General features: G+C 36.6%; 1 pseudogene; it reads left to right on the top strand.

Annotated features, from left to right (window-relative positions):
* The first annotated feature begins 38,793 nt into the window (after positions 1–38,793).
* Positions 38,794–58,493, top strand: LOC149226796 (2-oxoisovalerate dehydrogenase subunit alpha 2, mitochondrial-like; annotated as a pseudogene).
* The last annotated feature ends 13,596 nt before the right edge of the window (positions 58,494–72,089 follow it).

The raw sequence follows: 72,089 nt of genomic DNA, 5'->3' as shown, positions 1-72,089 counted from the left end.
TTGTGTAATGCTCCAACAACTTTCCAAAGAGCGATATTGAGTATATTTTCTGAACTGGTTCATGATGCAGTAGAAATATACATGGATGATTTTACTCCTTATGGCTCTGACTTTCAGGAAGCTTTATCTAACCTAGGAAAAGTTCTAGATAAGTGTATTGAGATGAACCTATCCCTTAGTCCAGAAAAATGTGAATTTTTGATGACTGAAGGGACCGTGCTAGGTCATGCAATATCTCAACAAGGACTGCAGGTGGACCCCAACAAAATTGCCATCATCCAAAGGGTCCCACCTCCTCAAAAGTTGAGAGATGTCAGAAGCTTCTTAGGCTTAGCTAGATATTACAAGAGATTCATTAAAGATTTCAGCAAGTTAGCCTCTCCTCCGTTTGGCCTCCTAGGCAAAGATGTTGAGTTCATATGGTCAGAAAACTATCAAGAAGCCCTAGATACCTTGAAGAGCAAGCTAGTGACTACTCCAATTCTCATAGGCCCAAATTGGGCCCTACCCTTTCACATTCACACATATGCCTCGAACAAAGCAATAGGAGTAGCCTTAGAAAAAATTGATGAAAAGTTACCTTATGCAATATACTTTATAAGCAAAAACTTGTCAAAGGCAGAGTTAAACTATAGAGCGACTGAGAAGGAACTCTTAGCTGTCGTGCATTCCTTAAACAAATTCATACATTATATCACAGGCTATCAAACCTTTGTGCACACTAATCATGCTGAAATTAGATATTTAATGAACAAACAAGATGTAAATGCTCGCATTATTAGATGGTTTCTTTTATTGCAGCAGTTTCATCTGACCATTATTGATAAGCCCGGTAAAGAGAAGGTTGTTGCTGACTTTTTATCTAGAGTAAATTTGCCTAGAGGTGAAGAAGGAATGGTAGATGACCAAATGCCAAATGAACACCTATTTGCTATATCAATACTCTCTCCATGGTTTGTTGATATAGCAAACTACATGGTTTCAACACAGTTCCCACAACACCTATCCTCAAAAGAGAAGAGAAAGATAGTAAGGAAAAACACCCCTTTCACCTGGATTGGAGGCAATCTCTTCAAACTTAGCCCAGATTAGATCTTGAGAAGATGTGTCAGGGAGGAGGAAGTCCTTGACATCCTCTTTACCTGCCATGACGGGCCTTGTGGAGGTCATTTTGTAGCAAAATGAACCACCTTCAACATATTGCAAGCAGGCTACTACTAGCCCACTCTTCATCAGGATGTGAGGAGATACATGAGTTAGTCTGATCGGTTTCAGAGGATGGGAAAAGCCACTCTAAAGGATGAAATGCCCATGCAACCTCAAGTGACCTTTGAGCCATTTGAGAAGTGGGGCATGGACTTTGTCGAGCCTATCAACCCCCCTTCAGAGCAGAAGCAGTACATCATTGTGTGCACCGACTACCTGATAAAGTGGGTGGATACAAAAGCAATCAAAGTGGCAACAGAGGAAAAAGTAGCTGAGTTTTTAACAGAAAACATATTCTACAAGTTTGGGTATCCGAGGGAGTTGGTGATAGACCAAGGCATTCACTTCCAACCTGATTGAAGATCTGCTCATACATCATAAGATCAAGAACATGACTTCCACCTCTTACCATCCACAAGCCAATGGGCAAGTGGAGGTCACTGACAAAGCATTGGAAGGGATCCTAACCAAGGTAGTGGGCAACAACAAAAAATACTAGGCAGACAGATTAGTTGAGGCCACTTGGGCCTACAACACAACATGGAAGACCACCACCGGGTGCACACCCTATGAACTGGTCTACGGGAAGAAGGCTTTGCTATCAATAGAGTTTGAACTCAATACCCTAAGGATGGCAGCTCAGCTGGACCTAGACCTCAGCGATGCACAGAAGGAGAGATTACTTCAACTCAATGGATTGGATGAATACAGATTGCAAGCCCTTCTCCATACAGAGGTAGTTCAGCTTCAGAGAAAGATATGGCATGACAAAAATATCAGGGAGAAGCAATTCCAAGAGGGAGATTGGGCACTACTCTATGATTCAAGATACAAGGATTTCAAAGGAAAGCTGAGGATGAGATGGCTGGGACCCTAAATTGTGGAGTAATGCAATGACAATGGTTCAGTTCTGATCAGAACTATTGATGATGAAGCCATCCCCATGCTTGTCAGTGGACATCGGTTGAAAGCCTACAAGAAACCCCTCTCCAAGCGAGAGTTTATTGAATATTTGAATAAAAAATTGATGGTAGTGGAGCATGTCTTACCTTCCACTTCACCCACTCACTGAAGAAAAAAATAGAAAAAATAAGGACTCAAGTGAAAACCTCCATGAGGCGCTTGAGTCCCATAATTGGGTTGAAAACCTCTTCTGTGGTGGCCCAGTGATGTCAAAAAAAAAGAGGAAAAGAATAAGATCCCTGGGTGAAAACCTCCCTTGGAGGTGCCCAAGGCAGGAAATTAAGGTGAAAACCTCTTTGAGGCACCCTAGTTGTTTTCAAAAAAAAAAAAAAGAGAGAAAGAAAAAATGAATTTTTATTGTATTCCAAGTTTGCAGGAGGATTACAAGGAGCAGAGGAAGGTGCCAAGGGGACCTTGACATTCATACCAGCATCCATCTCATCTTCTCCACACCTTCCTTCGTCATTTTTGGCATCTCTTTCACCCCATTGTACCTCTTCTTCCAAAATTGTGTTTTCTACAGGAGGCTCTGTTTTTTCTACAGGAGGCTCCTTTAGGAATTACAAAGAGCCAAAAGTGTTTACAGGAGGTAGTTTGAGGGACAATAAAAGCTTCATGAGGAACCTATAATCCTTCTTACCATCTTCAAACCTCCTTGCCATCATTTCCAAGCTTGCATCACATTCCAAGCATCATTTTTAATTTTTTTTTCCCTTTCCAATAAAAAAAACAGAAAAACAGTTTTTCAGTTTTGAAAAAAACAAAAATAAAAGGAGGAAAAGACACCATTAACTTTACTTGAAACTTACCTACTATCCCTCCATCATTCATCTCCACCTTTGGCATCATTATCAAGCTCCAAGCACAAGGAAATAGTTGATGTTTCAAGGGGAGAAGCAACTACAAGAGCTCCTGAAGAAATTCCTGTAGTAGCTAATCCCATAGAAGTCCAACAATAGTAGCAAAGGACAGCACATTTGAAGGTTGAAAAGGCACATGCAGCTCAGCTCTAGAAAAATAATAACCTGCAAAAACACACAACAACACATCAGCAAGCAGAGACAACATGCATGAAATAAAATGAAGGCATGTAGCAGAGAAAGCCACAGAGCCTCACAGTCGATGGCAGCAAATACACTTGGGTTACAGGTAGGTAGCTAAGTCACTCCTCTATCTACATTTGTGTAATTAGGAATCATATGAAGGAAACAAGATGGTTGAAATCGAAAGAGGGAAAGGTGGCCAGTTAACTTGGCCACCTTCATTTAGTTGACTCCACTTAACTGAGATATCACCCACATGTGTGCACAGTCAATTCAAGAAAAAGATGCGAAGGACAGGGAGTGGGAGGAAGAGTTAACTTTGATGCTGTAATGAGGGGATGATTACGAGGGGGGTCATGATGACCAAGTAGGTGTGGACCAATGATTCTAATCTGGGCAACGTACACCTTGCCATCTTAGCACTCATAACTGAAAACAACCATAATGAGCACTCCTCCCCGTGCATTCTCACCAACTTTTCTTTAGTTTCTCCACGTAACTCAGCCACACAATAGTCTTCTTATGCCCCTAGAGCCTCGTATCCACTATCCTCCATCAATTTCCTCCATATTTTTTCTCTCAACATCTTCTACAGGAGCCCTACAGGTTTTCTACAGGAGCACCTACATGAAATCTACAGGAGGGACAACAGGCTTCTATAGGAGGGGCAGTGAGTCATTTTGAGGGGAGGAAATGTGATTTTTGGCACAATTTTCAGTTTGAAGAGGTAGGGTTCACGAATGCCCTCTATTGAATATCAAAATGTGAAAGAGTTTGTCTCAAATTGAAGACAAAATGAGTCTTTAAGAGGGTAGAAATACATTAAAAAAAAAAATGTTTAAAGAAAAAAAAACACAGTCCCCTCTATTTTTCTATTTCACTCAAAATTATTTGTCTTCACCTCCATATCTGGTTTTTCAAAAGAAGTATAGGTAGTATGATAGGGGGTTTATGAGAAAAGATCCCACTAACTCCACTAGACTCCATGCACATCCTCAAGTGGTGGAAATATTTACAAGGGCAAACTGGATGAATTTCTTTGAGAATTTTAGAGGGTTCGATGATGAAATTGCCTATGAATTTGCTCTCTCTCTGGTCCCTCACACAAGAAATCATGCTACTGTAACCATTAGAGGCCTCTCCATTGAAATAACCCCTAAATTCATCAGTAGGGTCACTACCCTTCCTCTTGGGTTGCCTTGGAGTAAAGATGAGAAACTAATTGGCCAGGCTGCCAAGAGGAAATTGTTCCAAGATAATGAAACCCCCATTGAAGACAAAAATGGAATTAGGAGGGCTAGTGTACCATATCCCTGGGATGAGGTTAACTACCAAGTGATCAAATATATTTGTTGTGAGAGGAGGCACAAAATTGTTTATGGATATCATTTCAGAATCCTCCAAGAATTGATATATGGCATGGATACCCCAACACATCAAAAGCTCAGTATGCCTTACTTTCTCCTCTAGTCCATCATTGACTCCAGCACCAAGGTACAAGAAGGAAATTCATAGAAGCTACCTCACCATGGCCTAATTAAGATCCTAGTAGAAGAAGCCCTCCATACCCTTACAATCCCTATAGAATGGGAAGTTTTTAGAAATATGACAGTTGAGGATGACATCAAGGCATTAACATATGATGTTAGTCCTGCTGTCAGTGAGGAGGGAGAAAAGAAAGGAGGAGAAGATGAAGCCAGTGGTGACATAGCAAAACAAGAGAGGAAGGAGGAAAGAAAAGAAATAGAGGAGGGGAGAGTTGAAGAGATAGAACAGGAGGTAGAAAAAGAGATAGAGCAGGAGGAGGAAAAAGAGACAGAAGAGGGAGAAAAGCAGGAAGAGAGGGCAGAGCAAAGAGAAGAGTCCCTTGAAACTTTGGAAAGAGAAGTAGCAACTGCCCTCACTACCCTCAGTACACCAGTCAAGCAGAAGCAGAAGAGGGAAAGAAAAACCTCCATGTATTTCAGTGTAAGGAAGAGTACCAGAATTAAAACAGGTAAACCTCACCCCTCATCAAAGACTCCCATTAACATTGAAGATTCACCGTCTGCCAAGGTGAAAGAATCTCCTTCCAAGACACCCATAACCTATGAAATGAGGACTACAAGATCTTCTTCATGGAAGGGAAAGGCAATTCTATAGGACCCCAAACCAGACCTATAGGAGGCTAAAACAGTCCTACAGGAGACACAAAAACTTGATGAAAATATAGGAGGACAACCAGAGGTGAAAGAGGAAGCATAAGAGCTACAAGAACCTGACCCCCAGCCTAATCTTGACTCCTATTACAGACTACTTGAGGGAGGCAAGATAATCCCACAGAAATCTGCAATTCCACTGTTTTTCGAATTGGACAAAGAGAGAGTGAGAACGCATAGGTGCATGTAGATAGCCAAGTCCAAAGGAGTTGAGGATATTGGCCACATGGAAGACAAACTCAGGGAAATGGGCAGGGAATTGAGTGCTCCCAGAGATAGAGAAGCCATTACAAGAATCCACCTTGAGAATGAGAATGAATTATTAAGGAGGTAGCTGTAGGAGAAAGAGACTCATTTGACATACATGGCCAGCTTATCCATAGAAGCATTACAATGCAGAAAACCAGCCAAATCTTATGGCCTCTATCTGAAGGATCAATGGCTTCAATTTCAAAAAAGAACTTTGGCACAAAGAGGCATAATGCCTTTCCAAGACTATAGGCAGTTCATGGATTTGTGTGACCAAAGCACCTCCGAGGACAAAGCAAAGATGGCAGAGTTCTATCTACACAATATGGCCGTCACAGACCTGAATGTGTGAGACCCCAATGCCAAGCTAGGGGATTTGCAATTAATGGCCATGGCATCATGGATGAACCATGAAGAATTGAGGGCACCAGAAATGAAAATATTGTTGATAAAAGAGCAGAATGAACCATTGATGATAAGAGCTGAGCCATCAGATCCTATGCAACTCATCAGCACACACAACCTACTTGCCAATGACCCTCAGATTTCCCCTAAATATCTGGCCAATCAGGAACAAGTCATTCCACACTTTGAAGATATGCTTAGGCTACTTAGGGATAACTGTGTGCATGAATGCATGAGAAGATGGAACACCCTACCCCACAACTTGCAGATCAGAGAATACCATTCCCCCATGAGGTTGGAGGAGGCATTGAAAAGAGTGTCAATGTACAAGAGCTCCATGCAAAGGCTGAAGGTAAATTGGATTGGCCTCAAACTGAGTCCTCCACTCATATTAGGCATGCTGGAAGGCAAAAGAGAAGAATAAGAGAAGGAGCAGTGGAAGGACATAGACAGAAAGGTAGGATTTTATGGAGAACATGAGTAGACCACATCAGAAGCCTAGAATGCTAGGGAGGCCACTAGGGCCATGAAAGACCAAAAGATTGACTAGGCTGCTCAGAGGATGAGTAATGCCTTCAGTAGGGGGGTGATGATGAGCCTCATAAATGGGTGATTATATGGGCTTATTTTACCTCCCAACCTAGTCAAATCAGCCATTCTCTTAGCTTATTGTATGATTTTTTGATTATATTTATGCTTATAGGGTGAGTTGAGTTAGTTATTATGCCATGTAGTCTAACATGTATTTAATGGAGATTATTGATGGATTTCAAGGTCAAAGTCAACGATCTAGTGGTCAAACTACAGTAATAAATCAAAGTAAACAGAGGAGAGGACTTATAGGAGGAAATCCCCCTCATTTATTTCTCCTCACTCCGAATTCCCCTTCATTCATCTCGGAGTACAAGCAGCCGAATCATGCACTAGAAGGCAATCGAGTAAGTGGAAGATCATTGATAGTTATCTCGAATTTTGTGAGCCAAGCCTCCCTGATTTTGAGTAAGCTATTGGTAGCTTCAGATGTATAAGTACAGAGGCCTAGGGCCTCACTAGGGTCAACTTTTTTTTCTTGTGTAAACTCTGCTCAAATTTTGAGCTTACTATTTTATGACAGTTTTATGTAATCTCTCTATTTTTTGATAATGAAGATGGAATCCTTTCTGAGCTAGCATTGAGTTACCTCAGAGGGCTGAAGCTCTTGGGTTAGGGCCCAATCTAAGTAGACAAGCTTCTCTTTACTTGTATTTGTATGCTTTACTTCAGTTTGTAGATTAGTTTGTTGTTAGATGTATTTCTCTTATGGTTAAGAATATGTTGCTTTTGATGATTTAGTAGCTTGCTTCCATTTTTGCTTTTTGTAGCAGGTTAAGTAGTGATTAGAGAAGATTCAAAAGGCTAGCAATAGTGCCCTGGCCTCTCTTCCTCCCTCTGGGACCATGATTTGAGGCAAAGACTCTCTTGCTGCCCCAAAAACACAGATTTTCCTCATTCCTAGGACTTCTAGTGTTTGCAGCTCTCTAGTAAGTTGATAGTCCAGTTTTTCTTTGCTTTAGATATTCTTTATCATGTTCGCTTCCTGATTTTCAATATCTCTTTTGCATGCTTTCCTTTCTTACAACATTTCCCATCATTTCCTTCTATACATCATAGTTTAGGTCATTTTAATGCAAAACTCTGTTTTTCCTAGGATGCACTCATTTCCTTGGTTGCTTGATTTTCTTAGTTGACTGTCAGTTTATATGTAGCAGATCTCTTCCAGCATTAGGCCAGCTTACCACCAATCACACCCTCCATCTGATCCATGCCCTATGGGTCTCCCAAACCTCACCTCAATTCTGTCCTAGTTTCCTTCATTTTTCATAGAACTTCTTCCTCTCTCCTTGAGCAAACCCAATCATCTTTCTTTCTCCTAGTGATTCATGGTAGACCTTAGGCACCCTAACACCTCATTCCAACCTTCATCCACCTTTTCAACCCACTCTCACACCCTTGAAACAATGAAAATTACTCTCCATCTCCTCCTGTAGGCCTCCTGTAGTTTCCCTGTTTTCCTCCTATAGTTTCCCTGTTTTCCTGTAGGCTTTCTTTTGAAGGCTGAGTGTGGGAAAAGCCTCCAGAAAGCCACCTAAGACCTCCTGGGACCCATCCACACCATCCTACATCCTCAAATCTCCAAAACCACCTTCTAATGCCACCTGTTCGTTGCCACACTCACACACAATAAATTAGATGCATGTTAAATTCACATAAGAACACATAAAAATCCAAAAATATGTTTTTTTCTTATTTACTTCTAGAAATAGCATGGTTAGACATTGTTTACTTTGTTGAGTATGTAATGGCATTTCTTTCATGGTTTTCATAGTGTTTTTGGCAAAATTAGAATTAGCTTTTTAATTAGGGTTTACTAGGTTTTGTTTTACATTCCAGTCTTTCTCCTTTCTGCAGTTAGAATAGCATCTGTAGAGTAATATTTCTTTCCTTTCATCACACATAGAGCTTCTTTTGAAATCTATAGAAGTTTGCTTGAGCTCCTAGTGATGTCGCACTGGCTGACCAAGTGACAACCTGAAGTGAGAACTAGTACTTGTGCATATAGCACCGACACTTCCAAGTTTGTTACGAACTACCGGGTTGATAAAAGTAAAGTTGGTAGCCAAGGAGTTGTAGCATTCTTGCTGGAATACTGTTGCTCACCACCTATAGCCAAAATTTCCCTAAGCACAAGTGAAGGTGGTTTTATCCTGGTCTTCTGGGCTAATCTGGACATGGTTGTACCCGTTGAATCCACCTAGGAAAGAGAAAAACTTTTTCCTTGCCAGGCCATCTAGCACTTGTTCGATGAAAGGTAGAGGGAAATGGTACTTCTTTGTGGCTTTGTTCAATTCCATGTAATCGCCAACAATCCTCCACTTACCATTTTTCTTGGGAACTAACACCAAAGTGGAGACCCACTCACTGTCAGAGATAGGATAAATGAATCCTACATCCAACAATTTTTGCAGTTCTTTTTTGACTATATCTTCGAGAGCTGGATTCATGCTCCTTTGGGGTTGTAGGGCTAGCTTGCAACCTTCCTTGATATAAATATGGTGAGTACACATTGAGGGGTGTACTCCCTTCATTTCTTTGTAACTCCAAGCGAAGGCATCCAAATGTTCCTTTAGCATGTTGCACAACTTCCCCTCTTGGAGAAAAGAAAGAGATGGATTGATTTTCAAAGTTTTCTCGAGGCCGAATTCTATGGTTTTGACACGGAGAGGGTTGGAATTGGCCAAGTATAGATCAATTCGATGGTTGTTCTAGGTTTCCTTTACTACTTCTTCTAGGGACAATGTACTAAGAGTTAGACTTTGGAGAAGGTGTTCAATCAAATTGTCTTCATCCTGCTGTCCTCCTCCGATGGTTGTTACTAAGGTATACAGTTGGGTAGTATAAACTTCATCTTCTTCCTCCTCTTCCAACCTTAAAGGTAAATCATGTTCTAGATATGGTTGAGCAGGATGGTATAGGACTAACTGCTTGGTTATATGCCCATTATTGATGGTCATATTCCCATCTCTGCAGCTGATGTAAGCATTGGCAGTGGCCAACCAGGGCCTCCCAAGGATGAGAGGGTAACCAGTAAACTTAGCCTTAGGCTAAAGAACTAGAAAATTTGCAGGGTACTCCCAAGAGTCAATAGAGACCATCACATCCTCCACAATCCCGTCAAGGGTCACTGTGGAGCAGTTTGCAAGTTATAGGACCGTTGTGGTCTTTCTCAATGAACCTTGGAGGTTGAGATTGAGCATGGTGTCCTTGGTCATCACATTAATGGTAGCCCCAAGATTGATCAAAGTGTGTGGGACAATGGTGCCATTGATGTGCACATCTACTACAGGGCTTCCAGTGTCCAAATACTTTGGACAGATTACCTACCCCAGCATTAACTCGGACACTTGTCTGATAGAATTAATGGTAGGGGCATCTCTTTTTCGCCTCCTTGGATGCTTGAAACACTTCTCCTTAATCAACTTGTTGTAAATAGGTACATCCTTGATGGCTTGGAGAAGTGGAATCTTGACACATAGGTTTTTCAATTCTCCCAAAAGTTCAGTCTCTTCTGGGGTAGGCTGGGGTGGTTGAGTTAATCTCTTAGGAAAGGGTGGATTTACTTTAAGAATTATTTCCTCTCTTTCTTCTTCAACCTCCCTAGGTGGAGGTGGAGGTTGGTTATCTGGGAGAACTCTCCCAGATCTCAGGTTAATTTCCTGGATCTCCACAACATAAGCTGGATATGATGTCTCTCCACTGTATACTTGTTGTGCCTGTATATTGTTCGGGTTCAGATTTGGCTGGGCAAGCATCTGGGGTTGTTTTAGTGGAGTAGAGTGTAACAGTTTTAGTTGGGAAGGTGGTGAAGGAAATATAGTTAGAACGTTGTTGTACTGGGGCCTCCACCCATGGGGCGGTGCATTCCACTAAAGGTTGTGGCAGAGCATATGATTAAAATGACTGGCTAGCTAGCTAGGAATGACACTGAGATGCAAGGGACCAAGGAGGAGCTGTAGACTAGGAAAGATGCGCAGGGGGTCCCCAGGAAGGTATGGATGTAGTCTGGTTGGGGTTATAATATGAATGGGCTGACCCTTGCATGCCCTGCTGGTATGGCCTAGGCCCATGAGGTCTCCTTTGGTTTATGTAAAAGAGCTACTCAGTGACCCCTTCAGATCCTTGATATACAGCTTTGAGTCTAGGGAAAGAAGGGCACTTGTATGTGGAGTGGTTTTCTTTATAGACTGAGAAAATTTCAATAGAATTCAATGGACATTCATTCCTAGGGTGCCTCCTAGTGCATCTAGGATAGAAAATAGCCAAGGTTCTCTCGGCTTCCTCCTACTTTCTCCTAATGTTCATCGTGTCCATCTGTAAGGAAAGGGTTTGCATCATCTTACTCTTGAAATATTCCAGCGTTTTTCCAATTTCACCCTTGATGGATGAATTGGAAGAGGATGTAATGAACATAGGTTGAATTCCCCTACCCTTTTTCCTAGCTTCCCTAGAAATGTTTCTGAAGACAGTCTTGATATCCTCATAGCGTAACTGGTATATATATCTTTATGCTAACAAGTGTAAGGTATCCGAAAGGTATTCCCTTAATCCTTTAAGCAGGACTAGCTTCAATGACTCAAGGTCAAGTTTGCACCTGACCCTTTTATAACTAAGTTGGAACCTTTCTTCATAATCTTCTAGGGATTCATCATTACCTAAGGTCATCCTAAAAATTTCTTCTTTAGTATCCTTAGACCTACAGTAGTCTCGATACTTATTGTTGAAGGCTTGCTCCATTTGAGCCCAAGTTGTGATGCTATCCCCAGGTAAGCCCATGAACCAGTGCAGAACTGCATCCTTGAGGGTAGATGGAAATAGTTTCAACTTCTGCTCATCATCTATACAGTCATAGGTCTGACATATAACAACAAACTCAAATAGGAAAGTGTTGGTTTCTTCTGTGGTTAGGCCATGGAAATGAAGAAGGGCAGAGGGGCTTATATTTTTCATCTTAGTGTTCCCATTGGTTTCCTTGATGGGGAAGGCTGCCTCAACTCTCTCTCTATTAGCTCTGTCATTTCTGTTTTCAGCCATTGGTGCGGTAGGAATGGGTTCTTATTCTTCCCTTGTAGGTTCTTCAAATATTTTTGGTTGCTCACCTAAGGGTTCCTCCAGTTCACAGCCATGGAAGAAGAGGGAAGGTTGGTTGTTGGATGCAATGGGGGTATTTGGAAAAATTTTCCCCAAGTTATCCCTATTCCTACGAGGCATGAAAGGAAATAATTTTGGTTTGGTTTTGTGATTTTTCCAAATTTTGAAAGTGCTTTGCAGAACTGAATTTGTAGATTGAATGAAAACTATTAACAGAATGACAAACTAATTACTGAATTGAAATCTAACTTGTAGAATTAAAATTATAGACTGAATGAGAACTGCTGACTGAATGAAAAGGTTAGTTACTTGCTTGAAATCTAACTTGCAGAATGGAAAGTAAAGCAAAGAATTTAAAATGAAAAGCAAACTAAATTACTTTTGCAGAAATGAAACTAATGGTTGAATAGTAGAAACAAGAAGTAGAAGAAAGAAAGCAGTAATCACATATTACTCATACACGTCCTTGGCAACAGTGCTAAAAAGTGATGAGCACCAGTATTGCAACAAGAATGTTGCAACTCCTGGATCTTTCCAACGGGCTATCATGCGCATCAAATAGAGATAATATGACCAATTCGCAACCCCAGGAATTTTATGTACCAACTTACCCAAAAATGGGGCCCACAATTTGGCGTTTCATCTTCTAGGGTTAGGTTTTGGAATGTGAAGGGTTTTCCATTGTTTCTCAACAATAAATAGGCTTTCGAGCCTCATCGTAACATAGTTCAGAGGCATGTAGCCACCACATCTCTTCTCAGAGATAAGCTACCATCGCCCTAGCTGGTTTATTTCCATTTCTGGTTGTAAGCATATTTTAGTATTTTCCATTAATGAAATGAAGTATTATTTCCATTGCATCTTTGTGTATATGGTTATCTCTGTATATTGTTGTGTTCCTGTTTGAATCCGGATCAATTCTTCAACTTTTAATTTTCAAGCTTAATATCACAGGAAAATAAATACTGAAGTTTTAATACTTATCTGGATTCTAGCTTTGACCCTCGACTCTTTGAAGTCACAAAAATAATATATCAGATTTTCCTCCCAACCTTGAGACTTGCTTCCATGTCCAAACCTCCCCTCGAGCTATGACTCATATGCAGGATATTCCCTACAAGACCATTAGTCTTACTGGTCACAACTATCTGGTCTTAACCAGACTTAGCCTTCTGGGAATCTGCCTGATTCATCAGCACATAAATCTCCCTTCTCCTTTTCCTCTTTTCATCTCAAGTACCAATACCCTCTTGATTTCTTTCCTTGAGAATAAATCCTCAAGGAAGTAGTTAGGGATAGGTAATTTCCTACCCTAACCACCTAACATATGATTTTCATTATCAAAACATTTACCTCATGTAAAACTTTTAATCAAAGTAATAAATTTATAAACTTAAAATAGTAATGTTCAGTTTGTTCACTACAGTAATAAAATATTTACAATTATTGGGGACATCATAGTTTGGTTTTTCTTGAATAATGGTGATGAATCAACCTACATCTATTTATAGAAGTTAATGAAGAAAAAAAACTTTTGGCCACTTTTAAATAAATAGCAATGCAATTTTTTTCTAAGATAAAAATGTAGATTTAAATTGTTGATTAAAAAAAAGACTTAGATTAACTATTTTAAGTTTCGACATTGGTAACATAATGACTTACTGTTATTTAAGATGTATTTTTGAATAAAAACTGGTTTCAACACCCTACAAAATTTCTTGATCATTTAAATTATTCACACTTCACAATTCGAACATGTGAGTCCATTTTAAATAAAATTGGCTAAAATAATATACTAAAACAAATACACTTAAAATGTCAAATTAATTCTGCATAAATATAAGAAAAATAATACTCTTAAAAAATCAATAATGTAAAAGTAAGAGTAAAATTATTTAAAAGTAAGAGTTCCCATACCTTCCACAATCCATGTTCCCAGCCAAGGACTTGGATTTTGATCAAATTTTCTTTGTATTTTTAAATATGTAACAAGTAAGTGATTATGAAAAAGCGATTTTGTTTTTGGTTGTTGGTGAAGGAAACGAGACCTTGCAACATCCATGTTCCAATCTTAGGAAGTTGGATTATGATAAAAGAAAATTGCATTTTTAATAATTATGATAAAAAATCCCCATGAAAAATATTTATTAGAATATTTTTGGACTTACCATTTTAATATGAATGTAAGTTTTATTGAACAACTTAAAAAAAATTCATGATTTTTAATTTTCCTTTTCTTATTTTTGGTAAGAATCAAAGAAGAAGTACAAAATCAACATCGTCAATCTAATCAGGTAGCTCTCAATGCAGCACTATAAAGGAAACTCATAAAACGACATCATGCATCATGTCAATAACATTTGAATTTAGGATTAAATGTACACAATACACAGTAAAACAATTTTTTTTTATGAGTGTAAAGAAAGTCCAAAAAATTAGTAAATGACTCTTTTATATTTTAAAGTCTCATTACAATAAAAACATTTTATATTTATCTTAAAATATAGAAACATTTCATATTTATCTTGAAGTTTAACGTTGAATCTTAATATTGTGAGTAGTATAATACCTACCTTAAACTAACAACTAAATTAAATATTATTTAAAATGTTATAATTATATACATGTAGGTGGATGAGTTTGTTTAAAATTAAGTAAACATTATTAATTATCTATAAATTTTAATATAATTAAATATTTAACAATTAAATAAAGAAAATTCGGATCATTGTACTCGGTCAAAGAACGACTAGAACAACTTGTTCTGACATGTCCTTCCTAGACTTGATTTTGATCAAGTCTGTTCCCATCGCAAGTCCTTAAATTATTCCCTAGGTTAACTACCACACTAAACATCATCACTGGGGTCCAACCTTGTCATACAAATGGATAAAAATCGCACATTGCCAATTGTACGCTTCCATTTGATTCTATTTCAAATCATGAGATATTCTCGCAGCTTCCCTTCACAAGCACGCTAGAAATAGTAAGTCAGAATTGACCCTCAAAGTTAGTACCACACTAAACGCTTATCCATCCTTGGATTTTCACCAGTTTCAATGCAGTAAGCTGATCTTTCCAAAGGCCTAGCTGGCTACGAGAAATTGCAACATTAGTCTTAATTCTATTTTATGACATAGTCTCTTATAATTTATTATGAGATAACGCTTAATCTATCACACGTCTGCAAGCTAACTATATATATGTAAAAAAAAATTACTTACCCTCTACCATATATTCATATAATATAAATTTACATTTACAAAGCTAAATATTATAAAGCTTTTCTAAAAATAATTACACCATTATACAATTGACATTGTTATATACCTGGGGGGATAATATGGGGTACCAAGGGAGGTACCCAAGGTAATAATGTAATAATATGATGGGCCATAGTAATAAATAAGGTGGTTAACCCATATCATGTAAAGGACCACAAGTAGTTAATAATAATGTAATGGGCCCATGGTATAAGTTTGATGGTATGAGGGAACCATGGTAATGACCCATGGTACTGTATGTATGAGGCCTATATAAAGGCTAAAGACTCCATGTCAAGGAATATAGTCAAGGATTATTGTATGAACAGGCATATGGCTTGTGGAGTGTTCTCCTTCTTTAAGGAGTGAATGTATAGTGTTGCCCTACCTTAAGGGTTTGATCAATAAAGTGAATCATTTCTATATATTTCTTTCTTATTTTTTCTTGGGTTATTTCTATTATCATAATATTTTTGGGTTAGATTTATAACAAGTGGTACCAGAGCACTTTTTTCGGCAAACCGTGGAGAATTTTTTTTTAATTTTTTGCAGGATCTCGGGGGCGGCGAGTTTGCAGATCAGATCTGTACGTTTTGGTGAAAAATATATAAAATATAATTGCAGATCTATATTCTTTGTGAAAAGATATCCGATTTAAAAAAAAAAATCGGTTGAATCAGAGTCCGAATGAAGGAGATATCGCTAATTTAAAAATCAGTGGGGTTGCAGAGAATTTTCGGGGCAGCGAATTTGCGGCATAGATGTGGACGTCCTGGTGCAAGATCTACACAATCTAATTGTAGATCTGGATTTTTTGAGAAAAATTACCAAATTAAAAAAAAAAATCAGTCGAATCAAAGTCCGGATGACGGAGATATCGCTGATTTAAAATCAGCTCTTTTTTGTAAAAATTTTGGTGACGGCGGGAGAGTTGCAGCGCAGATCTGAAATTTTAGTGCCGGGATCAAGATTTCTATCACATGGGTAGATGCAGAATGACTGTTCCATTTCTGAAAATAGGTCATAATAGGGATTCTGAGCAATATTGACGAAACTGTGACAATTTCAAATTTTCGCCAAGTAAGTGAATTTTTCTCAAACCCTCTTCATGGAGATGATATATTTTACAGGGAAAGATGATGGTCCTACTATTGAAGAATTCATACAGAGATACAAGTACATACATGGGACACCTTGGACGTTTCTAATGAAGCTTAATCTGAGAGATGCGGCTAAAAAATGGTGGTTATCACTTGACCACAAGAAGTTGACCAAACTTTCAGATGCAGAATTTGAAAAACTCTTTTTGGACAAATGGTCTCGGGCTAGAAAAAAGGAGAATGAGACACATAAGGAGTTATTTGCTACAGGTGTCTCCTTATTGCAGGTTCATGGATTGATTCAGAGAGAGAAGATCATTGTTTCTATCAATCCTAGTGGTAAACATAATTTTATCAATGTTAATTTGGCAAAAAAATTGCAAATCCCAACAAAACATATTGAAAATACACAGGTTGATGATAAGGATATTCAAATTTATAAGGATTTGAAACTTTCTATGGATAAGTATGTGTTTCATGGTGATTTTTATGCTTCAGATATGGATAACATGGATGTTGTTTTGGGATACCCTTGGATGGAATTAGTGGGTACTATAAATATTAATGTGCAGAAGAAATTCCTGAAGCTCTGGTATAAAAAGAAGAAAATTACATTACAGGATATTTCCATTAATAAGCAGGTAGAGTCCAAGGAGGTTGCGCGAAAATTTGAAATTATCACAGTTTAGTCAATATTGCTCAGAATCGCTATTATGACCTATTTTTGGAAATGGAACAATCATTCTGCATCTACCCATGTGGTAGAAATCTTGATCAAGACACTTGGAATTTCAGATCTGCGCTGCAACTCTCCCGCCGTCACCAAAATTTCTACAAAAAGCGCTGATTTTAAATCAGCGATATCTCCCTCATCCGGACTCTAATTCGACCGATTTTTTTTTTGGAATTGAGTTTTTTTTCACACAAAATCTAGATCTACAATTAGATTTTGCAGATCGTGCACCAAGACATCCAGATCTACACCAAAAACTCGCTGCCCTGAAAAATTGTCTGCAATCCCACTGATTTTTAGATCAGCGATATCTCCTTCATCCGGACTCCGATTCAACCGTTTTTTTTTTAAATCGGCTATTTTCTCACAAAGAATATAGATTTGCAATTAGATTTTGTAGATCTTGCACCAAAACGTACAGATCTGATCTGCAACTCGCCGCCCACGAAATCCTGCAAAAAATTAAAAAAAAATCTCCACTTTTGTGCCCAAGAAAGTGCTCTGATACCACTTGTTATAGCTCTGATACCACTTGTTATAGATCTGCAATTAGATTTTGCAGCTCTTGCACCAAAATGTACAGATCTGATCTGCAAACTCGCCGCCCCCGAAATCCTACAAAAATTAAAAAATTCTCCACTTTTTGCCCAAGAAAGTGCTCTGATACCACTTGTTATAGCTCTAACCCAAAGATATTATGATAATAGAAATAACCCAAGAATAACAAGATAGAAATAGATAGAAATGCTTCTTTATTGATCAAATCCTTAAGGTAGGGCAACACCATATATTCACTTCTTAAGGAAGGAGAACACTCCACAAGCCATATGCCTGTTCATACAATAATATTTCACTATCCTTGACATGGAGTCTCTAGCCTCTATATAGGCCTCATACATACAATACCATGGGTCATTACCATGGTTCCCTCATACCATCAACTAATACCATGGGCCCATTACATTATTACTAACTACTTGTGGTCCCTTACATGATATGGGTTAACCACCTTATTTATTACTATGGCCCATCCCATTATTACATTATTACCTTGGGTACCTCCCTTGGTACCCCATATTATCTCCCCTAGGTATATAACATACATTATGCAACGCAAATGATCAGCTATATAAATCCTTTGTTATTATTGACTTGAGAAAGTTATATTCAGAGTCTATCACTGTCAGAACACTCCATATCTTATTATATAACAATGTTTGGGAATTACAGAGCATAACACCTGTTTAATAGAAATCACATTAGAATTTATTAATGGCGTACTATTACATAATGGCCCTCGGTATATTGTCATTTCTTCTATTATGTATGCAACTATCTGTTCTTGTGACCCCATAACATATTAATGGCTACGGTTTAACCAACCTAGGTGACTGTGTTTCATTACTCGAGCTTTTATTACATATCTACTCTGAATATGGCTTGGAATTCCCACCAGAATCAATGGATTGGATGCATCTTTCGGATTGGACGGTTGTGATGATTTCTCGAAATTCTAAACCTATGGTTAGGGGTGTTTACATTTTCATTTCTCTCTTCCGTGTTGTGGCTCCAGTGTTTTTTGTTCTGGAATTTGTTGTAGAGGTCGTTCTCTACCTCGACATTTGCTATTCCAATGTTTGTTGCAGAGATCTCTTCCTGTAAACAAGTAATTTCATTTCCTTGAAATTTGAGGGTAATATTTCATAGTTCTACATTTTATTCTATTTGTCAAATGGTTTCTAACGAATGATTCTCCCTCTACCAGATTTCCAGTTCCATGGCACTGTTCTTAGCTGCAGGTCATTTCCTTGGTTCTGCCTAACCCAGGTAAGGGTTTTTCTGACAGACGACTTGCTCTACTTTGCTTAGATTGACAGTGTTTAGATTCTAACTTTTGTTCTAATCCCCATGTTCTTTCTGGCATGGAAAGGCTCTGTAGGTACCATAGCGGGGGTTGGATGGAACCTTTGTTCACATTTTGGTTGCGGCCATCTCTGGGTATCTCGTGTTACTTGGGTCCCTTGCTTGGTTTAGGGTTTCATCCCAATGTTTTAAACTTAAATGAACTGCTTCAGTTTTGACATTCTCGGCCTTAAGGTTTTTGTAAAATTGTAATTGGCTTCTGGTATTTATTTGGGTATGAAGGGTTTCCACCTATTTTTAGGCAGTTAGGCCTTGCAGGAGTTTGTTGAAATTTTTGAGCACTCGAGTGTTGATCCCAGACCGTCTTGATATTGTTTCTAAATATCTTGATTTTTAAGCATTAAAACTTATTATGGTTTGGTTACTTTGTATTGAATTCGAGAGGCAACACCCTCACCATTATAACTCTTCTCGGTAACCCGCATTTAACTTACTTATACTTGTGTATTGATTTATGCCATTAAAGATAGCTTCTATTCGGACTATGCGTTTGTAATGACTAGTCTTTCGATTACATACTATTGGGAAAGTTCCATTTTCATTTATGCGTTTTCGTCATGGTTAGTCTTGGAATAATTACTGTTAGGGATAGTTTTCTATTCCAACTAATCATTGTAATAGTTCGATTTTAAAGACCAAGGTCTCCTCGTGTCTTTTTTATGGTTTCTTGTCAGTCCTGTACGTTATTACTTCAGTCCTCTATATGCTAGTTTAATAATTGCTACAGCTATTTGAAATTCATATACGTTAATTTCCTTATTTAGATCTAGCTATTTATATACGTATTTTGTGATAAGAGGATAAGGGTTACTGAGTACTCCTCGGGATTTGACAGCCACTATACTTGGTATTACCCTTAAATTCTTTTGCGGTCTGTACTTATATATAATATGAGATGTTTTCTAGGTGGGTTTAATTCCATGGCCTTGGCCTTTTCTCTTAGTATGATGGCATTTCCCTTTTTTACCAAGGCCAGATGTAGAGAAATTTCTTTAATTTTTTGATGATACTATTGTTGAATAATATTGTATTTAATTCCTTCAGTCCTTCTAGGAAAAGATTATAGCTTACATGATGAAAATTTACTTACTTCTTTATGTAAAGAAAGACTATAGAATCTGTTATAATATCACAGGAAGGTATCTAGACAGTTTTTTCTGAAATTGTATTATTTTCATAGTAAGTTATCGTAAGAAGGTACATGAATTAATATATAACATTTCACACAGTGAACATGTAAATATCTTTTTTCAGGATAAGTGTCCAATATTAAATAGAAGTTGTCTTTCACTTATTTGGATCATTGTTTTCCGGGTTCTTTTCTTGCCAGTGTACAATCAGAACTTGTCTCTGGCTTCTTTGCCTCCCATCCTTGAGTCTATTTATTCGAAATATTCTCCCCCCGAGTTGTTCCTGTTTTAAGGAACCTCTTCTATGAGAGCTCATAGTCTCACTGCTATCTGGTCCAAACCAGACTTAGCTACAACAGAAATGCCTGACCCTTCAACACAGATTCTCCTTAATCTCAGATACCCTTATCCTCTTGATCTTCTTGATTAAATCCTCAAGAAATTATTTAGGAACAGGTAGCTATTTCTCAAACTAAATAGTAAGTAAAATAACATTTACTGATAACTGTTTCTTTATTATAAAATAATTAAATTCTAGAAACAATAATTTTATAAATAAAAATTAAATAGTTTGTTTGATCTGTAGTAAAATAAAATATTCACATGATCTGGGGATATCACATCTTCCCCCCCTAAGATGTAACATTGTCCCGATGTTTTCCCTCTAAAACAAACCAGAAAGGTTTCCTTCATAACCTGCTCATCCTCCTAGGTGGCCTCTTCCAGCCCATAGTGTTGCCATTACACTTTAACCTGGGTGATAATTTGTTTCCACAACGTTACTTCTCTCTGATCGAGTATACCCTGAGGTTCGACCAGGAACTCACCTTCCGGTTCGACCTACACATATCAACAAAACAATACCAGTTATCATTTAGCTTGTTTAATAAATCTTTATTAAGAGAAATTTTCTTAAATATCTTTTACCTGAATGTCTTGCCAATTGATAACATGTTTAGGATCATAAATGTATTTCTTAAGTAAAGAAACATGAAAGACATTGTGCACACAAATGTGGCTAGGTAAGGCCAACTGGTAAGCTACCGGTCCGATTCGAGCTAAAATTTGGAAGGGGCCGCAAAATAGGGGTGCTAACTTAGCATATCTGACCCATTGCAAGGTTCTCTTCTTTGCTCAAACTCGGATATACACATGGTCTCCCACTTGGAATTCTCGAAAGCTTCTCTTCCAATCAACAAAATTCTTTTGTCGGTCTTGAGCGGCTTTCAAATTAGCTCGTACCTTTTTCACCATCCCCTCCATTTCTTCTAACATATCGGGTCCTAACATCAATTTGTCTTCCAGTCTGCTCCAACTTAAGGGTGTCCTGCACTTACGTCTGTACAACACTTCAAAAGGACTCATTTGTAATGATGTATGGTACCCATTGTTATAGGCAAATTCTACCAAGTGCAAGTAGTCCTCCCATTTTGATGGTTTTTGCTTCACATAATTTCACAACATGTGGATGGTAAGCGGTGTTGAAGTGTAGTTGTGTACCCAAACCTTCAAAAAGGGCCTTCCAAAAGGCAGATGTGAATTTCACATCATGGTCAGAAATGATCATTTTGGGTATTCCATGCAATTTAAAAATGTTTTGCATAAAAATGTTAGCAATCTACACTGCTTTATAAGTTGACTGAACTGGTATGAAATGGGCAAATTTGCTCAATTTGTCCACCACCACCATGATGGAGTCATTTTGCTTCCTAGACTTTGGCAGTCCGGTAATGAAATCGATGGATATGGTTTCCCATTTCCATTCTAGAATAGGCAGAGGGTGAAGTAATCCTGTTGGGTGTTGGTGTTCAACTTTTATTTGTTGGCACTCCAGGCATCTGGATAAATATTCTGCTACTTCTTTCTTCATACCAGGCTAGAAAAATTATTTTCTTAGGGAAAAAATAATTTTCTGGTACCCGGGGTGGCCTGCATAAGGAATCTTATGAAATTCATCTAAGATTAAATTTTTGAGCTATTTTTGGTTAGGCACATATAACCTTTTCCTATAAATCAACAATTCTTCTGAATTTACCTCATATTCTAATTGTTGTTCATGGTTGTTCAGAATTTTCGATTGCTACCAGAATTGTTTGTATACTAAATATTGCACGACTAAATCACGAATTTGCTCATAAAAATTTGTTCATGATTCATTGAAAGAAATTTCATATAAACAATGCACCTTGCAGCTCAAGGCATCCACAACCCGATTTTCTTTACCTTTCAAATGTTTAATTTCGAAATCGAATTCACTTAGGAAGTCTCCGAATGAGCTTGTCTATCATTTAAAGTGGGCTGTCTAAAATAGTTTGTTAGGCTATGATGATCAGTCATTAGCAGGAATTTCTTACCCATTAAGTAATGTCGCCACATTTTTAAGGTGTGAATCACCACTGTCAGTTCTAAATCATATGCCGAATACTTTTGTTCATACTCTTTAAGCTTCCTTGACTCATAGGCCACAACCTTGCCTTCTTGCATTAGTACGCCACCTACACCCTCCTTGCTAGCATCCGTACAAACCATGTACTCTTTATTGGGATCAACAATGCTCAAAATGGGTGCAGTGGTAAGTAGATGTTTGAGCTGATCAAAGCTCCACTGACAGTCGAGGGTCCAACTAAAAGCCTTCCCTTTTTTTCTACAGAGAGGTAATAGGATATGCCACCCTAGAAAAACCTTCCACAAATAATCTATAATATCCGGCTAGACCCATAAAGGATCTTATGTCAGCTACATCTTTCAGTACCAACCATTCCATGATGGTTCTTGTTTTCTCTGGGTCTACTACGATTCCATTCTTGGTGATGATGTGCCCCAGGTACTGAATTGTCTCCTTAAAGAAATTGCACTTCCTGTACTTGGCATACAACTGGTGTTCCCTTAGGACCTGAAGAACAATACAAATATGCTCCTTATGTTCTTATGTGATCCGAGAGTAGATCAATATGTCATCAATAAAGATTAATAAAAACTTGTCTAAGTATTGATGAAATATATTGTTCATGAGACACATGAAGGTTGTTGGGGCATTAGTCAATCCAAAAGGCAGAACTATGAACTCGTAATGTCCATAACGAGTTTTGAATGTCGTTTTTGCTATATCCTCCTCCTTTATCCGAATCTGATGATAAACTAAGTGAAGGTCGATATTTGAGAATACATTTTCCCCCTTTGCCTGGTCAAATAACTCATTGATACGGGGTAGAGGATACTTATTTTTAATGGTCAGCTTGTTCAACTAACGGTAATCCATGCACATATGCAATGTTCCATCTTTTTTCTTAACAAAGAGCACTGGGGCTCCACAATGGGATGCACTAGGTCGAATGTACTTTTTATCTAGCAGCTCTTGTAGCTTCATGTTTAATTCAGTTAGCTTCGGGATGATCATGCTATAAGGGGCCCAAGAGACTGGGGCAACTCCTGGAATTAGCTCAATGGTGAAATCGATGTCTCTCTTCGGGGGTAGGCCTAGGATTTCCTCAAGGAATACATCTGGGAAATTTTTTACCACTGGTATGTTTTCAAAAGAGTTAGATTTATCCTTAGAGTTATCAAATCCTACTTGTATTGCATAAATTTGACGGCCCTTTCTGATGCATTTCACTAATTGGGATGCTGTTACAGGTCTTATCTGTAGAGGTTTTTGAATACCTTGCATTTCCTGTCTTTCTCCTTTCTCATCCCAAAAATTGATGGTTTTGGTTTTACAGTTAATAAGTGACCAATGCTTTTCCAACCAGTCCATGCCTATAAGAATATCGTAAGACCCTAATGGTAATACGTTCAGATCTTCTATGATAGACTGATTTCTATTAATAAAGGGAAATTATTTACTTTAGCCAAAACTCTTCTCTTTGCTCTTATGGCTAGTTGTACTAACCAGGGATTTTTAAACTTAACAGTTTGTAATTTACATTGTTCCACAATCTTGGGGCTGATATAACTCAAGGTAGCCCCAGGATCAATTAAAATGGAGACAGTGTAGTCAAAAACTTTACCTTCAAATTCAACCATGGTTGGCTGAAATTTTGCTTGATGGTCTTCAAGGGCAGCATTGATCTTAGGAATGCTTCTTGTCACTTCTCCCATGGTAGATGCTTCTTTTATCTGTGAAATTTGATTAGCTCCTCTGCGGTGTGGGCAGTTTTTGACATAATGTGGTCCTCCACATCCCCAACATTGTATAGGTGGTTTGTTAGCTGTTTCAGGTTCAGTTGTGCCAGCTTTTTTATTCATTTTGGTTTCACCTGGTACTTTAAATTTGGGCTCATTCCTATTCAAATTCCGGTTATTTTTCCCTTTAAACACTCCTTTGTTGCTTGTGCCTTTATTCCCTTTGTAACTAGGAACAAATTTACTCCCTTTCTTGTCAGTCCACCTTTTGCTCAGATCTCCCTTTGGTTTGTTCTGCTGGTAACAAATCTGTGCCTTACAAATAACCTCATCCATGGTTTTCGGATTGTCAAACTCCAACCATTCTTTCATGAACAATGAAAGACTACTGATAAACCGTTGCACCTTTTCCTTTTCCTTGCATATGTAAGGAACATACTGAAGTAATGACGTAAATTTGGTTATGAACTCATCCATGGACATTTGGCCCAATAGGAGATCATGAAACTCCTTTGCTTTTTCATCATAAAACCTTTCTATTTAGATATTTTTCCTTGAAATATCTCTAAAAATTTTCCCAGGTTATACTTTGTTCACTAACTCCACGAACTGTCTTTACTTCCTCCCACCATAACGTAGCTTTCCCTTGTAACTGGAAGATGGCCAAACGAGCCTTTAGATTATGGTCGTATTCGTACAACTGGAAGTATTTGTTCATGTTGATGAGCCATGCTTCCGCCGCCTCTTCCTGTTCACCATCGAAGAGAGGAGGCTTAATTTTCTGAAACTCTCCTTGAAGTTCCAATTTCTGTCTTTTCTGTGTCTTGTGATTTGACACATTATCTGACTCTTCTTCATGATTTTCTTCACCACCCTCTGTTTCCACATTCTCAGTTCGAAACTCTTGCTCCCCTGTCATATTCCCATGTTCTGGGCTGGGAGCTAATGGTCGATGATTCTGTCTATCTGATAGACTCTTCATAATTTTCTCTTGTTCTTGCATCAATCTCTCATTGTCTGCTTGCAATCGAGCCATTTCATCTTTTAATTCCTATACAGTTACCATAATATCTGGATTGGTATTTCTTGGCTCATCACCTAGCTGCACCCAAACTTCAGGGTTTCCCTCTTGAAATGATGTTGGTCCTATTCCCATTACGGACCTGTGTGGTAGATTTCCAGTTTTCCTCATATTGTCAATACTCTTCTTCCTACGTGCATATCACAGAGTTTGTTATTACTTAATTCTAGAGGTCTCAGTTTAGCAATCTGAGTCACTCTAATACCATATGTTACACATTTGCAAGATAACTATATATATGTAAAAAAAAATTACTTACTCTCTACCATATATTCATATAATATAATTTTACATTTGCGAAGCTAAATCTTGTAAAGATTTTTTAAAAATAATTACACCATTATACAATTGACTTTATGCAATGAAAATAATCAACTATATAACTCCTATGTTATCATTGACTTCAGCAAGTTATATTCAGAGGCTATCACTGTCAGAACGTTCCACATGTTATTATATAACATTGTTTGAGAATTACAAGGCATAACAACTATCTTATAGAAATCGCATTGGAATTTAATAATGACGTACTGTTACATAATGGCCCTCGGTATATTGTCATTTCTACTATTCTGTATGGAACTATTCGTCCTTGTGACCCCATAACGTATTAATGGCTAAGGTTTAACTGACCTAGGTGACCGTGTTTCATTACCAGAGATTTTATTGCATATCTACTCCAAATGTGGCTTGGAATTCCCTCAAGAATCGATGGACTAGATGCATCTTCGAGATCGGAGGGTTGTGATGATTTCTCGGGGTTCTCATCCCCTGGTTAGGGGTGTTTACCTTTTCATTTCTCTCTTATGTGTTGTGGCTTCAACATTTGCTGTTCCAACGTTTGTTGTAGAGGTTGTTCTCTACCTCCTTTCCTTCTTGCGAGCTATGCCCTCTACCTTTTCTCTTCCGACGTTTGCTGCAGAGATCTCTTCCTGTAAACAAGTAATTGCTTTTCCTTGAAACTTGAGGGTAATATTTCATATTTTTGTGTTTTCCACTATTTGTCAAAGGGTTTCTAACGAATGATTCTCCTCTGCAAGGTTCTGGGTTCCATGGTGTTATTCTCAGCTACGGGTCATTTCCTTGGTTCTCCCTAAACAATGTAAGGGTTTTTCTGACAGACGACTTCCTCTACTATTCTTAGATTGACAATGTTTAGATTTTAACTTCTGTTCTAATCCCCATCTTCTTGCTGGCAAGGCAAGGCACTGTAGGTACCATGGTGTGGGTTGGATGGAATCGTTGTTCACATTTTGGTTGCGGCCATCTCTGAGTGAGTTACCTGGGTCCCTTGCCTGGTTTAGGGTTTCATCCCAATGTTTTAAACTTAAATGAAGTGCTTTAGATTTTGACATTCTCGGCCTTAAGGGTTATGTATAATTGTGACCGACCTCTCTTCTTTATTTGGGTATGAAGGGTTTCTGCTGATTTTTAGGTAGTTAGGGCTCGCAGGATTTCGTTGAAATTTTCGAGCACTCGAGTGCTAATACCTGCTTGTCTTGATAATGCTTATAAATATCTTGAATTTTAAGCGTTAAAACTTATTATGGTTTGGTTACTTTGTATTGGTTTCGAGATGCAGCTCCCTCACCATTATAACTCTTCGCAGTAATCAACTTTTAACTTATCTATACTTGTGTATTGATTTATGACATTAAAGATAGCTTCTATTCCGACTATGCGTTTGTAATGAACAGTTTTCCGATTACATACTATTGCGCAAGTTCCATTTTCATTTATGTATTTTCGTCACGGTTAGTCTACGGAATGATTACTATTAGGGATAGTTTTATATTCCAACTAAGCATTGTAATAGTTCGATATTAAAGACCGAGGTCTCCTCGGGTATTTTGTCTGTTTTCTTGTCAATCCTGTACATTGTTGCTTCAGTGCTCTATATGCTAGTTTAATAGTTTCTAGAGGTGTTTGAAATTCATATACGTTAATTTCCTTATTCAAATCTTGTTTTTTATATACGTATTTTGCGATCAAAGGATAAGAGTTACCGATTACTCCTCGGGATTCGACAACCCTTGTACACGGTATTACCCTTAAATTATTTTTCGGTATGTACTTATCTATAATATGAGATGTTTTCTAGGTGGGTTTAATTCCACGGCCTTGGCCTTTTCTCTTAGTATGATGGCATTTCCCTTTTTTACCAAGGCCAGATGTAGAGAAATTTCTTTAATGTTTTAATGATACTATCTTTGAATAATATTGTCATTAATTCCTTCAGACCCTCTAGGAAAAGATTACAACTTACATGCTAAAGATTTACTTACTTCTTTATGTAAAGAAAGACTATAGAATCTGTTATAATATCACAGGAAAGTATCTATATAGTTTTTTCCTAAATTGTATAATTTGCACAGTAAGCTACCGTAACAAGCTACATGAACTAAGATCTAACATTTCACACAATGAACATATCAATATCATTTCTCATGATAAGTACCTAGTATTAAATAGAAATTGTCCTTCACTTATCTGGACCATTGTTTTCCAGGTTCTTTTCTTGCTAGTGTACAACCAGAACTTGTCTCTGGCTTCTTTGCCTCCCAACCTTGAGACTATTTATTCCAAATAGTCTCCCCCCAAGCTATTCCTATGTTCAGGAACCTCTTCTATGAGAGCTCACATTCTCACTATTATCTGGTCCAAACCAACCACAACAGAACTGCCTGACCCTTCAACATAGATTCTCCTTGATCTCAGATACCCTCATCCTCTTGATCTTCTTGATTAAATCCTTAAGAAATCATTTAAGAACAGGTAACTGTTTCTCAAACTGAATAGTAAGTAAAATAACATTTACTGATAACTCTTGCTTTATTATAAAATAATTAAATTCTAGAAACAATAATTTTATAAATAAAAATTAAATAGTTTGTTTGATCTACAGTAAAAGAAAATATTCGCATGATCTAGGGATATCACATAATCCCACTAGATCACACTCAAGGAAGGAAACTGAGGATTAATGACTATTGGATCACCCTAGGTGAAGGTAACTCAGGAGCGGCATCGATATGAAATTGGAGGACTGAAAGTTAGGAGAGAACCACATATCCGTTCATGGTTCACGATCTGTGCAGGAAGGAGCCTAGAGATTTTATCTGATGTCTCTAGATTTTATTACTTGGATGACTACTACAAGAGAATAAGAGAATAGTGAAATATTGAGTAAAATGGCACACAAAATAGGCACAAAAGACTCCTCACATATTTTTATCGCTCTTTTCAATATTATGAATCAGTTAAATAAAATTACATTAGAGATATCAGTAATAAATGACTGTGGTGATACTGAACTAAACTGGACTAACTGAAATGAAGCCTAATTGTTACACTTGGATGGACACTTTTGACACCTAGCAGGTGGTTGGAATTACATTCTCCACCTCTCCCCCTTAATTTAAACCACATAAAAATTTAATTAATATTTCTGCTTGTCTATATCTCAATATCTCAGCTACACTTACAATTTAAAAAATGGACTTCAACTAGATTTACTTTTCTTCTTCTCTTTCCATATCATGTAGCCTCTAAATTGTTTCAACTTTTTCTTCTTGTTGTAGCCTTCGAACCTTAGTTTCCTCATTTGTTGGTGTAGGTCTTCCATTGTTTGAGGTTGTTTAACCATGTCTTGAACTCCTTCAAAAACCGTCTTGTATGTGGATTGCTACCACATGTCATCTTCTACAATGTTCTTTTCATCATTCACTTTTACTGCAACATAAGTCTATAATAAAATTTCATCTCTTTAGGACTCCAATACCTAAAAGTTTCATTTTGTTTTCATCATCAATGTTTTCTTCAACATTAAAGACAACATCCTTGTCTTCAACATTAAGACAACATCCATTTCTACAACTTCTATGCGCACTTCATCAACGGATGGTGTTGAAAGTCATGTTTCAAAGAAACTTATTTCTTCTCCTCAACATTACTAATCAATTAAATAATATTATATTGGAGACATCAACAATAAAAAATTGCATTGAGATTAAACTAAACCGAACTAACTAAACTAGGATGCAAATGGACAAATGTGATAAGTAGCAAATGGTTAGAATTAAATTCTCCAACCTATCTCTCACATATTCATAGGTTTTCTTAAAAAAGTCACATATAGAATTATTAGTTCCCATATCATCATAAAAATATTAAAAACAACGTTATTAGTAATATATTTTATTTTCATATATCTATACAATAAATTGAATTTTTTAAATAGATTAATCATTTTTTTAATGTTCTTTCCTTATGTGCTGATGCCATACTAGTACATAATAGTACTACCGTTAGCATCCTCTTTGACTGAATGAACAATCATCCGTCTAGGTAAACTATGTAACCTTTATTAATTAAGCTTGAGAAACAGATCAAATTTCGACGAATAATACAGTATTTGTATCGAATTCACTAATTTTTGTATTTTGTTGAGTATGATTAAGGCGCATTTGGTAACTATGTTTCTGTTATAGTGTATAAGGCATTATTAGTTACTTTTGACAAACAAAATTACAGCACCCTTATCGATTAATAGTAATGCGTAATTTTTATTTTTATTTATAATACATATATTTATTTATTTAAAATTTAATTGGTTGAATTCTTATAACAATGATTTTGTAATTATGACTTGTGTACAAACTTACAGGGTATTTCACGATCTACATCTTGACTTTGGCTTTATTACTGGAAATACAATCAAGGATATTCATATGGCCGGCGACGGAATTCAACTTTGTCATTCTCTGCTACATACTACACTACTCTGCTCAAAGAGACCAAAAGAAAGATTTGTAGAACCATCTTAAGAGGAGAATGAGAACTGAGATCGGCATTTTCTACATTTTAACTATAATTTAGTTATATTGATAAACTATTTTTACATACATGTCTATTTAAAAGTTAATTAACAATTTCCTCACCAAAAATTCACTGAGAAAACATGAAGAATTATTAGTTCTCTTATCAATTTAAAAATATCACACAAAGTTATTAGTAATATATTTTATTATTATATAGTTATATAGTAAGATGAGTTTTTGATGCAGGAGCATCTGACCACCCTTAATCAAGATTGAAATCTTGAGCTGTGAAAAGGGAATCGTGGACAATCATTGTAAACTGGGGAAAATTCTATTTAAATAGAGCTAAATTGATGGAATTGATAAGGCTCGATTAAATGTAATTATCTTCCATGTGTGCGTATAGAGTGATTTCAGGGATTTGATTGAGTGATTGTGGAAGAAACTCATGGATCTTAAACGATCCCTCCCTTTTGTAATTTCCTATATAAAAGAGTTTGTGTTGTGTGAAAGAGAGGGGGATAGAGTACACAGTGTAGTCGCAGGGCGATTTATGAGTTCAGGCCGTGAGGCCTTAGCCTGTAATCGAGTTCGGTATATAATTGAAATATGTGTGTTATCTGTATTTTGTGTGTTTGTGTCTGTACATATATATTCCTTACGGTGAATTGATAAATATGCGTGTGCGAGTTTAAGGGACGAAGTTCCTATGAACTTCCCCTTAGATAAAGTATGGTAGAGATAAAGTGTGTCGTAATGCGAATTCCATCGATAAGAAAATGAGAGAGCCGTTGGATTTCAGAACAGATCAGCGAAGGAGAGGTGTTCAGTCGAAACTAGAGTCGATTGAACAGCATAGCGAAAACCATCAGATTGACCAGATTGACGGATAACAATGACGGAAGAGGAATGTCGGAGATTAAGCACTAACCCTTTATTAAGCCAAGTTTCTTTAAGTTTCGTATTGAGGATGTGGGTGGTATTTGGCTAGTGGTAAATGGTATCTCGCGTGCCCTAAAGGTAGAAAGCTGTATTTCTAAATTCTACACGATTAATCTTAGCGGTTGACACGTAGCACGAGAAAACAACTTTTCTTGAGTGCTTTCAGAGTATTAACCATCGTGCTAATTGGAACGTGAGATGACACGACGGCTGTTGGATCGAGTGGGGTCACATCGATGGTGGAGATATTCTGAGCTAATTGGCGAGTGGACGATGCGATAACCGTCCAATGGAAAAAGATCGACGGTGATCACGCAGAAACTTGCAAGCAAGTTTCCTTGGCTAGCAGACCTGATAAACTCATTAAAAAGAGTTTAAATTTCAGAGTGATTGGACTGTCTGTTTAATGGGTAGTCGGGCATATATCGCTTCCGAAAGTGCACAAAGGCTAACATTTGATTCGGACGCGATAAGGTTTTATACAATGGGATTAAAACCTCATTGAGTTCCGACCATCAAGACCGTTCATTGTTGATTGATTGGTTGGGTTTCATTGTGAAGTCCACCAATTATAATGCTTCTGATGTATACGTGGGCCCATAACCCACAGGTCCACGTGCAAATTATGTAAAGATGCAGCTTTGCTGTATCAAAGTAGCTTAGCTGTCATCAAAGTGGTATCAGAGCAAAAGAAGATTCTGTGTGCAAAAGAAAGAGGTACAATTATGTTGAAGATTGGTGAGTTTGTGGTCTTTATATTGTCATACAGAAAGCGACAGAAGAAGGTGAGAAGATTGCAGCAACCAAGAGCCAGGATTTCTCAATTGGTTCTAGAAGAGATAACCCGAGAGATGCCGAAAGACTAAGCTCAGAGGCGAGAAGCTTAGTGAGGTATCATGTAGCAGGGAGGACTTGTTACTGCAGAGGTTTTGTTGCAGCTCATAGAAATATCATAAAGTAAATTCCATAGAGGATGTGGGTAGAATTGCTAAGGGATGGAGAAGCATATGACCAGGAGGTCATAAATTTTTGTGCCTTGGGAGTCTGATGCAGGAGCATCTGACCACCCTTAATCAAAATTGAAATTTTGAGCTGTGAAAAGGGAAACATGGACAATCATTGTAAACCGGGGCAAATTCTGTTTAAATAGAGCTAAATTGATGGAATTGATAAGGCTCAATTAAATGTAATTATCTGCCATGTGTGCATATAGAGAGATTTAGGGGATTTGATTGAGCGATTGTGGGAGAAACTCATGGATCTTAAACGATCCCTCCCTTTTGTAATTTCCTATATAAAAGAGTCTGTGTTGTGTGAAAGAGAGGGAGATAGAGTACACAATGTAGTCGCAGGGCAATTTATGAGTTCGGGCCATGAGGCCTTAGCTTGTAACCAAGTTCTCTATATAATTGAAATACATATGTTATCTGTATTTTGTGTGTCTGTGTCTATACATATATATTCTTTACTTTGAATTGATAAATATGTGTGTGTGAGTGTAAGGGATGAAGCTCCTATGAACTTTGCCTTAGATAAAGTGTGTTGTAATGCAAATTCCATTGATAAGCAAAAGAGAGAGTCGTTGGATTTCAGAACAGATCAACGGAGAAGAGGTGTTCAATCGAAACTGGAGTCGATTGAACATCGTAGCGAAAACTGTTAGATTAACTAGATCGACAGATAACAATGACAGAAGAGGAATGGTGGAGATTAAGCGCTAACCCTTTATTAAGCTGAGTTTCTTTAAGTTTTGTATTGAGAACGTGGGTGGTATTCGGCCAGTGGTAAGGAGTATCTCGCGTGCCCTAAATGTGGAAAGTTGTATTTCTAAATTCTACACGATTAACCTTAGCAGTTGACATGTAGCACGAGAGAACAACTTTTCTCACATGATTTCAGAGTATTAATTGTCGTGCTACTTGGAATGCAAGATGATGCGATGGTTGTTGGATTGAGCGGGGTCACATCGACGGTGGAGATTGTTTGAGCTAGTTGGAAAGCGGACGACGCGATAACCGTCTGATGGAAGAAGATCCACGGTGATCGCGCGAAAACTTGCAAGAAAGTTACCTCGGCTAGCGGATCTGATAAACTAATTAAAAAGAGTTTAAAGTTCAGAGTGATCGGATCATCTGTTTAATCGGTAATCAGACACATATCACTTCCGAAAGTGTGCAAAGGCTAACATTTGATTAGGACGTGATAAAGTTTTATACAACGAGATTAAAACCTTGTTGAGTTCCAACCACCAAGACCATTCATTATTGATTGATTGGTCGGGTTTTTTTGTGAAGTCCACCAATTATAATGCTTTTGATGTATACATGGGCTCATAACCCATAGGTCCACAGGCAAATTATGTAAAAATACAACTTTGTTGTATGTCCACAGGCAAATTATGTAAAAATACAACTTTGTTGTATTAAAACAACTTAGCTATCATCGATTGTTATAGTAAATTAATCATTTTAATTACAATTTAGTTAAATTAACAAATTATTTTTGTTACTTATTAATTTAAAAGTTAATTAATAATTTCCTAACCAAGCAAATCACTCAGGGAAAATTAATTAATATATTCTATGATGAAAAATATTCAATATAAATCACAAAACAATCTAAAATTAATATCTTCAACACTTTCTTCAATAATACATGCTTTTCCATCTTTACTACATCATTAATTTAAATAAAACATTAATTAATATATTATGTGACGAGAAATATTAAATATGAATCACAAAACAATCAAGAATTAATATTTCCCGCACTTTCTTCAATAATACATGACCTTCCATCTTTACTACATTATTAATTCAAATATAATAACAATAATTATAAAATAATAATATAATGTATGAATATTAGGATGAAACTTAATGTTTGAGTTCATATTCTTGACAACCTATAAATTTTTTTCTAGAGAAACACAACCGCTTGGAATTCAATATATCGAAATATAAAGATGTACGTTATTTTCCTAATGTATTCAACTATAATAGAATGTCTTTATCATTATTAGGGAGAGATTTTCCATGGAACTGTGAACCATATACTCATTGATATGTGCTCCATTCTATGCAAGTGGGTTTCGTTATCATCCATATACGTATTTCGTTTTAGATTATTTAGGGATGGTGATGAATATAGATTTGGAAAAGGCTGGGGATTTTGGTATATTTCAACTAAACTTGCGAACTTCATTGAATTTAAAAATTTAAAATAAGTAAAATTGCGTAATTTATTTAATTTTAAAATATATAAAAAATAAAAATGAAAACAAATTGTTGTTTGTGGGGTATAAAATAGAAAAGAAGTTTGGTGAAGGGATCTAAATAGGTTCAATTTACTTATATTTTGAAAATGAACCATGGGAATGGTTGCTCATCATTATTTTTATTAATAATTTAGAAAAATAGACGTAGAATAGGATGTGACGCAATTGTCTAGCTTATTTAGAGGATATCATCGAAGATTTTAATCTTTTAAAAGTAATATAATATCTCATGTGAATGGCGGGTCTTTTTTCTTTATTGAGGATTTTTCTAATGTAGATTTCATGTGTCATTTTCATATTATTGCTAACATTCTAATTGTGATTTATTATATTTTTTATAAATGTTATTTAGTGTTGTTAAAAGATAAATTTATTAGTGTAAGATGTATAAATACAACAAGTGGAAATATAATAATTTTTTATAATTTTAAATTTAGTTTGTGGTATAGTTTTACTATTTAATATCAAGATTTTTTTTCTATTGGTTCTCAGCATTCACATGACAAGTGTTCTTATAAGTCAACTAACAATGACGAGGCCATGATATGTGTCTAGGATGGTCTTCTCACATAATACTTACCTCTCCACATTTAGGTTACACATAATTAGGTTGTCCCACTTACCAAGATAACAAAATAATTGTGCTATAATCTTAATCTAGATAAAGTGGTTTGGATTTACTAAATATGGTTAAATATAAATATATATATATATATATATATATATATATATATATATATTACACATGGGATCCAAGTTGACATGTAAGAGGAGACCCAAATTTTAGGTTTATATTCTAGATATCTTTTGTTTAGTAAAGGACCACAAACATTTAAATTTTTTTATAATTAAGATAATTTACATAATAATGTAAATTATCTATTGATCATATTCTATAAAAAAAAAAATGAACAAAACTTCATTATCATTATTAAAAATTTTGTCGTAAAATTGTGAATTATCCATCTACATAATTGTTCATAAATAGTTAATATATTTCCATTTTGTAAAAGTAATTTTTCTTATTATTTATATATTATATAATTTCTAATTCAATATATAAATGCATGAATATAATCTATTTATTTTTAAATATATACATGAATATCATTTTTTTTCAAAATTTTTAAAATATTATATTATTTTTACCAACCATGTATTTTGCCAAAAAGAGTTCGTTCGCTTCACATGGATAAAAAAGTAAATAATAATAAACTCTGAAGAAAAACCTCAAAATAAAAAAATACAATGCACTGTAAATGAAGATTGTTTGATTCATTGCCCACCATTTAGTTCACATCTGAATATGATTAAAGATTTAGATTTGTGTTATCTACACATCGTGATGCATTTGATTTTTATTATTTCACTGTAAAATAGTTATTCTCTTTAGTTTTTTTTTTAATTAAAATTTATACATATTATAAAATAAATAAATAAATAAATAAATAAATATATATATATATAGATATATATATTATCAATTAAAGTTAAAATTTATATTTAGGTCAATAGGCCTTTCTATGCATCAACAATTGTCAACACTTTTAACCTGAACCATTTGATCAAGTTTGACAGTTTCAACCATTGATTTGAAGTTGACTGCTTTTTCCAAATATTTGAGTTGCCTTTTTTTCACCTCCAGTTCTGCTATGCATTGAACTTGGCCCTTTGAGTTGCATTGCTGTTTTTTCCAATTCTTTTGTCACTCTCACAGATATGCATTACTGCTTTTTCCAATTCTTTTGTCACTCTCGAAGATATTTTCACTGCCCTCCCCCACATAGACCACATCCACATTTCGATTTTGGGTTGGAAGCGGATTGAATTTTGCCATGGCGATCTTCTTACCATCCAAAACTTCTAAGTTGTGTCTGAATCTGCTTCGCCCAGGTTGTTTGTTACAGAGAGCGCTCTGTAGTCTTGATGGCTCTGTATATGGTAATAATGATTCTGGCTTTTGGGGTTCATCTGGTTTTCATTGTTGAGAGTTTGGACATTACAAGAAAAATCCCTTGCAGGAATGTTTAGGCCGATAGGCCTTCCTATGCATCAACAATTGTCAACACTTTTAACCTGAACCATTTGATCAAGTTTGATAGTTTCAACCGTTGATTTGAAGTTGACTGCTTTTTCGAAATATTTGAGTTGCCTTTTTTTCACCTCCAGTTCTGCTGTGCATTGAACCTGGCCCTTTCAGTTGCATTGCTGTTTTTTCCAATTCTTTTGTCACTCTCGCAGATATGCATTACTGCTTTTTCCAATTCTTTTGTCACTCTCGAATATATTTTCACTGCCCTCCCCCACATATACCACATCCACATTTCGATTTTGGGTTGGAAGCGGATTGAATTTTTCCATGGCGATCTTCTTACCATCCAAAGCTTCTAGGTTGTGTCTGAATCTGCTTCGCCCAGGTTTTTTGTTACAGAGAGCGCCCTGTAGTCTTGATGGCTCTGTATATGGTAATAATGATTCTAGCTTTTGGGGTTCATCTGGTTTTCACTGTCAAGAGTTTGGACATTACAAGCAAAATCCCTTGCAGGAATGTGGCTTAGAACATGGCTAGAGGCTTTTAAGCCATCGTGGGCTGACCACTGAAAAGGGTTTTGATGAGTATTCTGACGAACAGTTGGAGGATGACGCTGAAAGATGGGTTTGTTTTTGAACAAAAATAATAATGGAAGTTATGTCTTATGCATGTTAGGAAGTGAAGTCAGGAATCAGTATACAGTTGCTATATAGTATCAAAATCTAGCGGTCTTAGATTTGGTCAATGGGATCTGTATCAGCACAAAACAATAGAGTAGCTGTATCATTGCTATTGCAAGGTTCTTGGATGAATTTGGTTTTGTTTGTTTATGTTTATGGTTTAGCGCCCTTCGAGACCTACGCGGTCTCTAGGACCTCTTCTGAGAATAAAAATGGGAAAATTGGAATTGAGTTTAATTATAAGATACCAGAAATTTTATCAAGAATGTTGCCTTTTTAAAATAGATCTAATGTTAGATCAGTGTGTTAGATCAGTGTTTAAAATAGATCTAATGTTAGATCCGTGTTTAAAATAAATCAATGCTGGTAGGTAATGATATGCTTCTAAGTCGTGATACATCTCACATCTGAGATATGCTGCTCATCATTGAACAAAAGTATTTTATAAAAAAAAAATTCTTCTGTAGTCATCTCCAATGGGTTCCTTGGCCGGAGAGCCTAGGAGGAGGTGTTTTTTGTTTGAGATGACTTGAGGTATACAATTTGTACAGGTTCGCTCTTCTCCATGGGTCTTAGGAGAAAATTTCCAAATAGGGTCATGATTTCAACAGCCATGAAGTCTTTTCATTAGGATAAATGACACAGCCCCTATAACAGAGTTTAATGCAAAGCCCTAGAAGTGCACAGCCAAATTTTCTGTTAAGTAGCTTTTAAGAATCATAAGCACTAGAAAATTATATTTTCCCCATTTAGCTGTGAAAGTATTCATTTAAATTTTATTTGTATTCTTTATCGTCCTCCTTGTTATTGAGTAGTGTCCATTTCGAGGCTTGTAGAGAGTTTGGACTGAATTAGTTTCATTGCTTATCAATGATAATCAATTGATCAAATTTCTGGCAAGTCCTTGTTATTGAGTTGTGTCCATTTGGAGGTTTGTCGAGAGTTTGGACTGAATTAGTTTCATTGCTTATCAATGACCATCAGTTGATCAAAATTCTGGCCACTAGTGGTGATATTCATCAAAATTGGACTGGTTATAACCAATTTAGTGAGACTTACCCTCTATCTGGTTTGAGAGGTTAAGTTCGCGGTGATTCCCTTTCCAGGCATTTCAAGAGCTATTGAGATATTCCAAATTGCATATAGGGGTAACCTTTAAAATACAGGCCTGCATATATTTGACATCTGAAACCTGAATCTGTGTCAAGATTATTTAATTTTCATTTATAGACTACCATTTATAATTTGAGATCTTCATGATGGCCGTTGAATCTCATTCAAATTGAAGCTTGGTTGTACATGACCTTATTTAGAATCAACACTTCTGTTATCATTGCAATGTGAGCCTGAGCATATTTTCGTTTCGAAGTAGTTCGGTAAAAAAGCTCTTCCATGTGATGCCCCTGCTGCAGTTTGACTGAGACTTCAAAAATGCATTTCGAAAGCTCAATATACAACCAATTTATTCAAAATTAGTTATTAAGTCAACATAGTTAAGACCTGCTTGAAAACTAGGAAGAAGCAAAGCCATGTAGAGTAGAGATTGTTATTGTGAACTGCAGATTTAAATGCTAGAAAATGAATGATTACTCTTACAATTCTGATTTTAAATTCTATTTTTGAATTGACAGTTTCTGGATGTTCCAGGCGGGAAAGTTGAGCTCACTTATGAAATGAACTTCATATCCGAGTCTTCGAATAAACGTGTACCTTGCTACAGGGTTTTGAATGAGGTTGGGTGTCAGATTTCCACTGATGTAAGGGCTAACTAGCCTGCCATACGGCATTAAATGCCCGGGTACATGAATTATCTATAACAAAATAGTACACCGCCCTTATTTTTAATTTATGTAGCCACCGCGTGCGCGTTATATTTTGTTATAGAGCATGCTTATTTTTAATTTATGTAGCCACCGCGTGCGCATTATATTTTGTTATAGAGCATGCATGTACCCGGGCATTTAATGCCCTATGGCAGGCTGGTTAGCCCTTGCCTCCACTGATGGCTTCAGTCAGGTGATCTATGTACTTATTAATATTTGATGAGTTCCCTTGCTGTGACGTGGACTTCTCTGATGTATATTTAATCACGAGTTTATCTATGACATCAATATCCATAATTTTGATGTCTGACAGATTAGCAAAGACTTGGCATTGAAAATGTATGAGAGTATGGTAACTCTTCAAGTTGTGGACACCATATTTTATGAAGCACAGAGGCAAGGCAGAATTTCTTTCTATCTTACGTGTAATGGAGAAGAGGCCATCAATATTTCATCAGCAGCAGCTTTGACTATTGATGATGTGGTCTTTTCCCAAGTATATAGTTTGATCAAGATGTGTTAGTTTAGAAATTTAAAATGAAAGTGTTTTCGAAAAATTATCTTAATCGGCTTGTTCAGTGCTAAAGACCTTGGTTGAGAATGGAATTTTAACTTGTATGGCTGTTCTGAAGCAAGAGCTAGTCTCCCAAATTCATATACACCATGGTTTTGCAACCTTTCCATATAGATAATATCACTTTTAAAAGCATCCCAGCATCCCACCAGGGTTATGAATTGTTTCATTAATAAGCACCTCAGGTCTATATTATTATTCTAGAAGCCTTTTATAGATGGTTGAATGTACTGCCAAAATACTTAAGCACTACAGTAAGCTTAACCGAAAGGGCTTATGTTATTAATGTGTGCAGTATCGAGAACCAGGTTCCTTATTTGGCGTGGTTTCACAATGCAAGAATTTGCAAACCAGTGCTTTGGGAAATGTGCTGATTATGGCAAGGGGTGCCAGATGCCTATCCATTATGGATTTAATGCATTGAATTACTTCACAATATCATCGCCTATAGCGTAAGGGTCTCCTTCACTTGAATGGTAGTTATCTTTATAAATTTAGATATCAGGTACATTATGTATTAGTTTTATTTTGTAAACAATCTTTTGGGCTGATTGGGAGTTCTTACTGCATTCCATGTATCATGTGTATTTTCCAGGACACAACTTCCTCATTCAGTAGGTGCAGCGTATTCCATAAAAATGGACAAGAAGCAAGCTTGTACAGTAACTTTTTTTGGTGATGGTGGCACGAGTGAGGTCAGTCTCTGCTCTCAACCATCACATTTTTTACTGACCCAATTATCCTTCCAAAGAAAGATGTTATCGTAATCTGTGCTCCTAATGTCAGCTCAAAATCTCTATTGCTTTTAACTGATGCATTTCTCCTTTTTGCCTCAGGGAGATTGTCATGCTGCCTTAAACTTTGCAGCAGTTCTAGAAGTTCCAGTTGTATTTATTTGCCGAAACAATGGATGGGCAATCAGTACCCCATCGTCAGAACGGTTCAAAAGTACTCTGCATATTTAATAAGTTTGTATGCCTATTTGTTACTAAAAATGACTCTTCTGGAAGGGCACTCTAATTTGATTGTCTATTTGCTCGCTATCTTTTGGCAAATTCGAGGTTATTGTGTAGTTGTTAGAGGGCAAGGTTATGGGATAAGAAGCATTCGTGTCGACGGGAATGATGCACTTGCTATGTACTTTGCAGTTAGCAAGGCACGACAGATGGCAATTGATGAGTTTAAACCAATCCTAATAGAGGTATACTTTCAGTGTTTTTCACATAGTTCAGATTCCAATATTTCTTTAAGAAAACTTTACAAGAAACCAAAGGGATGCTTCCCCACATTAGTGAATAATATCCTTAATAAAACTATTAGTATAAACTAATACATGTAACCTAGTGGGATTCAAACTAGGGACCCTGTTGATTTTTAATCAGCAAAATGCCCAACAATATACATGACAACCCATTGAGTTAACTCCTTACACTTCACATGCTGTTTTATTGTATTCACTTTGTTAAAGTCCAACCATTTCTTGAATCCTAATACTTTGTTGGGACAAATAGTAACAGAAGAGTTGTGATCTTTTATGGATTTTAATTTATGGTTTTAATGTTTCATCTTCACTTTCGGTACATGAACAACATATTTGTCCAAATGAATCTGGATTTGTATTTATGTTTTTTCTTGGATGTTGACAAATCACTAATACTTGGCTATTTGTAAGGGGATCTAGCAATGCTTGTAATGTATATCTTTATATAGTACATTTATGATGAAGATGAAGATGTTCCATTCTCATTATTATATTGGAAGGCACTTACATACCAAGTAGGTCACCATTCAACATCAGATGACTCAACGAAATATCAAAGAATAGATGAAATTGAACATTGGAGGTTGAAGCATGACCCTGTGTCAAGGTTTAGAAATTGGCTGACTCAAAATAACTGGTGGACTGAGAAGGCTGAATTGAACCTTCGGACTGAAATACGAAACGAGATATACTTGAAATCCAAAGCCTCGTTTTGCACAGAAAAGTGTTTTATGGCATTCACTATCACAGCTTTGATTTAGATTATGTCATTTGTAAACAACTTTGAGCTGTTGATAATCCACATGAACCATGTTCGGGAAATTAACTTTCCTTTTGGTTTGTATAGATTTCACAGGCAATACAAATTGCTGAACGCATGGAAAAACCAAGCATTGAAAATATCTTCTTACCCTATTCCATTCGATCAGGTGAGACACTTTCAACTGTTGATTTGAAGTGTGACTGCTTTTTCCAAATATCGGTTGAGTTGCCTTTTTTTCATGGCAAGATATTTTTACTGTTTTTTCCCATTCTTTTATGTCATTCTTGAAGATATTTTTACTACTTTTTCCCATTCTTTTATGTCACTCTTGGCCGCAGAGTTAATTCTTTCTTTGGTCTGCCAATTATTGTTGTTGTTCTTCTTCCCTGGCTTTTGGCAAGCACTGATTAGTATTAAATTATATACCCCATACACCAATTAAAACTACTTGCGGCCAACTCTTTAGCTTTCCTCATTCCAACGGGGAAAGCTGCAAAAGAAGGAACGAAATGCTTTAATGCCGGCTGCCAGTGGTGGAATGTGCCACAAAGAAGTGTTGTATTTTTGTTTTTGTTGTTGCAGACCACATCTTTAGCCCTTAAAGTTCAGCAGAGGTGTGTGTTGCGAGTATTTTAGTGACCATCAGATACTGTTGGCAATTTACAGAATTTTATCTGATTTTGAAAGGCTGTTTGTGTGAAACACATGCGGATCATCCAGAGGCGTTGATTTGGCCTAAGAAAACATATTATTTACGGTATGTGATGTCTTTCTGATTACAAATGCACGCAGGCAAGCTAAATTCAATGCATCTGGACTTTGCATTATTTTATAAGAATTTTAAAGCATTTTCTTGCAATTTTGGAAGGATCAGCAGATTTAATCTTTTAATTTTCCTGTTTAAAAGTCTGAAAGATTTCAAGATGAGAGGGGACAGGTAAACTAAAGTTCTAAAAGTTTCCTATAGTTAACTTTAGTTGACTTTGGCATAAGCTTGATCAGGGTATTAGATCTGTGTCACCTTTGTAATTTCCTGCCCGGATTTTTCCAGGGAGAGTATCTGGTGCATCTTGAAGTAATTTTGACTCCTATATATTATAGGAGATTCCCAGGAGGCCGCCCGGTTCGTTCGATCAGCCCAGTCAATGGTCGTCATGGGCTTACTGATCCCACATAAACTTTGGGACACTGTGATTTAACAATTTAATCACTTATGGACACTGATGGCTCATAAACAATCTGTTTGGTAATTTTCTGTTTCCTTAATTTGTTTGTTTTTTGTAATTCATTCTTGAGATATATGGGGCGATCTGAAAAAAAAATGGTTTTTCTCTTTATAGAGCAGGTTAAACAGGGATATCTTTGACTCTGGTAGCTTATTAGTTCTCTTTTTCTCTTAGGCAGTCTAATGTAAAGCTGTATCAGGCAGTCTCATTGAAAGCTAAGATGGGTCTGGGTGGTGGAGCGCTCCATCAATGTGCCATGTTGCAATTTCATCAATGTGTTGTGCTGTGTTGTATTTTTTAATGTGTTTTGGAGGAGGATATAAACAATAGCAAAGCAAGTTTTATTACTAATTTTGGTTTCTGGTGTTTGAAATCGATTTGCAAATTTGTCTATGGTGTTTGAAATAGATTTGCAGTATTCCCACCCATGTATTGTTATATTTGCTTTGACATTCAATGTGTTCCTTGTAATATAGATATAAATAAAACATCTAAAGAAAAGTAATTGCACAATGATCCAGTCCAAGAAAAGAAGGTTTTCCACAGACCAATTGACTCTTCTAGAAAAATTCAACAATTCCAATTTAATGATCCTATCGGCCTCTCTTTGTACCTTTTGGGACAATTGCTAGTTTATAAACTATATATATATAACACAAAAAAATTATGATAGTTGAAATTTGAGGCAGATATGTTATCATGAGTACTTTTTCCTTGGTAAACTATTTTTTTGACCCCTTTGGTAACGAATAACATATCGGCTGAAGAGTACTTTTCCTATAAACCTGGATAAAATTTTTAAGCCACTTTGATCACAAATGACATAATGGCTGACAAGTATTTGTGGTGGTTAATAGTTTTTATTAAAAATTATTATCCTATATAATATAATATAAATTTTGAACACTATTTTAAAACCTAATATAAATTTTGAACACTATTTTAAAACCTAATATGGCTGCATAGTAATTATTTTTATAATTTAAAAATTATTAAATTTTCCTTACATTCCAATATAATATAATATAAACTTTGAACGCTATTTTAAAATCTAATATGGTTGAATAGTAGTTATTTTCATAATTTAAAAAAGTAAAATTTAATAAAGTATTAACATTTTGTTTATAGAGCACTTAGGTCGCTTATTACCCTCAACTAAAAAAATTTGAATCTACATTCAAGTATGAATTTTTTATATTAGTTAAAGAATTTTCAAAAAAATAAAATTATATATTTCAAAGGTTTTACAATGCCATCCGAGATTATTGGTTTTACAATGCCATCCGAGATTATTGATGGGAAGAAGGAGCTATCATCATAGATTCTGCATCCATAAGGAAGGAGGTGGTTATGATTATTGGTAGGTGGTTAAAGGAAGGAGACTTTCCCTAATAAAAAGATGCATATAAAATTTATAGGAATCAATGCTAATTTTTTTACTATTGAAGTGGTCTATGCCTTGGAAAATTGACTGATATTCTAAAATCCCATTTTATATTGGAGATGACATGAAATTTGGAGTATTTTCTATTATTATAGAACACATTTTTTTCCAAGTTAAATATATTCAATATCAAAATGATTCTTAAAAGTTTTCCAAGAAGACTTATTATATTGCTACCATTTCTGAAATCATAAATTAATTCCTATCACAAAATATAAGAATTATTTCAAATCTTGTAAAAGCATAGCTCTATTGCTATGACAAAATGTAGAATCTCTAGAGCTAATTGCTATGAGAAAATGTAGGAATGATTTCGAAATTGTGAAATTATAGTCTCTATGGAATGAAGTCCTACCACTAAATCTTATTATTGGATTGCCAAAAATTATTTTTCAATAACCCTTTAAATATTCACGGATTTTGAGGTTTGAAAAAGGGGTGCAAGGCACCATAGAGTTATTAAAATTCTTAGAGTTCCACTCATTAAAATCGATATTTATAAGAAAAGGGTGGGTGGACGGGAGATAATATCAAAATATGACTATTATATTATTGCTCTCCACTATTCACCCTCCGCTCTTGCTGGGCTATTTTGCTTTTAATAAAAAAGTCACGGTGAATTTTTTTTTAAGTGGATAAAGATAATATATAAATCATATTTGGTTGAGTGATGATATGAAAATCCTATTTAATATATTATTTAGCCTCACTCCTTCTCACTGACACCCTTAACTTGTAGGAATTTACAGGGTAAGTTCCTCAGACAGAACACCAAAAGGACACCGCTCACAACCAGATCGCAGATCAATACACCAGTATTTTGACGTGGTTAAAACCCTCAAAGAGGGAAACAGTCCACGGCCTGAGCCAACGCGGCCACTTCAGGCAATTTATTAATCAAAGAATGAAAATTTACATAAGCTTCTCTCATGCACGGATTACCCTACAAATGACCCTCCATGCACTTTAAATAGAATTCATGGATCAATCGGGTGTCAAGCCACGGATCAAGTGTCAGTAATACCGAGGAGAGAATGAACCGTCGGATCACTACATATCGTGACCATCAGATTGTAAGTTATAAAATGTACAACGGTAAAGAAACACACTTTACCTAACTCTATACCTAACTCTATACTAGACCAAGTTGTACTTAACTATTTCCTATGTGTCGGAATATCCTAACATCCCCCCTTAAGAACAACTTGGGATAGGATTGAAGGATTTACAAATATGACACAATAGGAGAAGGAAGGAGGCACTAGAGCCTATCCCCCCTTAGTGACAACTTCCTGAACTCCAACCATAAATCGAAGTTTAGTGAACTTCGCCTCTGTGAGAGCCTTTGTGAAGATGTCTGCAACTTGATCATCTGTTGAACAATATTGCACTTCAAGAACATGGCCGTGAATGAGCTTTCTGATGAAGTGCATGTGCAGTTCAATGTGTTTGCTGTGCTGATGTTGAACTGGATCTTTGCATAGCTGAATGGCACTTTGATTATCACACCAAAGTGTAGTCAGATGCTGCTGCTGAAGGCCAAATTCTGACAGGATCTGACGAAGCCACAAGGCTTCCTTACTAGCTTCTACGGCACCACGATACTCTGCTTCTGCTGATGAAAGAGAAATGGCAGCTTGTTTCTTACAAGCCCATGTAATAGGTCCTGAACCAAGAGTGAACACATAACCGGCAGTAGACTTCCGATCATCAGGGTCACCAGCCCAATCGGAATCAATGAAAGCAACCAATAGAGGAGCTGCTTTGGCACTGTAATGAATCCCAAACTGAACTGTACCTCGAACATAACAAAGTATTCTTTTAGCTGCTTTCCAATGACTTTCACGGGGGTTTTGCATGAACCGAGCAAAAAGGCCAACAACAAAGGAAAGGTCAGGACGAGTATGGGTTAGATACAAAAGTTTTCCTACAAGTTGATGGTATAAGGTAGCATCAACTTCAGGAGAAGTACAAGTAACTGAAAGTTTGACTCCAGACTGAAAGGGAGAAGGGGCTAGCTTACTGTCTTCCATGTGAAAATGACGTAGAATATCACAAGCATACTTGGACTGGGAAAGGGAAATACCCTCCTTGGATTGCAAGACTTGAAGACCGAGAAAATAGTGTAAGTGTCCTAAGTTTGTCATTTCAAATTTCCTTTTCAGGCTAGACTTCACATGGTTTATAAGGTTGGGATCAGTACCAGTAAGGATAAGATCATCAACATAAAGAACAAGGATGATAAGAGAGTTGCCCACTTTCTTGGTGTAGACAATATTGTCAGAATGACACCTAGAAGAGCCAGATTCTAAAAGAAAGCTATCCATTTTGGCATACCAAGCCTGAGGAGCTTGCTTGAGACCATAAAGAGATTTCTTAAGTCGACAAACAAGGCTGGAGTCTGTTTCTATGAAGCCAATGGGTTGTTCCATATAGATTTCTTCATGCAAGTCCCCATGCAAGAAGGTAGATTTAACATCTATCTGATGGACTTCCCATTTGAAAGAGGCAGCAAGGGAAAGAACAAGGCGGATAGAGTTCATTTTGGCAACAGGGGAGAAGGTTTCAGTGTAGTCAATGCCTTCAACCTGTGAAAAGCCCTTAGCAACAAGACGAGCTTTATGTTTATCAACTTTCCCATCTGGTCCATACTTGGTTCTGTAAACCCATTTGCATCTAACAACTTTTCGTCCCTTTGGTAAAGGAACAAAATCCCATGTATCATTTGCCAATAATGAATGATATTCTTCATTCATAGTTGCTTCCCAATCTAGATGGCCTGAAGCTTCTGCAAAGGTGTCAGGATCATAATTTACTGGAGCTTGAGCCAGTAAAGAAGAGGCTCTCTTGAACTGAGAACGTGTGCGTCGCTAATCTGTAGGATCACAGGCAAGATCACCTGCTGCATCTTGAGTAGCACGAACCCATTTTGGAAGCTCAGGAGCTGAAGGAGGATCCTGAGATGGTGGGGGAGGATTGTCATCCTCACTTTCATCATCTAAAGAAGAAATGTTTTCAAAGGTAGAAGAGATAGGGAGAGGTGGCACATCCGCCGGACTAGGCTCGCAGGCCGATATATTTTCATCAAATGTTACATCTCTTCTAATGATAACATTTTTGGACTTGAATGGAATAAGTCTATAGCCTTTGACATCTTCAAAATATCCAACAAAAGTACATTTTTCACTCTTAGGTTCTAAAGCTTTATGCTTTTCGTCTGGAATATGGGCCCACGCTTCACTTCCAAAAACACGAAAGTGACTTACATCTGGTTTGATTGAGCTCCATGCTTCTTCTAGAGTGATATTCTTTAAATCCTTAGTAGGAGTGCGATTTATTATGTAATTTGCACAGTTAATTGCTTCTACCCAAAAACTAAGACCAAGTCCTTTAGATTGTAGCATACAATTAGCCATTTCCTTTAAGGTGCGATTCTTCCTTTCAGCTACACCATTTTGTTGTGGAGTGTATGGAACAATATGTTGCATTTGAATTCCATTCTCAGTGCAAAAGTTGATGAATGTGTTTTTAACATATTCTCCGCCATTATCAGATCTTAACTTAAGAATTTGATGTCCAGATTGTTTTTCAACAAAGGCCTTGAAGGCCAAAAAAGTGTTAAATACTTCACTCTTGAGTTTTAAGAAGTATACCCAAGTGCATCTGGAGAAATCATCAATGAAAGTTAAGAAATACTTGCAGCCAGAGAATGACACAACTGGAAGTGGACCACATAAATCACTATGCACAAGCTGTAAAGGGGCTGAGGCGTGTCAAGAGGCACGTTTTTCAAAACTATCCCGATGATGTTTTCCGAGTACACATCCAGAACAAACACCATCTCGGCAAGATACCATAGGAAGACCTGTCACCATATTTTCTTTACATAGATGCTGAAGGGAGCGATAGTTTAAGTGACCAAATCACTCATGCCAAAGTTTGCTCAGTTCATCGTTATGAGCAACAAATACCGAGGGAAGATTTGATGACCCAAAGTTGTGAAACTTATACAACCTTGTAGAATCATCAGCAATGCCAGTAGCCAAAATCTGTTTAGGATATTTTAAGTCCTTGATTACAACATCATGAGGTGAAAATTCAACGATTTTACCTTCACCTGAATGAGTTATCTGATATACAGATAGAAGGTTGCAGGATAAGGTTGGAACACATAATACATCATTAAACTGACCATTGTCTAGATGAACAGTTCCAGTCCCTACAACATTAAGAGATCTATCATCACCAACATATATATTTTTGGTGTTACAATCATTTAAAGAAGAAAACATGGCTTTGTTTTTGGCCATGTGATAAGAAGCTCCAGAATCAATGAGCCACTCATGAGAATGAGAAGAAGAAGATACATTTAATGCATAGCCAAACCGAGATGCTTGAAAACCACATGCAGAAAGTGCCATTCTTGAAGATGAAGTTGAAGTTGAAGATTGCCCCAAATGGATGTTATGCTTCTTCATTGCTGCTTCCAAGGCTTCCATCTTTTTAAAGCATTTTGATTCTAAGTGGCCATCTCGATTACAAAAATTGCAATGTCTATCAGTCTTCTTCCCTTTGTTTTTATTTGTCTTATCATTTTGTTGAAATGATTTTTCATTTTGGGGCTGAAATTGCTTAGGACCCTTGTTTGGTTTAGGACCATCCTTTTTAGGATATGACTTCTTAGGATTCTTTGAATTTGGTTGCTACTGGGCGGCTAACGCTTTCTTGGAAGAGTTTCCAAGATTAAGAAGACCAAGGTGTAATAGTTTAGAATCACAAAAAGAGTCAAAGGAAGGGGGCTTGTAGTCTTTTCCTTGAGAAATGAAGGCCTCTCTTGTAGAATGGAAGGTGGAAACAAATACAGAGTAGGCTGGTCCAAACTTAGTAAGGATGGAATAAATAAGGTTACTATCTTCTTTCTTAACCTTAACACTTTCCAAGAGATATCTAATGGTCTTGAACTTGGACAAGAAATCTTCAATGCAAGAAAAATTATTAGGGTCCAATGTAAGCAACTCATTTTCAAGTTGATGGGCTCTAATTTCATTTTTAATCCCAAAAACTTTAGTTATTTGTTCCAATGCTTCATTAGGAGTATCAAGTTCTGCAATATGGAATCTAAGATCAGGAGAGATAGACATCCCTATCAAACCATGTGCTTGATCTTGTCTATTTTCCCATTTAGCAACCTTATCTTCATCCTTCGGTTTCTTCTCTTGGCCTGTGGCTATTCTGTAGAGACCTTTACTTCTAAGTAAATCCTCAATGTAGGAAAACCATTGGAAGTAGTTGGTGCTGTGAAGGGTAACTTGGTATTGACTTTCCATTTCAACAGAAACTGAAGCTGAAGATGCTGAAAGTAAGTGTTCCAATGGATAGATCTCGAAAAATTAGGCTGGTTTAAAAAAAAACGGCTCTGAAAAATGCTTCCGGATGAAGAAGTTATGGCTTTTTGAAAAAAAGTTGTTGAAGTTGCCGACGAAGTGCGGGAATGTGCGGAAATGAAAAAGTCCGCCCCCACAAAATGGAGACTTGAACCCAAGACCTCTACTCTCTTAAAATAGCTTTGAACCAATTGATCTATACAAAAAATTTGAGAGAGAGAGAGAGAGAGAGAGAGGGGGGGGGGGGGGGGGCCTTGGGTTGCGTTCTTGCTTTGAGAAAGCTCTTTTTCCCTACAAAACAAAAAACACAAAACCCAACACGGACATGCAAAGAAAACGAACCTTATGGCTCGAAGTTAGCTTTAGCCAAAAAACTAAATATTTTCAAAAATGAACCTTGCGGCTCAAAGTTAGCTTTAGCCAAAAAACTAAATATTTTTCTCAATGTTTCTGATTTTCCGAGATCACACTAAGGTGCAGGGAAAAGAGCATACGCATGAGAAAAATCCTTCCTTTCTGTTTCTGATTTGCCCAGATCGCACAAAGTCGCAGGGAAAAGAGCATACGCAGAAATGAAAGGTATAGATCCGGTTAAAAAGAGGCTAAATAAACTGAAACCGAAATAAACAGAGAGAAAATAACAGTAAACTTCAAATAAACACTGTATACCTCCAGATCTTAAAAATGACGCAGCTAGGGCTACCAGAAACCTTTTCGCGTGAAACGAAAGGGGTTCCTCACTGGAACAAATGCTCCGAACACAACAGAGTAGTCCTCTTGGCTCGAAAGCAGTCAGAAACAGCAGATCTAGGAAACGGCAGTCGGATGTAGTTCTACCAGCTTCAGATTTGGATCACCAACGGACGCGGCCCTCAAATAGCTCTGATACCATGTAGGAATTTACAGGGTAAGTTCCTCAGACAGAACACCAAAAGGACACCGCTCACAACCAGATCGCAGATCAATACACCAGTATTTTGACGTGGTTAAAACCCTCAAAGAGGGAAACAGTCCACGGCCTGAGCCAATGCGGCCACTTCAGGCAATTTATTACTCAAAGAATGAAAATTTACATAAGCTTCTCTCATGCACGGATTACCCTACAAATGACCCTCCATGCGCTTTAAATAGAATTCATGGACCAATCGGGTGTCAAGCCACGGATCAAGTGTCAGTAATACCGAGGAGAGAATGAACCGTCGGATCACTACATATCGTGACCATCGGATTGTAAGTTATAAAATGTACAACGGTAAAGAAACACACTTTACCTAACTCTATACCTAACTCTATACTAGACCAAGTTGTACTTAACTATTTCCTATGTGTCGGAATATCCTAACATCCCCCCTTAAGAACAACTTGGGATAGGATTGAAGGATTTACAAATATGACACAATAGGAGAAGGAAGGAGGCACTAGAGCCTATCCCCCCTTAGTGACAACTTCCTAAACTCCAACCATAAATCGAAGTTTAGTGAACTTCGCCTCTGTGAGAGCCTTTGTGAAGATGTCTGCAACTTGATCATCTGTTGAACAATATTGCACTTCAAGAACATGGTCGTGAATGAGCTTTCTGATGAAGTGCATGTGCAGTTCAATGTGTTTGCTGTGCTGATGTTGGACTGGATCTTTGCATAGCTGAATGTCACTTTGATTATCACACCAAAGTGTAGTCGGATGCTGCTGCTGAAGGCCAAATTCTGACAGGATCTGACGAAGCCACAAGGCTTCCTTACTAGCTTCTACGGCACCACGATACTCTGCTTCTGCTGATGAAAGAGAAATGGCAGCTTGTTTATTACAAGCCCATGTAATAGGTCCTGAACCAAGAGTGAACACATAACCGGCAGTAGACTTCCGATCATCAGGGTCACCAGCCCAATCGGAATCAGTGAAACCAACCAATAGAGGAGCTGCTTTGGCACTGTAATGAATCCCAAACTGAACTGTACCTCGAACATAACGAAGTATTCTTTTAGCTGCTTTCCAATGACTTTCACGGGGGTTTTGCATGAACCGAGCAACAAGGCCAACAACAAAGGAAAGTTCAGGACGAGTATGGGTTAGATACAAAAGTTTTCCTACAAGTTGACGGTATAAGGTAGCATCAACTTCAGGAGAAGTACAAGTAGCTGAAAGTTTGACTCCAGACTGAAAGGGAGAAGGGGCTGGCTTACTGTCTTCCATGTGAAAATGACGTAGAATATCACAAGCATACTTGGACTGGGAAAGGGAAATACCCTCCTTGGATTGCAAGACTTGAAGACCGAGAAAATAGTGTAAGTGTCCTAAGTTTGTCATTTCAAATTTCCTTTTCAGGCTAGACTTCACATGGTTTATAAGGTTGGGATCACTACCAGTAAGGATAAGATCATCAACATAAAGAACAAGGATGATAAGAGAGTTGCCCACTTTCTTGGTGTAGACAATATTGTCAGAATGACACCTAGAAAAGCCAGATTCTAAAAGAAAGCTATCCATTTTGGCATACCAAGCCCGAGGAGCTTGCTTGAGACCATAAAGAGATTTCTTAAGTCGACAAACAAGGCTGGAGTCTGTTTGTATGAAGCCAATGGGTTGTTCCATATAGATTTCTTCATGCAAGTCCCCATGCAAGAAGGCAGATTTAACATCTATCTGATGAACTTCCCATTTGAAAGAGGCAGCAAGGGAAAGAACAAGGCGGAGAGAGTTCATTTTGGCAACAGGGGAGAAGGTTTCAGTGTAGTCAATGCCTTCAACCCGTGAAAAGCCCTTAGCAACAAGACGAGCTTTATGTTTATCAACTTTCCCATCTGGTCCATACTTGGTTCTGTAAACCCATTTGCATCTAACAAGTTTTCGTCCCTTTGGTAAAGGAACAAGATCCCATGTATCATTTGCCAATAATGAATGATATTCTTCATTCATAGCTGCTTCCCAATCTGGATGGCCTGAAGCTTCTGCAAAGGTGTCAGGATCATAATTTACTGGAGCTTGAGCCAGTAAAGAAGAGGCTCTCTCGAACTGAGAACGTGTGCGTCGCTGATCTGTAGGATCACTGGCAAGATCACCTGCTGCATCTCGAGTAGCACGAACCCATTTTGGAAGCTCAGGAGCTGAAGGAGGATCCTGAGATGGTGGGGGAGGATTGTCATCCTCACTTTCATCATCTGAAGAAGAAATGTTTTCAAAGGTAGAAGAGATAGGGAGAGGTGGCACATCCGCCGGACTAGGCTCGCAGGCCGATATATTTTCATCAAATTTTACATCTCTTCTAATGATAACATTTTTGGACTTGAATGGAATAAGTCTATAGCCTTTGACATCTTCAAAATATCCAACAAAAGTACATTTTTCACTCTTAGGTTCTAAAGCTTTATGCTTTTCGTCTGGAATATGGGCCCACGCTTCACTTCCAAAAACACAAAAGTGACTTACATCTGGTTTTGATTGAGCTCCATGCTTCTTCTAGAGTGATATTCTTTAAAGCCTTAGTAGGAGTGCGATTTATTATGTAATTTGCACAGTTAATTGCTTCTGCCCAAAAACTAAGACCAAGTCCTTTAGATTGTAGCATACAATTAGCCATTTCCTTTAAGGTGCGATTCTTCCTTTCATCTACACCATTTTGTTGTGGAGTGTATGGAACAGTATGTTGCATTTGAATTCCATTCTCAGTGCAAAAGTTGATGAATGTGTTTTTAACATATTCTCCGCCATTATCAGATCTTAACTTAAGAATTTGATGTCCAGATTGTTTTTCAACAAAGGCCTTGAAGGCCAAAAAAGTGTTAAATACTTCACTCTTGAGTTTTAAGAAGTATACCCAAGTGCATCTGGAGAAATCATCAATGAAAGTTAAGAAATACTTGCAGCCAGAGAATGACATAACTGGAAGTGGACCACATAAATCACTATGCACAAGCTGTAAAGGGGCTGAGGCGTGCCAAGAGGGACGTTTTTCAAAACTGTCCTGATGATGTTTTCCGAGTACACATCCAGAACAAACACCATCTCGGCAAGATACCATAGGAAGACCTGTCACCATATTTCCTTTACATAGATGCTGAAGGGAGCGATAGTTTAAGTGACCAAATCGCTCATGCCAAAGTTTGCTCAGTTCATCGTTATGAGCAACAAATACCGAGGGAAGATTTGATGACCCAAAGTTGTGAAACTTATACAACCTTGTAGAATCATCAGCAATGCCAGCAGCCAAAATCTGTTTAGGATATTTTAAGTCCTTGATTACAACATCATGAGGTGAAAATTCAACGATTTTACCTTCACCTGAATGAGTTATCTGATATACAGATAGAAGGTTGCAAGATAAGGTTGGAACACATAATACATCATTAAACTGACCATTGTCTAGATGAACAGTTCCAGTCCCTACAACATTAAGAGATCTATCATCACCAACATATATATTTTTGGTGTTACAATCATTTAAAGAAGAAAACATGGCTTTGTTTTTGGCCATGTGATAAGAAGCTCCAGAATCAATGAGCCACTCATGAGAATGAGAAGAAGAAGATACATTTAATGCATAGCCAAACCGAGATGCTTGACAACCACATGCAGAAAGTGCCATTCCTGAAGATGAAGTTGAAGTTGAAGATTGCCCCAAATGGATGTTATGCTTCTTCATTGCTGCTTCCAAGGCTTCCATCTTTTTAAAGCATTTTGATTCTAAGTGGCCATCTCGATTACAAAAATTGCAATGTCTATCAGTCTTCTTCCCTTTGTTTTTATTTGTCTTATCATTTTGTTGAAATGATTTTTCATTTTGGGGCTGAAATTGCTTAGGACCCTTGTTTGGTTTAGGACCATCCTTTTTAGGATATGACTTCTTAGGATTCTTTGAATTTGGTTGCTACTGGGCGGCTAACGCTTTCTTGGAAGAGTTTCCAAGATTAAGAAGACCAAGGTGTAATAGTTTAGAATCACAAAAAGAGTCAAAGGAAGGGGGCTTGTAGTCTTTTCCTTGAGAAATGAAGGCCTCTCTTGTAGAATGGAAGGTGGAAACAAATACAGAGTAGGCTGGTCCAAACTTAGTAAGGATGGAATAAATAAGGTTACTATCTTCTTTCTTAACCTTAACACTTTCCAAGAGATATCTAAGGGTTTTGAACTTGGACAAGAAATCTTCAATGCAAGAAAAATTATTAGGGTCCAATGTAAGCAACTCATTTTCAAGTTGATGGGCTCTAATTTCATTTTTAATCCCAAAAACTTTAGTTATTTGTTCCAATGCTTCATTAGGAGTATCAAGTTCTGCAATATGGAATCTAAGATCAGGAGAGATAGACATCCCTATCAAACCATGTGCTTGATCTTGTCTATTTTCCCATTTAGCAACCTTATCTTCATCCTTCGGTTTCTTCTCTTGGCCTGTGGCTATTCTGTAGAGACCTTTACTTCTAAGTAAATCCTCAATGTAGGATAACCATTGGAAGTAGTTGGTGCTGTCAAGGGTAACTTGGTATTGACTTTCCATTTCAACAGAAACTGAAGCTGAAGATGCTGAAAGTAAGTGTTCCAATGGATAGATCTCGAAAAATTAGGCTGGTTTAAAAAAAAACGGCTCTGAAAAATGCTTCCGGATGAAGAAGTTATGGCTTTTTGAAACAAAGTTGTTGAAGTTGCCGACGAAGTGCGGGAATGTGTGGAAATGAAAAAGTCCGCCCCCACAAAATGGAGACTTGAACCCAAGACCTCTACTCTCTTAAAATAGCTTTGAACCAATTGATCTATACAAAAAATTTGAGAGAGAGAGAGAGAGAGAGCGGGGGGGGGGGGGCCTTGGGTTGTGTGCTTGCTTTGAGAAAGCTCTTTTTTCCTACAAAACAAAAAACACAAAACCCAACACGGACATGTAAAGAAAACGAACCTTATGGCTCGAAGTTAGCTTTAGCCAAAAAACTAAATATTTTCAAAAATGAACCTTGCGGCTCAAAGTTAGCTTTAGCCGAAAAACTAAATATTTTTCTCAATGTTTCTGATTTTCCGAGATTACACTAAGGTGCAGGGAAAAGAGCATACGCATGAGAAAAATCCTTCCTTTCTGTTTCTGATTTGCCCAGATCGCACAGAGTCACAGGGCAAAGAGCATACGCAGAAATGAAAGGTATAGATCCGGTTAAAAAGAGGCTAAATAAACCGAAACCGAAATAAACAGAGAGAAAATAACAGTAAACTTCAAATAAACATTGTATACCTCCAGATCTTAAAAATGACGCAGCTAGGGCTACCAGAAACCTTTTCGCGTGAAACGAAAGGGGTTCCTCACTAGAACAAATGCTCCGAACACAACAGAGTAGTCCTCTCGGCCCGAAAGCAGTCAGAAACAACAGATCTAAGAAACGGCAGTCAGATGTAGTTCTACCGGCTTCAGATTTGGATCACCAATAGACGCGGCCCTCAAATAGCTCTGATACCATGTAGGAATTTACAGAGTAAGTTCCTCAGACAGAACACCAAAAGGACACCGCTCACAACCAGATCGCAGATCAATACACTAGTATTTTGACGTGGTTAAAATCCTCAAAGAGGGAAACAGTCCCCGGCCTGAGCCAACGCGGCCACTTCAGGCAATTTATTAATCAAAGAATGAAAATTTACATAAGCTTCTCTCATGCACGGATTACCCTACAAATGACCCTCCATGCGCTTTAAATAGAATTCATGGACCAATCGGGTGTCAAGCCACGGATCAAGTGTCGGTAATACCGAGGAGAGAATGAACCGTCGGATCACTACATATCGTGACCGTCGGATTGTAAGTTACAAAATGTACAACGGTAAAGAAACACACTTTACCTAACTCTATACTAGACCAAGTTGTACTTAACTATTTCCTATGTGTCGGAATATCCTAACATAACTCTTTTTGGTGATTTTATTTTGCATAAAATACCTCTGGCCATTTTTTAAAATAAATTCCTTCGCAAAGACTTGTAGATAGTTGGGGCGAGTTTCCATTTTCAGGTCGTTGGGATAGAGGAAGAAGAAGGTGATGCTAACCTCATTTTGTTGAATTTGGTTGTGTTTCATTTTCAGGTCATTGGGGGAGGAAGAATAAGGCCATGATAACTTTTTCAACTCATTTTGTTGAATTTGTTTCCATTTTCAGGTCATCGGGCGAGGAAGAATAAGGTCATGATAACTTTTTCTGGTTAATTGAATTGGTGAGAATGGAAATTTAAAAATTAAGGGGTAAAGCATTGAACAAGGCCATGATAACTTTTTCTTGTTAATTGAATTGGCGAGAATGGAAATTTAAAAATTAAGGGGCAAGGCATTGAATAATTAAATGTTAAGTTAAATTATTAATATTTTTTTTTTAAATTTATTTATAAAATTTAAGGATTTTAGTTTCTTGACCATATCTTATTGTTTTTTCCCTTTATATTTTTTTTACTTAAATAATAAAAATCAATAATATCTCTATTTTAAAATGTTATTTTAATTTTCTAGTCAAATTAATACAAATTATTTTTTTATGAAAAATTTTTATATTTTTAGGAAAACAATATTAAATTAAATATAAATTAAGCAAAGTCTTTCGGTAGAAATCACATAGGGGAAATTTTTTGGCAAAGCTTTTGGAACCAACAAGTGTGGTTCATCATCAGGACCAAATTATAAAATATATTAAAATATATTTATTAAAAACCTGAATTGAATTATTTTTACCATTTTTTTTAGGTTCATAAATCATTTAATATTTTAATACTTTGTTTCTATATAAATATTGATTAAAAAACTAATATAATTTAATTATAAGTATTTAAATGTTATTTTCTCAAATTAAAAAATTAAATTTCTAAAAAGTAGTTAATAATAATCTAAGATATATCTAATTTGTACTAACTGATTTTTATTTTAAGTTTCTTTTATATCTAATAAGTTTGTATCATTTGGATAATAATGTTTTCTTGTTGTGTTTTGAGTTATAGGTTGTTGATATATTTTCTCAAATCCTATTTGCTATATTAGAACTAGTTAGACCTCAATATTTGTGAATAAAAAATGTGAGAAATAGTTTTATGTGTTTAAACTAGATTTCCTTTGTTAGTGTCAGAGCCCTTTTGGGACTTAGTCCCAGAAGGGAGGGCCTAGGAATATGCAGGTGCAATAGTTTTTGCAGTGTGTTTGTTTATCCATAAAATAGATTCGTTTTGTGGTGTGTGTTTTGTTTGTCCAACCCTTTCATAAGTAGTCGAAGTAGCCTTGTAGATAACATAGGGATTTCCAAAACCTTGCAGTGTGTTTGTTCATCCATAAGATTAATTTTTTTGTGGTGTCTATTTTGTTTGTCCGACCTTTCAATGAGTAGTCGAAGGAGCCCTTGTAGATAATTGAGGGATTTCCCAAACCAAACATTCAGTGCGTTGTAGTTATCAGCCCGGGTTGTGCGAACATAAAGAGTATTTTGCTGAAGGAAATTTTGAACGGCCATAATTTTGGACCCCTGATTGCCGGATCGAAGAACATACGTACCCTATAGTGTTTTCGGTGTTCAAGGAATTGGGATAAGGTCCCTGAGGTGATCACGGATCATGTGAGTGGATTTGTTGAGGTGCATATAGAGAATTTGAAGATAAGTGATTGGGGCATGATGGCCATTTCGAGGTGCGCAAGATTAGAGGTTTTGCATCTAGTGAAGACTCCAAAGTGCACGAACACAGGCTTGCGGTGATCATCAACAACTAAAAAAATAATAGGAAGTTGCATATAGATGGTTGGTAAATGAATCAAATAGGTGACGAGGAGCTTATTGTTGAGGGAAAACGATTTAACGTTATTTGAACTGATCTAAATCACAATCTGGACTATTTTTGGCCATGGTGGAATTAAAAGAATTCTTGCGAGCTAGATTCATATCCATGTTATGACAGTGAGCGTGTTTATTCTTAGGCTTGCTCTTGCCTTTTCTACATGCCGTAGAGATGTGGAGGATATTACTACGAAAAATTTCTTCAATGGAATTTTATTTGGGGCTTCTGATACCTGTGAAGCAAAGAATTTCTATACATACAGTGACTTCATCAATGCGGCCAATGCATTCTCTGGCTTTGGCACAACTGGGACTTCCAATGACGAGAAGAGAGAAATTGCCACTTTCTTTGCCAACGTTGCTCACGAAACTATTAATTTTTGCTACACCGAGATATAGAAGAGAGACTATTGTGATACCACTAATATGCAATATCCTTGTGCACCGGAGAAATAATATTACTGTTGTGGCCCCATACAACTCTCATGGAATTTCAACTATGGTGTAGCTAGAAATTACTTGCACATGGATTTGTTGAATCACCCTGAAATTGTGGCTCAGGATGCCGTAGTCGTATAAAAGACTGTGCTCTCGTATTGGAATGTGAACACCGATTGCCATTCTGTTATCCCATTTGGCCATGGATTCATGGAAATATAATGCAATGGTGGAAACACTAACAATTTTAAGGATAATATTAGTTATTGTAACAAATACTGCAGTCAATTTGGCGTAGATGCAGAAGCAACCTTAATTCTTGAGATTAACTGATGCTTTACTTTGTTTTGGTGTTTGATTATTATTTTAGTATTTGTAAAATTATATTAAAGATTTATTAACAAACAAAGTAATATAGTTCAAGCTAATGGTTCTTTGACATTTTTCTGTGCTAAGAGAACACATCATTGACTTGGATATGTCTAGTCTGTTATAGGTGATGAGTCTTGTTGTTCTTTGGTGGTTCAAGAGCATCATTTACAGGTTATATTTATGTGTATATAAGTGTGTATGTCAAAAGGGTCAATTGTATGATTGACTGTTGGACACGCTTAATACTTAGACAACTTACCTATATAACTAGAAGTATGTATTTGGATGCAGATTGCTAGGAGGGAAACATGTTCATAGAAAAGTTTAGTATTGACACTATTTTCTAGGGTAGTCAAGAAGTGTGAGTCCTACAAGTACATCAATGATGGTCAAAGGAAATTATATTTTAAGTGGAGGTCAAATGGTAGTTTTAAGTTATGTGGTGAAGAAAGAGGACTCTCTATACCTACTAGACAAAAGATTGGTATTGTAATTTGTGTTATTTTTATATTTGGCATGTAAGCCTTAAGAAAGGCACTTGGAAGATAATGCTTCCATGCTGAATTTGTAGTGTGTTTGAGATTAGTAAGTTGTTGAGAGATCTTCTCAACTCCTATTTCTAATGTTACTAGTTGAAACTCAATCCAACTATATATATGTATCATATTTGTGAACAAAAATGTGAAAAATAATTTTATGTGTGCAAATTAAATTTCTTTTATATATCCCATTTAATTAAAAAATACTACAAATTCCAAGAAACTTTTGAATTACTAACAATAAATTCACATGAAAACTTTCTTATTTCTTATATAGTAGTAATATAGAGACATAGTACCACTCTAAAACGATTAAATTCAAATTTTATAAATAATCTTGTTAATTGCACTCTATAAAAATAAGCTAATAAGAATGATGTAAAAATAATCACATTTAAACTATAATACAAAAATTAAGTTAATCATTTATATATTAAATTATTTATATGCATAAATGAAAAAACTTAAATCATAAAATATATTAGATTAGCAGAAACATTTTCAATTTTAAAATTTTATTTGAAATGTTTTATTATAGAAAATATTTATTCTTATAAAGTATGTTTTAGCAACAAATTTTGTTATATAAATGTTACTTTTTTATCAAAATTCTCATATAGATCATTTAAGCCAAAGCAAACCTACCTATTTTTATAAATAGAGAATATATATATCCAAAATATTTGAAAAAATAGTTTAAGGATGAACTTGAATATAAATTCCAACCTCCGTTACCATTCAAATATTAAATTCCAACCTCCGTTAGACTCAATGTACGTTCGAATATAAATTCCAACCTCCGTTAGATTCAATGTACGTTCGAAACTCGAGGAAAATAAATACCTCCATATAAACAATTGCAAAGCAGACAGAATTTAAATATATCCTTTATCAAAATTATGACATAGATTTAATGTTTAACCTAGGTATGTCAGAAAGCTCGAGGCAAACCTAGACGATTTAAAGAATCAATTGAAGTGATATCCCATTTTTTAATGAAGTTGGAGACTTTAACATGGCATACACGGCAAAACTGAGCGTTTTATGAGACATCGTCACATATTTTTATAAATTGGGTGCAGCACATTGTAGAAATCGGATATCATATGCAAACAAGTGGCGCACGAAGCTGTATAAATTACGACAACTCAGAGAATCGTACAGTACCATTACTTGGCAACTCAGAGAATCGCACAGTAACATTACTTCAATCAAAATGACACAACTGCCATTGCTGCGAACGGAAGCCATATCCTCCATTAATCTCCCGGCAGGAATATCATTATCTTAAAAGTTCGATTAGCCTCGCAAAAAAATTTCAATTCTCATCAAAGCTTGGCAGCAATATCGGCTGCAGCCCTGCATTTCTGTGTACGAAGTTTTATATAATCTATATGAGAAGATTTCGAAGTTCTTTTTTAAGGTTTTGAAATTTCGATTATTGTATTCACGGTGATGCAGAGAACCATCATTCCGTTCAGAGATGTTATTACAGAAGTCAGAGAAATATAACAGAAATAAGGAGTGTGAGTATGTAGCAACATTGCAGAGAGTAAAGGTGTCGGGAATGGAGCTTGAAAAGGTTCAGTCAGAGAGTGGTATATATTTGTTCACTTCTCTTCTCAATGGTTTATTGTGTAATTAAAATTCATGGGCATAAAATTCTGGTAAATATTGTACATAGGTTCTCCATACCTACTCCTTTTAAAGCGTTGAAATCATGAGAATAATATATTTGTAAATATTGAACATACATGGGTCCATCGGCAAAGGCGGTTTAGTGTTAAAAAATGGAAAATAATATCCTTGTGAACACAAACAAAACAATTAATGTGATTGGAGATATCATAAATTTGATTTTGTTTGGTTAAATATTTTTTTTAAGGAAATAAGGGAATAGTTTAAAGGCTCAAAATCTATGAGAGACAAACTAAATTAGGATAGATTTGTCTCTGGACAAATTGAATTATTATATGCTTTTCAATGTTTCTTGTTTTTACTATTTTTAGTTGATTTGTATGGAAGAAGAATATGTTTTTATGTTACGTTTGTCTTTATAGTTGATTTGACCAATTGGATTTACGACCTGTTAAACTATTTTCGATTAATTTCGAAGGGAGAGAAAGATAAAAGAAATATGTATTGATTTGGATGGAAAAATAAAATAAAATAAATATTTGTTTTTGTTTCAGTTATGATAGGTTTGCTTTTCCTGTTGATATGATAAATTGATCTATAATATATTTCATATTTTTAATTTAATAGAATGGAAGAGGAAAACAAAATAAATATGTATTGATTCAGATGGAAAAAGAAAATAAAAGAAATATGTTGTTTGAGTGGGTTATGATAGATTTGTCTTTCTTGTTGATTGGATAAATCGATCTATAATATATTTTTACTATTTTCAACTGATTTAGATGGAGGAAGAGAATAGAAGAAATACTTGGTCTCTGAACATTTGGAAAGGTTTTTTTTCTTTTCTTCTTCTTCTCTGGGGTTAAATACACAAACTTAACCGTGGCAGATTATGAAGTCGTTAGTTGAAAGACAACGTTGTGTTAAATAAAACACTCCATCCTCCATCGTGACTATAAATGAGCAAACATGAAAAATGATTTGTGGACTCTATGTAACGGTGGTCACAATTATGTTTTCTTGAGTCGATTTATAAACTCCAAAATTCCATAGATCATAGTCGAGAATGGGTTTTAACGGATTGGCGATTCTGGAAGTGGAGGAGCGTGCGCGCCAGGAAGGGAGCAGCCATTCACCGAACCATGGCAGCCATTGCCCAATAGCTTCTGTCTAGGTGAACTATCTGCCAATAGCTCTCTGCCTATACACCGAGCGACTTTTCTAGCCCCCCATACTCGACGCTCTGCATGCGCTCCGGCTCTGCCACCCCTTGTTTGCTCATTGGCGCCCTACTCTGCCGGTATTACAAGCGTCTTCCGGGAGGCTTTTCTCCCCTGCATGGAACTTGACACTCACTCCTCTTAGCTTCCTTCGTGCTGGGAACGTGGCATCTTTACGTTCACCTGCGCATGCAAGTCTCTCCCTGGCTTTTCCTATTTATCGAGCTCCTAACATTCTCTACGGGTTTCCTCCTCCAGTCCTGTGGACTGGAGGCTCATCTCTCTGCTCCCTCTGCTCATTAAGGTGTCTCTGCTCCTCCATGCATGGTCTCGGCTTCCTACTCCTGGCGTTTGCGCGGCTCCAGGTGACTTAAATCTCACTCTCTCATCGGAAGAATGCTGGGGTCAATGTCGACCTGTTGACAGATTGGCTGATAGGATGAGAACTGAGTTTTTAAAACGGGACCTAGTCGATATCATCCCAGAAAATATGTCTCCTACATGGGAAAATGGCCGGCTGGGCTCTACCTACATTGGAAAGAGAATTGATCGCTTTCTTCTACACTCCAGTTTAATCCGGCAATGGGGAATGCCGTCTGCAAATACGGGAGGGGCCTTCACATCTAACCACAAGCCTATCCTCCTCGACTGGGGACTCAAAGAACGACGTATGGGATACTCCTTCAAGTTCAATTCTATACATTTACAGGACAAATCTTTCAATGACTTCGTAAAGTCCAGCTGGAAGGATATCAATCAGGCCGAGGATGCTTTTCTTCTCACCTTTCGCGACAAAATCCAGCTGCTCAAGGATAAAACAAAAGTATGGCAGATTGAAAAAAAGCGCAGAGACTCACAGGACCTGCTCGACATCAACCTTCAACTAAGCCGGCTTGCAACATCCATTCAGCAAAATGGCAGGTCTCTCGATATGGCCTCCCTCATTTGCACCCTCGAAAGAAAGAAAAAACAACTTCTATTAAAAGAGGAAGCTACTTGGAGGTTAAAAAGTCGAGCTATATGGCTCAAGGAGGGGGACAGGAATACCAGATTTTTCCACAATTTTGCTAATGGCCGCAGATCTAAGAACGCCATATGGAAAATCCAGAAGGATGATGGAGAATGTATCTTCTCCCACCAGGAAATTTCAGCAGAAGCAACCAGATTCTTCAGGGAGCAATACCAGCGGCAACACAGTGATCTAACTGATTCACTATGGGCAGTGGACCCTCTGCCGATCATGTTCGATGATGCTGCAAACGACGACTTCTACAAGCCTGTCATGGAGGAGGAGCTATCTGAAACCATCAGGGGCTTTAAAAAAGATAAGAGCCCCGGTCCTGATGGTTTGCCGGTGGAATTTTTTTCCCACTTTTACGATCTATTTAAAAACGATCTGCTGGGTATGGTCGACGCCTCTCGCCTCTCCGGAAGTATTAATAGTGCTCTCTCGGCCACTTTCATTGCATTGATCCCGAAACAAGCAAAATCCACATCCTTTGGTGAATACAGGCCGATTACTTTGTGCAACTCGCTATACAAGATCATTTCTAAAATAATTGCTGAAAGATTGAAGAAAGTACTCAACTCCTTCATAACAAAGGAACAACATGCATTTCTAAAGGACAGACTCGTTATGGACGCTATCGCCATGGCTCAGGAATGCCTCTACTCCATATACTCGAAGAACATTGACGCTGCAGCACTTAAAATTGATCTAAAAAAGGCTTTTGATTGCGTAGACTGGAGCTTCCTCAGAATTCTCCTTGCCAAAATTGGATTGAGGCCCTTGGCTATCAGCTGGATCATGTCGTGCGTCGAAAGTGTCCACTTCTCAGTGATTATAAATGGAATCCCATCCTCTTTCTTTCAAGCAGAGAGAGGGCTCCGACAGGGATGCCCTCTCTCTCCCCTCCTTTTTATATTGGTGATGAATTGTCTTAGCGCGCACATCAACCTCGCTGTAGCGGACGGTAGATGCAAGCCTGTAAAGATCTGCAGAGACGTCCTCCTCTCCCACAACCTCTTCGTCGATGACATTTTAATTTTTGCTATTCTGTGTAAATCTTCTTGGATCTGCCTCTATATGCTTTTTAAGAGGTTTCAAGGCGCCACTGGACTCAAGATCAATTGCGGGAAATCTGTGTTATACCACAATGACACAAACCCGACATTGGCTCTCTGGATTGCTGAACGTTTTCAGATCAATCTTCGTCAGATCAAGGAAGGTTTCTCTTATTTGGGGTTCCAATTAAAAGCCACGAGATATAGATGCCAGGACTGGGCCTGGTTGGTCGACCGTTTCTACAACAAGATCTCTGCATGGGAATTACGCTTTCTGTCCCTTGCTGGTCGATATATCTTGGTCCAGGCGGTTCTCTCCCAACTTGCGGTATATTGGTGCCACCTTTTTCTTCTCCCTGCTTCTGTTATCAAGAAAATGAAATCCATAGCTTCAAATTTTCTGTGGGGTGGACGATCCTTCCACTCAAAGTTACACCTTGTCAGGATGGATACTATTACTCGACCAAAAGATAAGGGCGGCTGGGGTCTTCTAAATATGCATCTTTTTGGAAAAGCGCTCAGCTGCAAATCTCTACACAGGGGCATTTTTGGGAACAGTCCGTGGAGTACATTGATCAGCAAAAAGTACCTGAAAGGAAGGAATCTGGCGTTCTGGCACAGAAGGTCCTCTCTCGGAATCAGGAGTGGATCCCCTATCTGGCACAGCTTCAAAAAGATCCATCCCTTCTTCCTCACAAACTTAAAATGGACTCTTTCCACTGGATCGTCGGTCTTCATTGGTATCGACCCTACCCTTCACAACCTTGAGTCTATGATCCCTCCGTCTTTACTCTCCTTTTTTCACTCTAGGGGCCTCTTCACCTGGAACCATCTCATACACTCTTGGTCCTCTCTTGAGCCTAACTGGAAATCTGACCTACAGCTAGCCATCCCCCCCCCCCTCCGTCCAATATGGCTCTCCTTCATATCCAGATTCACTCACCGCGGGGTTCTCCAAATTGGCACCAAGGATGCACTAATCTGGTCCACCAGCAACTCAATTCACCCCATCACTGTCCGGAACCTTTACTCTGTTTTAATTGCTGCTTTACCTTCTCTTCCTTTTGTCTTTCCTATCATTCTTTGGAGAGCCCCCTGCCCTCTCAAATCCATTCTCTTTTCATGGCTCCTCTTCTCCAACAAGAATCTCACCTGGGATGTTCTACAAAAGAAAGGATGGTTTGGGCCCGGTAGATGTCATCTTTGTCACGTGGCATTGGAATCGAACTTCCATATGTTCTTTCAGTGCACAGCATCCACAGCTCTCTGGTATGAACTCTCCTGCATCTTCGGTTTTCCTCACAAGTTGTTTTCTTCTGTACAGGAAGCTTTCTCCTGGTGGGGCGCCCAATGCCCAATCTGGCAGGCTCTTTACATTACAACTTGTTGGAATATCTGGAAGTGGCGGAATCGACGCATCTTTCAGGACTGCCCCCTTCCACTTTTCTCCATTCTTCCTATTATTCGGGGGTCTTTGCCTGATCCGTCCTAAGCTGGGCTCTTTTGGCGTCTACTATACTGCTTCATTTCACATATAGACTTTTTTATATATATCTGTTGATTTTGAATCTTCTCTACTTATCTGCCTCATCCTGGGCAGATCTTCCAGCACTATCGGACATTTTTGGGGCACTATCTACCTCTGCATGCACTCTTGGTTTCAACAGTTTTGGATGACAATATATGCTTCTATATCTTCACGATTGTTATATATGGTATTGCACAATATGCTTTGGTACCTGGCTGAGGCTTTCAGCCTTCATTGTATATCTGGAACAATATATTATCTGCCTGTGGCATCTCGCCCAAATGTATCCACGATCTTTATATCATCTTAATATAATACATTCAACTTTTTCTCTCTGAAAAAAAAAAGATCATAGTCGAGAAGTAATGGTGATCACAATTCTGTTTTCTTGACTCCAAAAATCCATATATCACACTTTTTGAATTGATGAGATTGTAGTGTTGATAGGATCACATTGACCGCTTTTGAATCCATAAGATTGCAGTTATAGTAAGATAAAAAATGTAGTTATATTTATATATATATATATATATTGATTTTTTTTTATTAGAATAAGGTATTATAATTTATTTTATGCAGTTATAGTGATATAAAAATGCAGTTATACATATATATATATATTGATTTTATTTATTAGAATAAAGTAATATAATTTATTTGATATATTTGTGTTTTATTAGAATATAGTGATTTAATTTGCAGTGAGATTGTAATTTATTATTATTTAAAATATGTTTTTAATATAAAATAGATTTAACATATAAAATTTTCAAATTTAAAATTCAATAATTTAAATTTGTAATTCTATATAAAAAAATAACAATGAAACTTAAATTATAACAAATATGGAAAAGATACTTTCAAATTATTTAATTATATACTTAATTGTTAGAAATGAGAGTTTTGATCACACTACACCTAACATTACAAATGAGACTTTCCACGATCCAAGGAACTTGGTTTAGGATGAAACATTCTTCACGTTTTCAAATGTGTGGCAGAGAAGAGGCCCTATTTAGCAGAGGTGGGTGTAGCTTACCATTTTAGGATATGAGCACCTAATCCGTCGTTATGGCTTTTGTTGAAAAAATTCATCCGAAATCGATTCCTTTAGGAAAATCAATCCTTGATATCTACCATTTCATTAATTATATTATTTATATTATTTTTAATGATTTATAAAATTTCAAAAAAAATCTAATTTTTAATTTTCAGATTTTTAATTTGAATTTATAGATTTTAGGGAAGAAAATTGTGATTTTTACCTTTCAAAAAAAATTATTTTTTTTAAAAATTGGAATTCTTATATATATGTATGTATATTTTAAGAATAGATTAATATTATAGACATTATTTTGATTATTTTTTAGTTGATGATATATTTTTTTTTGGAAGACAAGTGTTAGGTTAAGTAGCTCACTAATGTGAAACCTAAAGAAAATTGAAGGGTACCAAATTGAAAATTCAAAATGGGAGGGTCATTCTTCACATCAACAAGCTCTTTAGTTTGACACTGAAGAAAGGATTTCCTAAGGTTTGATGCAAAGCCTCATTGTGCCTATCTTTAAAAGGGGTCATAAAAAATCCTTTCCAATTGTCACACAATTATGATTAGCTGTATTTTATCCAATCCTTACATAATTATTTTGGAATATAAAATTAAAGAGAATACTCACTACCTTATCATCTAGGTTGAAGTAATTATTTTGCCCATTGAAAGTATGTCCATGAGTAGGTACCTTATGTATAAGAAGAAGTTATACAACATGGAAGCCAAGAGTTTTCCAATGGTTGCTTCTAACTCTAGCCAAAACCTCCATCTTTAGCTCAAGCAAGGATGACATAAGGATGTTGAGTCTTGGCTAGACCATTAGCTGATAAAGGAGGACATCATTTTATAGAGTAATGATAAAATCACAAATATTATTATTTCGAACTTTGAGGAAAACTATGGGGATATAAGGAATTAGAGGGAAAAAGGAAATGAAGATATTATAAGGAGGTGATCAACCCAAATCTTGAAAATAAAAACTACCTCTTTGTTCTGATTAGCGTTAAGAGTAAAATAAGGACTGGTAAGAATAGAACTAACTCTCATGAGCTTCATAGTCTAACTAAGAGTTGGTAAATTCACTAAACACCATGTAATATTTGTAATACTAAAAGGGTGGAAGATGAAAAATACTTTATCTTAGATTTTTCATATTCATAAGCCAAATTATGGTGATTTTGGAATACATCATGCTTCAAGCATAGAAATAAAATATTAATTCCTATTAATCTCGATATAGATATCAGTGAATATTAATCATGATCATCAACATCATTAATAAATTAGAAAAATTCATCAATAACTTCATTTATTTTGAGAATGATATCTACAATAAACTTTGACTCTCAAGAATAGAAGGTCAATCTTATTCACTAATATATTACAATGATGATTAATAGTCACTATGACTTATATGTTCTACCAGATCTTAAAAGGTAAGACATTAATTAGAATTATTCAACATTTTATTTCTATGCTAAAAAGTAAGTGAGAGAAGTGCTCACAAATCACTATAGTTTCACGAAGATAAAAGGTCAAGAAGGTTGGTTGTGTGACAAATATTTTGAAAATTAGACCAAATGTGATTATAATATGGAAAATATAAGGTAAAGTTTTTTTCATCTTCAACCCTCTTACGATCTCACATGTGACAATCTCTTTCATCCCATGGTGCTTTCGAAAGGAACCAATTCCTAATTTTTCTATGAAACTCATAAGAATTAGTTCTAATCTTGGAAATGTTCATTTTCTTCTTAACAATATTCAAGAAAATAGAGATATTTTTTGTTTTAGAGATTATGATTGATCACCTCCTTATAATACCTTAGTTTCCTTTTTCCCTCCATATCTTTATTTCTTCACACTTTCTCCTTAAATTTGGAAGTATTAATATTTTTAATACTATCCAAAATTTGGAAGATGATATCCTCCTTTATTTCCCAATGGTCTAGCGAAGGCTGGGTATCATTATGCCACCCTTGCTTGAGCCAAGACTAGGTATCATTGTGTCATCGTTGTTTGAGTTGAAAGTGGCGTTTTGGCTAAAGTTAGAAGCACATTTAGGAAACCTCTTGGCATCCATGTTGTATCACCTCTTCTTATACATAAGATACCTAGTCATAGCCTTGATTTCCAATGGGAGAAACACTCTCTTCAATCAAGATAATAGGGTAGGGACTATTTCCTTTAATCTTGAGGGTGTAGGTTATAAATTTATTTTGGATTTGTTCAATATTCCTCCATGACTCTATGGATATATTGTAACCCCAAATATCACATCCATATAAAACAACAAAAGTGACAAGAGTGCATTATTAAATCTAAAGATCTAATGACTTACTTTTTTTTCAAGTTCATAGTAAGATTTTCAACCTCCATCTATCCTTTTCTGAATGCTATAATTCTAATTGAGCTTATGATAAAGGTCAATTCCCAAATATTTGTATGAAGGAACTTCCTCCAAGGAGTTATTATCATGAAAGAAAGAACTATAGGTGATATTTTTGGCTTTAATTATCATGACTCTAGTCTTTTCTACAATCATGTCCATCTTGGAGCAGAAATCATGGAAGATTCTAAGTTTCTTGTTAATATAGTAATGGTTTATTTACAAAATAACAATATCATCAACATAAGGACAAGATTTATGACCATACTAGTGATCTTGGGGCCAACTCAACATAAGTTGAAAATTTTAAACACCCTTTGCTTATCGATTCATATGCCAAAATGGGTAGGGTATAAGAGACACCCTTGATTGACTCCAATATTGCATTTATTTTCCACGTACCAACCCTCATTAGTTTTAATCTTGGAAATAACATTATTGTACAACCTTATCACAACATCCTTCAACTCTATAGAACCATTATCTCTTATAGCCTCTTCCATAACCTGTTTTTAGGAATGGTGTCAAAATGTTTTTTAAATTCAACAAAAAACATTTTGTAATAATTTTTTTTTTGTAAGCTTGGAAGATCCTTTTCATTCATTTCAACAAAAATAGATAGGTTATACATCCATATCCATTTGGTTAAGTGGCCTCAACCTTCGCATTGGGAAACTGGGGCTGTAGGCCACCTTACCACATTATAAGCCATCCAAAAACAAAAGAGTTTGAGACTATCTATCATAGATATATATGCTTGATTGTCCTTAATTCTACTAGTGACGAGATAATTGAGACAAAACATCAAAGCTTGGAAATCATTCGTTTATACATAAAAAAATGTAAAAATCTAAACTATGCAAGTCATGTCACTACTCATTCGATGAGTCCATGGGTCGAGTGTCTTTTGCACTGTAACCTTGCAATTCGGTCTAAGTGAGGCATAGAATATGCTTCTTTATGCGGTTGATGGGGGCATTCTGTTATTGAACTGGAATTGAATGAACTAAAATTCATCATGAATTTCCTGCAATTCTGTTTCAGCCTTGGAAGGTCCAGAAAAGGAAGTCGCCAAGCCTCTAGCCACGATATTATTCATGATCCATTAGAGATAAACAGTTCGTTTAAATTAAGAAGACTACCTTTGGAATGTCCAAGGTCTAGAACAAAATCCTGCCATTCCTCCATATCTAAATCCTTTCTTTTTGCCTATTGATTTAAGTCAGATTCCCAGTCAGAAATTTACTCGCAAATTTGAGGCTTATTATTGGTTTGGTAGGCTTGAGCAGCTTCCAGAAGTAGGCCCGAGGTGGATCTATGACTTCTTCCCCTAGCTGAACATGGTTGGGTTTGGCTTCATCCTTGCCTCTGACCACTACCGCGATTCCTTTGACGATCTCCCCTTACTAAGTTATCTCTGATAGAGGACGAACGCACCATTATGTAGCTCTACGAACCACAAAGGTAATGGAATAACCTAAAATCAAAAGCGAAGACTGCTAGCTTTGGGAGACAACCTAACATAGGGTCCTGACGCAAACATTAGGAGCTCAAACCTATAGAATTGCAAGAGTACAATACAACATGAATATGAGCATGAAGACTATAAATCATATCTTTCACCATGATAATGAACTGGGTTTGCTAAAACATGCCTTTCACAGCAGCCCATGGCTCCCTGAGCCTTCTTGGAGCAAGACCCAATGTCCATTCGAGAGTTTCCTTTCCCAGGAATCCCCTTTTCATATGAGGCAATAGGTACATCAAAGATACTAAATAATAGACAAAATCCCCCATGCAAGAAGTGCAGACTGAATTCCATTGTTCAAACCCAAAATGCATGCACATCCTATAAAGAAAAATTCCATAACAGACATAGATAATTCTATTATATTCAGACAACCCATCAGAGTACACTATTCCTTCCTCTAAAATTTCATGAAAGGTTTCCTTTCTGACCCAAGACATCATCTCAAAGACATACTTCCAGCGAGGTATTAGAGTATAAAATCTCAAGGATATGGGAATGAATGAAAGACACAGAGTTAACATACCCACAGTTTTCACCGACTGGGAAGAAGGTGAAGTCGTATGCACCTGGGTGGTGAACCTATTGATATACCTTCTTAGGTGACGTAGAGATTGGAAGTAAACTTGAAAAAGTACCTCCAAACGAAACTCAACTTGTTGGATAATACCCCGACAATGAGATGTCTCGCCGATCTCTCCAATCCCATTTATTTGCCACCTTGCACCTAAAGGCGAGTATGCGAGGGTCTTCAATCAACCATCCACTCTTCTTTCTCATTACTTGTCCAACTATGACACATATCCCATCGATGCTTGATTATCGTCAATCACCCCAATCGGGTAATTGTTGTAATATTTATTAATGTAAATTATTATTATTATTATTATTTATAAAAAATATAACTTTTGGATGAAAAAAAATATGTGAAAACAATTAAGGCGTATTCTTAAATTTCTTAGTCTAACAAGATAACTTTTTGCATGAAGACAAGAGATGTGTAATTTTGATCAACATGGAATTGACAAGTATACTTTCAAAAAAAATAAAAAATAGAAAATAATGTCGACTATAATAAGGAACAAAAATGAATATATATTCTTGGTCTAACAAAATAACTTTTTGCATGAAGAGAAGAGATGTGTAATTTTGATCAACATGGAATTGACAAGTATACTTTCAAAAAAAATAAAAAATAGAAAATAATGTCGACTATAATAAGAAACAA

This window comes from Pinus tabuliformis, chromosome J (genome assembly GCF_031772625.1).
Source record: "Pinus tabuliformis cultivar Carrire ecotype Pingquan chromosome J, CPIR1, whole genome shotgun sequence".
In the NCBI taxonomy this organism is placed as follows: domain Eukaryota; kingdom Viridiplantae; phylum Streptophyta; class Pinopsida; order Pinales; family Pinaceae; genus Pinus; species Pinus tabuliformis.
Note: the sequence above shows the minus strand (reverse complement) of the source record. Positions and strands in the feature narration are given on the sequence as shown.